Below are 60,948 nucleotides of genomic sequence, written 5' to 3'. Positions count from 1 at the left end.
TTGGGAGTCCCAGGGAAGTTTCTAGAATCCTGCCCAAGTCCACCTTCTAACTTTTGACTGACGGCCTAAGAGCTGCATGAATACCTTCAAGAGAAGATGGTGTGGTGCTCATAGTTTTTTTTGTTTTTGTGTGTGTGTGGTGGTGGGGTAAGGGATTGAATCCAGAGGTGCTCTACCCACCCCATTTTATTTTTTATTTTGAGATAGGGTCTTGCTTAGTTGCCCAGACCGACCTAGAACTTTATATCCTCCTGCTTCAGCCTCTGGAGTCATTGAGATCGAAGGAGTGCATCTCTGTGCCCGTCTGCTGGTGTCTTTACGACAAGACATAGATTTGCAATTTAGAGGCCTGCACCTGCTGAAGTTCAGCTCCCCTTTCCCTGTGACCTGGGAGGTTCAGTTCTACCTTCCTTGATGATTTCATCTCAAAGAGATGGCTCCTAGTCCTCAAGAAGGACCTCCGTTAATGCAGCCAAAGGCTTATTTAGCTTAAATTTTTTTTTCTTATGTATTACTTAAATGGACAGAGAAGATTTCATAATCATGTGGATTTTAAGTTTTCTAAAGTAGATGCTTTAGCCAAAAGGGGTAGAGCTAAGAGAGTCCTTTTTTCACCAGGGAAAATCAAAACTTGCCTTTCTTATTTTTTAGCTTGTATTTGCCCTTACAATTATCCTGAATTATCTGGGTGAGCCCTGAGTGTAATCCTGTTTGTCTATGAGAGCAGACAGAGGGAGGTTTGAGGACCGCAGAGATCAGAGTGGCAACAGGGGGGCGCTAGATGCTGGCTTTGCACATGGAGGAAGGGCCATAAGCTAAGGGCCACAAGGACCAAGGACGTGGCTATAGGGCAGGAGGTTGTATGGGGTGGCAGCTAAGGGGGCGTGAATTTGCAGCTATTGGGTGCCAGGCTGTGGTGCATACATGGGGCTATGGAGGCATGCGGATGCAGTTGTAGAAGCAAGAAGGCAAGGAAAAGGACTGTCCCCACAGCCTCTGGAGGGAGCAGGGTCCAACAGAATCCTTCCTTTTTGCCCAATGAAATTGACTGTGGACTCTGAGCTCCAGATCTATAAGAGGATAAATGTTAAGCTTCCCAGTTGGTGGTGACTTGTCACAGCAGCTCCAGGAGACGGGGAGACACTGTGAGGAGAGGAGACTGAGCCACAATCTGAATCCAGGGCCAGTGAAGACCAGAAGACCTGGAGGGAGATCACCCCACAGTGGCTGGGGCCGTGTCCAGCAAGGATCAAGGGTGACCTGGATGGAGTTAGAGAGGCCAGTTAGTCATGGAGACTTTACAAGTCCTGGAAGCCATTTGGATACTATTTAAAATGTCATGGGAGCCCTTGAAATCCTCCAACCAGGAGAGCCATCCAATCCAATTCATATTTAAAAGGATCAAAATGACTGGGTACGTGGCACATGCCTGTGATCTCAGCGACTCTGGCAGCTGAGGTAGGAGGATTACAAGTTCAAGGTCAGTGTAGTGAAACCCTCAGGAATTTAATGAGACTGTCTCCAATTAAAAAAAAAAAAAAAAAAAAAAAAAGGCCTGGAGATGTGGTTCAGTGGTAAAGCACCTGTGGGTTCAATCCCAATTGAAGGATCAAATTAATTAAGTGAAGACTGTTGGCCTCTTTGGGTCAGAGAGGAGGCAGGGAGACTGGAGGCAGCTGCTGTAGAAGGCCAGTTGCTAGAGGCTGCTGTTGACCACGTGGCAGCTGCAGACAGCAGGAGACTGAGCAGGAGTGCTTCACAGCTCCAGGTGCCTACATACCAGTCTCCTCCGCAGGAAACCTGAGCTCTCTACCTGGTACCTTTCTGATCATTTTTTTTTTTTTTTAAGCAAAAGATAGGCTCTGGGAACTAGATATGCAATGGAAGGGTGACATGTGCCACTGAGTTGTGAAGATTGACATTTGATCTCAACCCAGGGCTTCTCTTTCAGCATTTGTCCTTGCCATGCATTATGCGTGTTCTCATGCATTCAAAGCTATTTTAAGAACTGCAGAACTAGGAGCACTTTGATCTTTTCCTTAAGAATTTTCACACAACCTTGGAAAGTTAGGAGCTTAGTCTGTTCTCTATTGCTATAACAAAATGCCTGGGACTAGGAAAATTGATAGCGGAAAGAGGTTGATTGGCGGGGGGTACTGGGGATTGAACTCAGGGGCACTCAACCACTGAGCCACATCTTCAGCCCATTTTTGTACAATATTTAGAGGCAGGGTCTCACTGAGTTGCTTAGTTCTCACTTTTGCTGAGGCTGGCTTTGAACTTGAGATCCTCCTGCTTCAACCTTCCAAACCATGGGGATTACAGGCATACGCTTGATCTGGTAGCCATATCTGGTGAGGGCCTCATACTATTTCCTCTTATTGCCCTAATCACCTGTTATATGCTCCACCTCCCTATACCACTACCATAGTGAGCAAATTTCAACCTGAGTTTTAGAGGGAACACACTCTAGAAGGTCATAGTAGGGGCCTACTTCATTGTGCCAAGGTGACTATGGGAATTTTTTCTCAACCCCAACAGGTTCTAAGTTAGAACAGACCCCTGTAACAATCCAGAGAAGGACAGACTCAAGTACTTATTTATTTATTTACTTAGGTGCTGGGGACTGAAGCCAGAGGTGCTTTACAACTGAGTGACATCCCCAGCTCTTTTTATTTTTTGAGACAGAGTCTCACTAAGTTGCTGGGGCCTTGCTAAATTGCTGAAACTTGCCATCCTCCTAACAGCCTCCAAAGTTGCTAGGATTACAGGCTTGTGCTTGACAGATTCAAGTTTTTTTTTTTAAAATATTTATTTTTTAGTTTTACGGCGGACACAACATCTTTATTTGTATGTGGTACTGAGGATCGAACCCTGGCCGCACACATGCCAGGCGAGCGCGCTACCGCTTGAGCCACATCCCCAGCCCCAGATTCAAGTTTATTAGTGCATTTATTTCACATGTGCATGGAAGACACCTAGAAATGAGTCATTCTCAAAGAGGTGGCTTTGAATTCCAGCGGATCTAGCATCCTTAACCAAGAACAATGACTTTTCAGAGAAGTTACAAGACAAAAGAAAAGGACTTGGGTCTTCAGGGCTGATAACCTGTGTGAAGGCAAGTTCACCCGCAGACAAAAGTGGGTTAGTCGGCAAAAGTTCCTTTGGTACTGTCCCCAGGCCAGGAGGGTCGAAAGCTGTCTTAAATGGCTAACCTATTCTCCCTGGTGGGGAGGTGGGCAGCTTTTGTCTTTGTAAATGATTGTCCTGTTTGAGTCAAATGAACAGAGAGACTTCTGCATCTATTTCTTAAAAAATACATATACATATATATTATATATAAATAAAACATATAACTATATATATATATAGTATGGTACTGAGGATTGAAGTGAAGCCAGGGGTGCTTAACCACTGAACCACACCCCCAGTCCTTTTTTATTTTGAGATAGGGTCTTGCTGAGTTTCTGAGGCTGTGCTCCAACTTGTGATCCTCCTGCCTCAGCCTCCCGAGAGCCACTGAGATTACAGGTGTGTGCCACCATGCCCAGCTTACATTTACTTTTTTTTTTTTTTTTGGTACCAGGGATTGAACTCAGGGGCACTCGACCACTGAGCCATATCCTTAGCCCTATTTTGTATTTTATTTAGAGACAAGGTCTCACTGAGTTGCTTAGTGCTTCGCTTTTTGCTGAGGCTGGCTTTGAACTCGCCATCCTCCTGTCTCAGCCTCCTGAGCCACTGGGACGTGCGCCACAGTACCCAGCTTTACTTTTTTTTTTTTTTTAAATATATTTTCAGTTGTAGATGGACACAATGTATTTATTTTATTTATTTATTTTTAGGTGGTGTTGAGGATTGAACCCAGTGTCTCACATGTGCTAGGGGAGCACTCTATGACTGAGCCACAGCCCCAGACCAGCATTTACTTCTTAATTGCCCTTAGCTAAAGGATCCTTCTCGTTTCAGTGTGACATATTCTGGTCTCCCCTACTGCTTTCTTGAGCTGTCCTTTAGCTGGGAATACTCAAAGATGCCGGATTTTTAAGCGTGGCATGTTTGTCCTCCATGAGGTCAGTGACAGATGTGCTTTCTGCCTCCTCTTGACCTGTCTGTGGGATGTGAGGGCCTTGCTGTCTGCCTTAGGGATGCTCAGAGGCAGGAATTAACAGGAATCACTACAGTAAGCTGTTAGAGGACGATTCCCTGTCTGCTCTCCTGATCCCTGGTCTCCTCTACCTTTGCAACAACTAACCATTCAAAAACCACCAACAAGCGTTTGGTTTTATTTTGTATTAAGTAGTAACCCAAGAGGATATTTCCAATGTTAAACCAGAGTTAAAGGCATCTCAGTGTCCTTTCTCATTGTGGTAAAATAGCATGAACCATTTCTGTCTGGGTCACAACCTGGCTTCATGGCAGATGGTGGGCACTGATTAAATATTTGCTGGATGCATGAGTGAGTCCCATGGGGAGGTCTGAGGCTGAACATCTGCAAGAGGTGCTGTCTTCCCCACTTCTAAACAATCCAAGGTGTCTTCAAAGAGTGTTTTGGAGACATCTTCTGCGGCCCCTCACATGCCCCACCTATTTAGCCATCTAACCCAATAGAGGGACCAGGCTCTGCTGGACAAGAGGGATCCTCCCAGGGCCCTTTTACTTTTTGCTGTCCAGAGGGCTGTGCACCTCTGAGCAGCCCCATCTTTCTCCAGCAGGCATATCAAAATCTGGGACAATCCTTCGGGCTTTGGGCTTGGCCATTTGGCAGGTTGCCGGACCATCCCTCTGTCGAGAGGACATTTTGAAGGGCAAAAGTCCAAATACCAAGGCCTTAAAGTTCTGGCTGGCATAAAGGCTGAGGAATCCCTCCACAGCTCCCTTGCTGTTCCTCTTCTCCTTGTGGAGCTGGAAAAAGGAGCTACAGCAGGGTGTGAACTCCTGACTGGGCAAAAGACATTTCTCCTCAGGGGAGCTGGAAGGAGGAGTAACACGGGCCCTGTCTAAGTTGAGAACCTTTCTGCAGATGAGAAGTCCATGAAGGAATTCTGTCTTGGGACTCTTGCAGGAATGTAGGAATCAAGTAGACCTGTAATGACCAAGTAGCACTGGTGCACACACTCTCTCATTAACCACAGGCATTTCACATTTACTTGGTGCTGGCCCAGCACTTGGTACCTTTTCCATACGTACAAGTATGGTGGTTAAGAGTGAGGCTGAGCCGGGTACAGTGGCGCACACCTGTAATCACAGCAGTTCAGGAGGCTGAGGCAGGAGGATCACAGGTTCAAAGCCAGCCTCAGCAAAAGCAAGGCACTAAGCAACTCAGTGAGACCCTTTCTCTAAATAAAAGACAAAATAGGATTGGGGATGTAGCTCAGTGGTTGAGTGCCCCTGAGTTCAATCTCCATCCCCCCAAAATAAAGAGTGCGGCTGAGTGGCATTGTTTAGGTTCCAACTAGCTACTATCTGCTGTTTGGCCTTGGGCAAATTCTATAACATCTCTGGGTCTTTGTTGTTTCTTTCTTTTTTTTCCTTTTCTTTTTTTTGGTACCAGGGATTGAACCCAGGGGCACTTAACCACTGAGCCACATCCCCAGCTCTTTTTTATATTTTATTTAGAGACAGGGTCTTGCTGAGTTGCTTAGGGCTTTGCTAAGTTGCTGAGGCTGGCTTTGAACTCAAGATCCTTTTGCCTCAGCCTCCCCAGCCGGGATTACAGGCATGTGCCCTGCGCTCTGCAGTTGTTTCATTTGTAGAATGAGGATCAGAAGAGAATGTTTTGTAGAGTTATTGAGAGGATCAGATGAGACAGGTGTGTGAAGTATTTATCACCATGCCTGACACAAAATAAAGACTCCCTAATTATTAAGTATTATTACAAGCCATTTAGGTAAAAACCAGAAGGTCTACTTATTGTATTGTTGGAAGGAAAACCATTCTTCTGTAACCACCAAACCAGACATTTGTTCTACAATATACTGTGACCATATTTTCTGAACCCCCAAACCACATAATCTGGCAGAGATTTTTTTCATATTTGTGAATTTTATTTCATGGGAAGTATAAAAGTCATGCATTTTTTAAAATATTTATTTTTAAGTTGTAGTTGGACACAATACCTTTATTTAATTAATTTATTTTTATGTGGTACTGAAGATCGAACCCAGGGTCTGCACATGCGAGGCAAGAGCTCTACCGCTGAGCCACAACCCCAGCCCAAAAGTCATGCATTTTATCTACAAATAAACAATTGACTATCAGAGGTAAGATCATACTCAAATACATGGAGAGACGCGAATCTTCATTCTCTCCAAATGCTAGCAGGGTCTTTAAAATACTGACAAGAAATTCTAAAGTTCATTTGGAAAAAAAGTGAGTGGGTCCAGCAGAGAAGTTTTGAAAAAATAATTAAAACAAAAAACCCAGGTGCAGCGGCCCAGGTCTGTGATCCAGCTGTTCTGAAGACTTCTGGACAGGAGGACTGCAAGTTCTAGGGCAGCGTGGGGGACTAAGCAAGACCGTGTCTCAAAACAAAACAACAATTTTTAAAAGGACTGGGGATGTAGTGCAGTGGTAAAGCACCCTGGGTTTAATTCCCAGTATGGACACAAAAAACAAAACAAGGGCTAGGGTTGTAGTTCAGTGGTGGAGTGCTTGCCTAGCATACATGAGGCACTGGGTTCACGACCCCAGCACCACATAAAAAAACTAAATAAACAAAATGAAGGTATTGTGTCCATCTACAACTAAAAATATTTTTTACAAAATACAGAATCTGTACGTGGAGAGAGAATGACTACAACTAGAATGTAATTTGGGGATGGGTGTGGCTTCTCAACAGAAATCTAAAGGGAGAAATCATAAAGACTGATAGGTTTTAGCACATAAAAACGAACCGTTCTTCAGAAATTAAAAAAATCAAGGCTGGGGATGAAACTGCTGGTTACCCGTTCTTCTTCCTCACATGTTGAAGCACGTGGAAGCAATCATACAAAGCAGGGTTTGGGCTGGGGATATAGCTCAGTTGGTAGAGTGCTTGCCTTGCATGCATAAGGTTCTGGGGTTCGATCCCCAGCACCAAAAACAAAATAAACAAAATATAAAGCAGACTTCTCCTGGGAGGGAGAAAGGGGCCATAGCTGGTATCCTGGTTTCCCGGGAAGTGAGTGCCTTTTGTCCTGTTTATTTACTTATTTAGGCTGTGGGATGAGTGTGTGATGGTACTGGGGATTGAACTCAGGGGCACTCAACTACTAAGCCACATCCCCAGCCCTATTTTGTATTTTATTTAGAGACAGGGTGTGGTGAGCCGTTCCTATAGACCGTGGCCGCCATTAGAAGATGGCGCCGGCTTCCACTGTGGCCTGTGATAAACAACTCCTTTTTTGGAGAGTTGGCACGTAATCCCTTATCACCCTATGAGAAAGCTCCACGTGGCAGCTTTGCATTGGGGCTTGAGATGCTTTATTAAGGCTGGGAGGGGCATCCAAGAAGGAGAAGAAGAAATATCAAGGGCCTGAATAAACTGCTGAAAGAAGATTCCTGAGTTGCATCTTCCTTGCGGGCAAGGGGTCGCGACAACAGGGTCTCATTGAGTTGCTTAGGGCCTCGATTTTTGCTGAGGCTGGCTTTGAATTTGCCATCCCCCTTCTCAGCCTCCCCAGCCACTGGGATGTGCACCACCCTGCCGGGCATTCTGCCTTTTAAAATATGTCCTAGGCTTCCTTTGTTCTCCTGCTCTCTTTCCCTTATTTCTATCCTTCCTGCATATGTGACTAGGCCCAGGAGATGTTCAGTGGGATGGCCAAAAGGTGAGAAGCAGATGGGCTGGAGAGGCCAAGGTGGAGAGATCTGGGCAGGAAGGGGGTGTAATTAACAACTTTTAACTCTCTGAAGACAGTAGTATTTCAATCCCTCTCCAACTTCCCAGACCCAAATTGGCCTCCTTGATCTGACCTGATTTATCTATCTATATATCTATATCTATAGATATAGATATAGATACAGATTTTTTTTTTAAGAGAGAGAGAGAACTTTTAATATTTATTTTTTAGTTTTCAGCGGACACAACATCTTTGTTTGTATGGATCCAACCCAGGCCGCATGCACGCCAGGCGAGCGCGCTACAGCTTGAGCCAAATCCCCAGCCCAAATTTACCTATCTATATTGACTGCTTCTTTTAATTCTGGCTTCAGTGACCTGGGCCAATGGTAGAATGCTTGCCTAGCAGGAGGAAGGGAGGCACTCTGGGTGGGAGGTGGAGGGATGTTCAAGTACAGTTTGAGAACACACATTTGCAAGACAGTAGTTAATACTTGCACTTTATGCACAATCCCCCAAACAGTGAAATCCACTTCTCAGCTTACTTTTTTTCCTTTTTTTTTTTTTTTTTGGTGGTGCTGGGGATTGAACCCAGGGCATGTGCATGTGAGGCAGATGCTCTAACAACTGAGCTGCATCCCCCGCCCTCAGCTTGCTTTTCTTTCTTTCTACTTTTTTATGCAGTGCTAAGGGTCAAACCCAGTACCTCGCCTATGCAAGCAAGTGCCCCATCACAGAGCTACATCCCCAGTCCCAAACTTTCCAAATTTTAAAATGAACAAACAGAAAAAAAGAGAGCAAAGGGACAAAAATTCACAAAAGATACAACACAAACTGGCAATAAATAACCATGTGAAAACAATCCAGAGGCTGGGGTGGTAGCACCCACCTGTAATCCCAGAACTTGGGGGGCTGAGGTGAGAGATCACTTCTACCAAGGAGTTCCAAGATCAACCTAGGCAAAACAGCCAGGCTCAGTCTCAAAAACAAAACCAAACCCAAAACAATCCAGCTAATTAGAAATCTAAGAAACACAAATCAATACAATGAGAAATAATCATTTTAAATTAAATTTGAAAAAAATCTCCAGTGTTGTCAAGGCTGTAGAAAAAAAATAGCCACTTTTCAGGAAAAACTCATAAATTTTCCTGTTAATTTAGAAAACTCTTTAAAAATATGCCTTGTTTTTGACTCATCATTTCCCTACTTCTAGAATTTTGAAATAAGACATGAATCTATAAAGGATATTAAAAAAAGAGAAAATTTGTTAGATATTTATTTGTACATTTATGTAGCCTTTAAGAATCGTGATGTAAAAAAAAAATCTCTTAAAAAATTGGAGAAGATTTGGGCTGGGGTTGTGGCTCAGTGGTAGAGCACTTGTCTAGCATGTGTGAGGCACTGGGTTCAATTCCAGCACCACATAAAAAATAAGTAAAATAAAGGCATTGTGTCCACCTATAACTAATAAAAATATTTTTTTAAATGTGGAGTAAATTCACGCTAATGGGTTAAGTGAAAAAAGGCAGACTTTATACCAGGCATCACCCCAATTATGCCAAACATGAAATAAACATGCATAGAAAACACACCGGAGGATACATATCAAACTATCAAATGCAATTGGAGGAGGTCGAAAGCATGAGGGATCTTGATGTTCCCTTATTTCCTATTTATGCAACAGATTTTAAAGTGTTTTAAAAATAATGGTACAATTCAAAATTTGCCTTTGTTGAAAGCATTAAAGGAGAGGAAATTGTATTAGCCTGGAAACCCCAGGAAGTGTTTTCTTTGGAAAGCCAAGGCCACCTGTTAGTGGGTGAGTCACTGGCACAGGTTTACACCTGCCTCCGCAGATGCCACACTGGCTGCTGCGCATTTCCAACCGAAATGACCCACGTGCGTAAATGACCACCTTAGTCGTTGCCCTGCGTCTGGCCCGAGGCCACAGGTAGCCAGGCAACTCCTGCTTTTTCTTAGTATGGGAAATAGAAGGCCTTTTAAAGTTCACAAGATCTGGCCTTCCCATTCATTCTCCACTTTGGAACAAATCCGAGGCCGCAGACCTCAGGTGCGCCGCTGCGGTCCCGGGTCCGCCGCGCGCCGTCGCGCACACAGAGGCCAGGGGTGCGCGGACGCCGGGAAGCCGCAGGCAGGCGCTGCCTAGGCGAGGCCCCAGGCTCGACGCTCAGGGGGCAGCAGGCGCCCTCTCTGAAATCTCCCTACGAGCTTCGAGCCCTTAATCCTTGAGTGCGGACCAACCAGACCCAGTGATCACTGGCCGGCCACGCGGTCGCTCAGGAGCGCGCGTCCCCTGCAGGGACAAAGGGTCAGGAAACTTGAGCCCCTGCTCTCCGCCGAAAACCCTGGCTGGTGGTCGCCACAGCAACCGGGTGCGGCCCTCCCAGGCAGGCCCCCGCGGCTGGGGTGCAGAGGGGTGACCCGGCCCCGCCCCGCCCCTAGGCCGCGGCCGCCGAGCCGGCGACTGACCCTCGGCAGCTCCTGTAGTCACGTGGCGCTGGGAACCCGGCGGGGGGGAGGTTGGGGACGGGCCTGGCAGTTGTGAACTCGAACCTGCCGCTGTCGCCGCGGCCGGGCTGGGAGCGGGCCGCGGAGGCCGGCCTGGGGCTCCATGGACGGGCGCGGCGTCCCTGCAGAGCCTGCGGGAGAGGTACGGCCCGGACAGGGGCGCGGGGGGCGCTGCGGGCCCGCGGGGGCGGCTCCACCTGCGGGGCGCGTGACCGTGAGTGTGCGCGGCTGTGGGTGTGCGGGGGGCCTGCGGGCGGGGGCGAGCGCACCTGCGCACAGGCTCCGCGGGCTGCGCTGTGCGTGGGACCCGAAATGGCTCTGTCGTAGGAGCGGGAGCCGCGTGCCAGCGAACGCGGACGGAGGGCACGCACCAATACAAAAGCGGGGTGTCGGCCTTCCACCACCCTGGGCCGTCCAAGTTGCCGAAGGGGATTCTGGCCGAGTCCTGGTCACTCTGGCGCGCCCTGGGCAGCCCCATGGGAAACAGGCCTGGAATTCCTGTAGGGAGAGTGGGGGAAGGGGAGCCAGCAGGGAGTCCAGAGTTACTGTTCTGGGCCGGCCTTTGGCCACCAGGAAAAGACCCCTGCCACCGAATAGAGAATTCGTTCTGTGACCTTACCGGGGGAGGAGGTGACCCCCCAAAGGCAGCAATGCGCTTCCTTAGTGAAGAGCGACACTCATTTGAACATTCAGGATCCATTAAGGTCACTGTCACGCAGGCTGTGGGGCTTAAGGCTGGAGCTGTGGCTTTGTTGGGGGAGGGTTGGACACTGGTGAGGACACAAGATGACGCCCCAGAACGCAGAGCCTCACATATGTTTTCTCTCCCCTCCCCACAGGTAAGGCTGGCCTCTCTGCAGTCAGAGGTCTGAGCTCTGCCATGGGGGTAGGGGTGTCTTTATTGCTGCAGTTTTCTCTGACATCTGGGGGCTATCGGAGTGTGGGCCGAAGCAGGCGCTGCAGCGGCAGAAGTATCCCCAAGAACATCCCCAGGAAAAGCTGGAAAAAGCCTCATCCCCAGCTCTGCAATCTTCAGGGTAGAGTCTGGCCCTTGTGTTCCCAAACCACCATACAGCCCCAGTGCTCAGTCCTCCCCATCGGGGCAGAGGAATAGGGCCTTTGGGCGAAGGACCCCTTTCTCATCTTCCTGTGTGCTCATTCAGTCCTCAGAGGATGAGTCATGTCTGTATTCCCCCAGAGAACAGACTGTAGGGAATTTAGGGACTGTGTCTGGATAGAGCCTGTGAGCAGGTACAGGAGGTCCCTTAAGAGGCCAACTGCCATCCCAGCCTTCATTCTGTGTAGGCGGCTCTCCAGCAGGAATCCGGACTCCCCAGAGCGTGGAAGAACTGAACATGGGCAGCCCTTGACCAGGTTGGGGCAGGACTAGGCAGGGGACAGAGATTATCATCTCTTTCTTTCTCCCTCTTTTGCCCCACTAATCCCCAGCACCCCAAGGGAATCAGAGCCAGGGATTGCTCCCTCCCCCCAGGGCAACGGTCTGTGGGTGTTCTTTGGATCAGGAGAGCTCTGCGGTGTACTAATAATGTGTGTGGGTGGAGGAGGACAGGCGGGCAGATTGTGGGCAGTCTGGACAGGCGGTGGCCTGGCATTAGTCTGTGCTGGGAGTGGTGCCCCAGGCTCCCCTCCTGTCACCAAGTAAGGCTGTTCTCACTCTCCAGGCTGCTGCCCAGAGAAGCTGAGGTTGGTGAGGCGTAAACTGCCTCCCCTGTGGCCTTGCAGGAATGAAAGGTTATAGCAATTTATTTTTGCAACATCTTGCAAACTCAGGTCTTTGAAAGGAAAAAACACTGCCCTGAAAGTTTAGAAGACCTGTCCCTCAGTCCTGGTTGTGCTCTTGGTTTATAGTGTCACCTCAGGCAAGGCCCATCCCTTTTGCTGCCTCACACTTGCATCATCTGTCAACCAAGGCACTCAGTGACTGCTCAGCCAGCCTCACCAAGTTGCTCAGAGCTCAAATATGGCAATAGGAAATAGCAGACACATGGAGAGGCCACAGGGAAGCTTTGAAAAGGCACAGGGCACTGTAGGGAGATGTGACCATATTTTCTGGTGAGCCCTGTTTGTGCAGCTGACCCTGGAAGTTTACTCACCTCCTGACACTGGGGTAGCTGTCACAAGGGGATTCCAAGAAGTGTCAGTATCTCTCCCTTCTGAAAGTTTCCAGGGCAATAAAGATACAAGATAAATATCCTTGAATGTTACCTAGAAATCCAAGATGGAAATAAATAACCTACAAGGAATTAAGAGAGTCTAGATTGGTGTCAAGGGCTCTGGGAGTCCATAGAGGGTGGGCTGCTCTTGGGGTCTGGGGTCTCCTAGGAGGAAAGGAACTGGGGTGGAAGTCTTGGTCTCTGGAGTGACTCTGCTTTTCCACCCTCAGCAGAGGAAGAGCCAATGCTGGAACGGCGCTGCAGGGGCCCCATGGCCATGGGTCCAGCCCAGCCCAGGCTCCTTTCAGGGTCCTCCCAGGAGTCACCTCAGACCTTGGAGAAGGAGTCCAGCGGGCTGAGGCACCAGGGCACTAAACTGGCCCAGTCAGGCAGTCAAGCCCTAGGCAGGGCCCGTCGCTGTGCCCACTGTCGAAGGCACTTCTTGAGCTGGGTGGCCCTGTGGCTTCATACCCGAAGGTGCCAGGCGCGGCTCCCTCTGCCCTGTCCTGAATGTGGGAGGCGCTTCCGCCATGCCCCCTTCTTAGCACTGCACCGTCAGGTCCATGCTGCTGCCACACCAGACGTGGGCTTCACCTGCCACCTCTGTGGGCAGAGCTTCCGAGGCTGGGTGGCCCTGGTTCTGCATCTGAGGGCCCACTCGGCTGCAAGGCGGCCCATTGCTTGTCCTGAATGTGAGAGACGCTTCTGGCGACAAAAGCAACTTCGAGCACATCTGCGGCGGTGCCATCCCCCTGCCCCTGAGGCCCGGCCCTTCATATGTGGCAACTGTGGCCGGAGCTTTGCCCAGTGGGACCAGCTGGTTGCTCACAAGCGGGTGCACGTGGCTGAGGCCCTGGAGGAGGCAGCAGCCAAAGCTCTGGGGCCAAGGCCCCGAGGTCGCCCTGCTGTGACCGCCCCGCGGCCTGGTGGGGACGCCGTGGACCGCCCCTTCCAGTGTGCCTGCTGCGGCAAGCGCTTCCGCCACAAGCCCAACCTGATCGCCCACCGCCGAGTGCACACTGGCGAGCGTCCCCACCAGTGCCCAGAATGCGGGAAGCGCTTCACCAACAAGCCCTACCTGACCTCGCACCGTCGCATCCACACTGGCGAGAAGCCCTACCCGTGCACTGAGTGCGGCCGCCGTTTCCGGCACAAACCCAACCTGCTGTCGCACAGCAAGATCCACAAGCGGTCTGAGGGCTCCGCGCAGGCCACCACCGGTGCTGCGAGCCCCCAGCTTTCAGCCGTGGTGCTGGATCCCTCGGCAGAGCCCGGCCCTGAGAAGATTGCTCCGGAGCCCGCGGCGGAGCCTCCACCTGAGGCCCCCTTGGAACCCCCACGGGACCAGGCCCAGGCGACCCCATCCCTGTACAGCTGCGACGACTGTGGGCGCAGCTTCCGGCTGGAGCGCTTCCTGCGCGCGCACCAGCGGCAGCACACCGGGGAGCGGCCCTTCACCTGCGCCGAGTGCGGGAAGAACTTCGGCAAGAAGACCCACCTGGTGGCGCACTCCCGAGTGCACTCCGGCGAGCGACCCTTCGCCTGCGAGGAGTGCGGGCGCCGCTTCTCCCAGGGCAGCCACCTGGCCGCCCACCGGCGCGACCACGCCCCGGAGCGGCCCTTCGTCTGCCCCGACTGCGGCAAGGCTTTCCGCCACAAGCCCTACCTGGCCGCCCACCGGCGCATCCACACGGGCGAGAAGCCCTACGTCTGCCCCGACTGCGGCAAAGCCTTCAGCCAGAAGTCCAACCTGGTGTCCCACCGGCGCATCCACACGGGCGAGCGGCCCTACGCCTGCCCCGACTGTGACCGCAGCTTCAGTCAGAAGTCCAATCTCATCACCCACCGCAAGAGCCACATTCGGGATGGCGCCTTTTGCTGTGCCATCTGTGGCCAGACCTTTGACGATGAGGAGAGACTCCTGACCCACCAAAAGAAGCATGATATCTGAGAAGGGCAGGGGCTGTGGGGGACGGAGACAGGCCCTGGGCTCCTTCGCAGCAGGAGTGTGGCAGTGGGCTTGGGTAGCTCGTGTTGGAGCTGGTGACGGAGAGGGATGCGAATTCAGAAGGGAAAGAAGAGGCGGGAGTGAGCTGCGCCCTGTTAGTGAGGGAGTAAACCCGGATGGCCAGGAAAGCCCCTTCAGAGTGGTGTTTCCAACATTCACCTCGACTGTTCTATGCCCTGGAAAAGTAGCAATAGCAGCTCCATTTACCCTTAGTGCCCTTGGCTACAGGAGCCACCGGTGGGAAGGAAGAGTCCATCCTCTGGTGTTAACGCCTTAATGTCCCAGTCTTTATTATGAGTTACTTCAGGTCACTTTTGAAAATAGGTGTGGTACAGTCCTTAGTAAAGGAAAGCTCGGGAGGAAAAGTGGACCAGCTGGACGTGCCTTGGAGAGCCTGCTGGCCTTGTCAGGCAGCTGGGGCCTCTTCAGCCCAAGAGATGAAACTAAGCTGGTTTTACCTGTGCCCCCTTCCTGATGTCCCTGCTGAAATCCCAGGCTTGCAGAGGCCCATCTACTGCCAATGATTCCATCCTCTTCCTCCCTGAAGATCACCTTCTCAGGCGTTTCCTCCTTGGACTGTCTGGCTTTATCTAATTGGCCCTCCCAGGGCTGACCCTCTTCCACTCTTTCCAAAGCTCATTGTGGAAGGAAGGACTGGCCCACTGATGCTGGAGGGTCAGCTGAAGGGAAGATCCTGGTTGAGTGTCCTTTTCAAGATTTCCAGCATGTGGATATTAGCCTTTCCTGGTGACAGGGAGCTCCCACCTCCTGAGGCCCTGGTTCTATTGTAGGATGATTCTAATTGTTAGAAATTCTTCCTTATAATGATCGAATTTTGCTTTCCTATAATTTCTATCTATTGGGCCTTGTTCTGTTCTCTGGATCTAAACAGAACAACCACTTACCCTCCTTTTCAGACTAGAGAATAAAGATTTGGTTTTAGAACTGGTGGCTGGGGAGTGTTCCTTTCCCTGGGGACTCTGGAGTTGGAGGGAGGAACATGGCTCTTCTTCCTCGGAAGGAAGGGCTGTGTGAGGCTTTGGCAACAGCTGAGGGCTTCTACACCCTCCATCTAGTCCTTTCCTGAGGAGGTGGCCAGCAAACCAGAAAGTTGGGCTCAGTCCCTGGGTGGTGGGCCAGCGTTCCAGTTAACTGAACCAAGATATTGGTTCCTACTAGGTTGTGATGCACATGTTTAATCCCAGTGACCAGAGGCTGAGGCAGGAGAGTTGCAAGTTGGAGCCCAGCCTGGACAACTTGGCAATATCCTGTCTCAAAACCTAAAAAAGGGCTGGAGGTATAGCTCAGTGGTAAAGTGCTTCTGGGTTCCATCTCTAGTACCCTCCTCGATGATACTGGTTTCTGGTCACTGACCCACTGAGGTGAGTCTAGGGCCACCATTGTCATTCTCACCACCTTGGCCTTCCAGTTACTTGAGCTAGCATTGACAGTCCTTTTGGGGGACAGTGGGACATACAGACTTAGGTTAGACTTGCAGTCCCTGCTGGAGGGTTGACAACATGACAAAGGAGTCTCTGGAAGGACAGGCAATTCTGAGCAGTAAGGACAGTTCCCAGCTTGCATATCCCACACACATTGGGTGCAGATCCACATGGCCAGGTGTTCAGCCTTCTTTGAGGCCAGGTCAGACTTCTCAGGTGCCAGTTACCAGGAAAGAAAGGGAAAGATTTGATTGTGTCCTGTGGGATCTCACTGGCTCATCTGCTGCAGGTCCTTCACTGTGTCTTCCTCCCATATGGGGAGGAATATGGGGATTTCCTACATATTTGAGTGTCAGCCATCAACAAGCGCATTTATTTTTGCTTATATTAGAAATCTCTGCACTTATCCCCAGCACCCAGCACAGAGTGGTGCTTAAGAATAGCCACCATTTGCCTATGCGGGTGGCACCCCACAGGGAAGTTCCCCTACACTGCCTCATGTGATCCTTGTGCAGTGGGTGTCTTGTTTGCCTTTTCAACATGAAAACATTTGCTCAGGGTCATGTAACTGGCGGTCACCACAGGCGATTCAAGCTCAGGTCTGTCTGGCTCCTGAACCTGTCCCTTTTCATCACTACCACATACTTTTTGGATAAATTGAGTTTGCTGCTGCTTTTCATTAAGGTAAGTATTAAATGCCTACTATGTACTTGATGTGATGGAAATGGGTTTCAAAGATCAGAACTACTGTGAGGTCTCCAGACCCCTGAGAGGCTTGGGTCTGGAGAGGATGAACATAGGTACAAAGTGGAGAGATGGACAGAGGCGAGTAGGGCTTAGTGTGTGGGATGGAAGCCAACACCTTCAAAGCTTCATATTGATTTGGGGAGTATTTGGGCCACTTAGAAACCTGTGTAGTTGCTGGGTGTGGTAGCTCATGCCTGTAATCCCAGCAACTTGGGAGGCTGAGGCAGGAGGATTTCAAGTTCAAAGCCAGTCTCAGCAACTTCGCAAGATCTCAAGCAACTTAGTGAGACCTTGTTTCCAAAAAAAAAAAAAAAAAGTTGGGGCATTGGGGATGTGGCTCAGTGGTTAAGTGCCCCTGGATTTAATCCCTGGTACTAAATCAAAATCTGTGTAGTTGAAGGCAAGTTATCTGTCAGAACCTGAGAACACAGGACATGGTCTCAAGAACGTCCATTGGCCATCTGCCTCTTTTAGGGAATATAGAGGTTCCAGTGGGCTGAGGGGAGAGGGAATCAGATCAGGGGTTCTAACCTTAAGAAAAATCTTTTCTTTCTTTTTTTTTTGTGATGTTGGGTATTGAACCCAGGGCCTTGTGCATGTGAGGCAGGCACTCTACCAACTGAGCTATATTCCCAACCCCAAGAAAAATTGTCATCTTAAAGGGACTTAACCTGGGTGTGAGGATGGGTATTGGGTGTCCTGTGTTATGCTGCCCACTGCTTTGGGTTGAGTTGGTAAGGAGAGGTCTGAAGGACAGAGAAGGCCACCTAGATGGTCTTGAGGAAGCTGGGAAAGTAGAGACAGTGGACTTGCCTCTGGTTCCTTCCTGAGTTTTTCTGAGGAGCCAGTGGTTCCCAAGCCCTTGCTCAGCATTCGTGCAGACAGCGGTCACAGGGGAGGGCTGGCCAGGCAGGAGGGGTCAGAGCTGTCTCAGGAGCTTCCCTTCTCTTCTGAAAAACTGGCAGTTTTTCTTTCTTTTCTTTTTTTTTCCTTCTACACAAAAGTGTTGAATTATCTTTTTAAATGTTAAGTAATGCAGACCTGTTTATAATTTTAATGTGCACCTCCTACCCCACAAGTGTTTCTCTACACTGTGGTAAGAGCTTGGGGTCTTCCCCCAACCTTTTTTCTCTTAAAAAGCCTTCTCCTCTTATTTTATTTTTTAGCTTAATGAGAATAGGTTCTCAGATGTGCTTCATTCTTTCTACCCCTGAAATGCCCTTGGCCAAGGAATGTCAATTTGGAGAAGTCTTTCACTCTGTAGAGGAGGAAACAAGCTCAGAGTGGAAGTGACCTCACAGGGTCAGTCACACTAGCTGCTGGAAGACCTGGAACTACAATGTTGGTCTCTGAAGCAGGACTGAGTCCTAGGAGCCTTTGTGGCTCCTCCTCCAGAAAGTAACCCTGTGAGGGAGACCCTGAAGGGTAGACTGCTAGTGACAGAGCTCTGTAGGGTGTGTTGGGTTTTATGAAGCACAAGTGCTTCTATCCTTTATAACCAAATATAACTGTCAAGGCCCAGTAAGATATGTGGGCAACTAGAAAATTATTAACTATTTTACAGATGAATAAAATCAAAGTCCAGAGACAGAAAAATAGCTTTTGTGAAAACTGTACTTGAAGCAAGTGGCAAAATGAAGAGAATCTTGACCCTCAATTTCTATTGCGCTTCTGAGACTGAACAGCAGCTAGGCCTGAAGCAGATGCCTCATCCCGGGTTGACTGGTTAAGGAACATCAGGTCCACCTCCTCCACAAGGCTGTCAGAGAGCAGCCCCACTTCTGTTTGTTTGAATCTTGCCTCCATAGGCAATTTCTCATCAGCTCTGCGGACAATCCTGCCAGTAGGAGTTGACCCAGTCTTGTCCCTTTTGAGGAATAAGTGAGAGGGTTTTCCTTCCAATTGGGGCTACATTTTCCCAGAGGGCTCTGGGAACTGTATACCCTAGTTGGCCATCTGGACCAGGTTAGCAGCTGGGAGATGATTCCATTTATCACAGCCCTAGTGAGCGCGGTGAAACTAGACCTGGTAACTTAACCCGATCAGACCCTGTTTCCCCAGCTAGAAACCAAGGGGTTGAATGCATCCGTTTCCACGGTCTCGCTTGGAGCGCCGTAAATATTATCACCAGGCACTGCTGGGGGTTCCCTCTGCACACGCACGCACCGGGCACGTGCACCTTCCTGCGATGTGTGCAGCACCACCCAGGGAACACAGGTTCTCAGGGAGGAAAGAAAAAGGACGACAGAGTAAACACGAGCTCGAGGGGAAGTCTCAGAGCCGGGGCTTCTTTGTGGTTCGGGATGGTTTCCCAGCACAGACACCAGTGGCTGGCAACACTCGGGGCGCTCCGAAAACGTTTGCGGAGCTGATACGGAACCCGTACGCGCGCCCTGAGTTCAGACATTAATACGCGCGAGTACGGGAAGTGGGGCGCGCCGAGGCCGAGAGCTGGTCTCAAGGGCAGGACGGACAAGGGCGCCGTGATGCCGCGCGGTCACCAGTGGCTGGACCGCGCCTGCCCTTCTCCTCACAGCCCTCGGCGCACGCGTTTGCTGCGCGGGGCCGCGCGCCCGCGGGGCGAGGTCAGCCCCCCAGGCTATTGGCTCTGGAGAACAAAGGGGCCGCCCCGCGGGCTGCTTCGATAGGGCCGGGCGTGTCATCTGAGCCGCACAGCCAATCGGGTGGCCGCACGGCCTGGGGGACGGCCAGGACCACCAGCCAATCAGGTGCGCGTGCCCTCCCCGCCTGCCCCGGGACTGGCCAGGGCCGGGAGCCCGGTGCCCAAGTCGCCCCCGGGGTGGCAGTTCCCGTTAACCTTAGCTACAAAGTCAAAGGTATTTATTTCCCCGGCCCCCTCCCTCCGAGTCCCTCTGCATTTAGGGCGGGGAGGGGCAGTGCGAAGGATGGCCGGGTGCCCGGCCCCGCTCCTCCCGCCCTGCTCCACCCGGCCAGGGCTGGAGCGGAGGGAGGGGGCGCGGGCCTCCGGGAGCCCCGCACGTCCCGGTGCACCGGGCCCCAAACTTTCTCCATCCCCACACAGCCGAGGGGGAAAGGACCCGGCCCGGGGTGGGGAGGGCCGCAGGACAGGGCAGCGAGGTCAGGAGGGAGGCCCGTAAGCATGCGAGGGAGAACCTAATGGTGAGCGGAGGGTCGCCTGTGCACCGCCCCTCCTGACCTGGTCCGTTGTTCTGAGTTCCCTGTCTGTGTCCACCTCCCCTGTAGATCAGCTTCTGGGGGCCAGTGCTCTTTGCAGAAAGACTCATAGTAGGTGCTCAATAAGTGTGCGATTAAATGAGCGGGGTGGTGGGGGGTGGAACTGGAGGTAAAGAATAGTGAGAGGAAGGCACCGTAGAAGTTGCAGCTGTGTGCATGGTCTTCCCAAACCTCTGTTCCAGGAAAATGAGCACTGCTGTCAGATCTCGGTGGGTTGGGATGGGCTGGGAGGGGGCTTCTTCCTCTGTAAAGGTGGGGCACGTAGAGATGCTGCCTCCTTCAGGGCAGGATGGAGTGAGGCTGGGGTTGGGTGTGGTCTAAGTCCAAGGGTTGGAGGCTTGGAGGCAAGTTGACAGTCCAGGCTCCGCCTTAATGTTCTTTTCGAATCTCCGTGTTCATCTACAAAATGAAGAGATTAGATGTTATTTGTTCTCTTTTAGCACCAAGATTCTAATTCTGAGCTTCTAATCTGTTTTAGACTGAAATTTCTTTTATTTGAATGTACCCTTATAACAAGGCTTAGTAATGGTTACAGTGCACACGGCCTGTAGTGGGTACCAGGAGATGGAAGCACCCCTGTGTTCCTGTGTTAAAATGCTTTAATCTTGTTGCAGAGACAGAAAAAGGTCTTTTTTTTGGGGGGGGGGGGAGAGATTGGGGCAAGTGATGAATTGAACTCAGGGCCTTGTATATGCTAGGCAAATGCCCTACCACTGAGTTTCTTTTTTATATATTATTTTGAGACAGGGTCTCGTTAATTGCTGAGGCTAGCCTCGAAATTACTATCCTTCCTTAGCCTCCTGGGTAGCTGGAATTACAAGCATATGCCACTACTAGATCCAGAGAAAGTGTTGATGATAACAGTAATCCCATGGATATGGTACTGGATTGAATGGTGAATAGGTTAAGCAGAGGAGTTCCTACCATTCTCGCGTAACAGAAAAGATTTCTTGGGCAAAATGATCCCTGATCTGGGCTGAGAAGAGAAGTCAGGCAAGTTCATTCCAAGAAGAGTCATTGGTGGGTATGTGAGGACTTGACAAGCTCTAGCTCAGGAACTGGATATTGGGAGATGGAGTATGTTGGGTGCAGTGGGAGAGGTGACCACAGGCCAGGTTTTGGCCTTGACAAGAAATTTTAAGCTAAATCTGAAAGTATGAGGAAGTCATTGAATGATTTTAAGTAAGGAAATAATGTTCAAATTTCAATTTTAGAAAAGTTGGTTTGGGTTCTGTGTGGCAGAAACAGAACTTGGCAGAGCAAGATAAACAATAAAGCATTGAAGTCATCCAGGTGAGAAGTAGACTGGAACTCAGGCAGGGGCAGTAGAACTTGGAGGCATTAAAATGGTGCTGGTAGGACCCAATGACCTGTTCAGTTATGGGCTGTTGGTGCTTTATGGTAGGGAGAACTGTGGATGTTTGAGTAGAAGAGGGCAAAGTGAGTCATGAGGAGGGCACAAGGGTGCCATTGAGAGGGTTCTGGGCAAGTCTGATGCTGGGGTGTGGGGATGGAAGCCCACATGGTCAGGGCTAGAAATGGTAGAGGGCTTAGCAACAGGGACACAATGAAATCCATATCCAGCCCTCTCCTCCATGCAAAGTTGGTGGTACAGGCCTCTAAAGATTCCAAAGCAGCTGGCAGGAGTCCTGGCTTAGGAAGGGTGAGCACCAGGGCGTCGTTTTCCAAGCAGCTTGGGCTTGGGAAGTGTGGGAATGGGTTGATCTTAAAGGGTAGTAATGGGAGACAAAAGACACTGTCCAGTCTGTAGGATTCAGGCAGTGTGGTCTTTTCAAATTGCCCCATTTGATGCTCATAACAAACCCATGGAAGGGATGTTTTCAGTCATCTGCATTCAGAAACCTGAGGCCCAGATGGCTGAAGTGACAGTGAATTAGTGACATGGGGCCAAGACTCAGGGCTCCTGATTCCCACTTCAAACTGTGATGTGGTCCTGATGTGCAGCTGTGGGGAGATCTTCGCTGCTTTGGGGAGTGGGCTTCAAGGGGGAGTCTTGGGCTGACGATCCAGCCCTGTGGAAATTCAGAATTAGAGCTGGCCACAGGAGAAAGGGCCTGCTGCTGCCCTTGGGCCAGGCCCTGGAGGGTGTCAGGCTGAACTGAGCAAAGCCTAGTTGTTTCCCCAGGACTTTTCTGTCCCATTCCAGCTTCTCCATAGCCCCTGCTGGCCTACACCACCCCTCACCCCAGCACAGGTCACCCAGCAAGTCACTGCTCAGAGCTCACTGTGGTGCCTCCAGTCCTGCCTCCCTGAGTTCTGTTTCTTGGACCTGTAGGGATGGCCCTGAATATTCAAGGACACGTGTCATAATGGATTCCATTTCTGCTTTCCCTAGTGTGCTGTGTAATGATTTGTGTTGACATCGTTCTCGACTGATACATTTGTGTGTCTGTGGATCTGTAGGGGTGTCTGTGAGTTTAAAAAACTATTTCACAGGCTGGGGTTGTGGCTCAGCGGTAGAGTGCTTGCCTAGCACGTGCAAGGCCCTGGGTTTGATCCTCAGCACCACATAAAAATACATAAACAAAATAAAGGTATTGTGTACAACTAAAAAATAAATATTAAAAAAAACTATTTCATTTTCTCTATATTTCCATATGCAATAGATTCCCATTAATCCTTGGGGATTCATTCCAAGACCCCCAGCGGATGCCTGTCACTGTGAATCCTATATTTACTGTTTTTCCCTAAAATTACTTGTGATAAAATTTAATTTATAAACTAGGCAACAATAATAGTTAACAATAACTAGCATCAAAGAACAGCTATAACAGTTTGTTGTGATAAGTGTCGCGAGAATGTTGTTTCTCTCAGTATATCTTGTTTTGTTCTGGCCTGGTTGGCTGTGTGTGCGTAGCTGAAGCAAGCTTTGGAAAGCCAGCTGTGGCCAGAGGGGACCACTGTGCAGTGTGGCAGGTGGTCTCACATGCATCAGTATCTCCATATTTTCGCATCTTTGAACTTTTGTTGAATTTGAGATGCAACTGAGCCTGGGTGTGTTTGTGTGTGGTGTTTATATCAGTTTCCCACATGCCTTTGATTATATATTTTAAATGAAAGCTTCGCTGCTCTTAACTGAAACTCAATTCTCAGGCAGAGAACATTGGCTGTCCTGAGGGATTTGTTGTAAGTGACAAGGGACAGGGGCCAGAAAAGTGATCTCTTCAGAGTCCTCCATTTGTTTAATTAATTCATAGAACTCAGTATTGAGCACCTTCTGAATATCAGGGATCAGGAGGGACAATGTCCCTACCTTCTTGGATCTTCCCTTTTGGGAAGACAGAAATGACCTTGGTTGTCTATTAGGGTAGCATTAGACTCACGTGGCTGTTGAGCACTTAAGTGTGGCCAGTGTGATTGAGAAACCCAGTTTTAAATTAAATTTATTTGAATTTAAATAACCACTGTGTGTATAGAAGCCAAGCCCCTAAAATGAGGGTGGCAGTTTCAGGCCATCTTGGTCACAGTTGCTTTCAGTTATGCTCCTTCTCTTAGAACCCCCCATGGTGAGGGGAAAGTACCCTGGTAAGGGCAGGCCCCACTCAGTTTGGTCCCAGCTTCAGCACTTGCTGGCTGTGTGACTTTGAGCAAGCCTTGGTTTCCCTGGCTGAAGGACGACATGGACAGTGCTTGCTTAGAGCTTGGTACCCAGTCCGTGTTCACTAGCAGTTCTCTCCCTGTCTCTATTGACCACCCTCCTGCCATAGCCAGGTCAAGGTCAGGGTGTTCAGGGAGTCTCCAATGCCCTCCTCAGGTAAATGAGGGTATAGGAAATGCGCACTTGTGCCTCTGAAGGCTGATCTAAGAGCCTGCCTGGCACCAGGGTGCAGACCTGGCTGTCCCCTTGCAGAAGCTGTCCTGCATGCTGGCGCATGCCAGGGCATGCTGGGAAGGTAGAAGCACCACCAGGTGGTGCCCGCGAGGAGGAGAGGGCAAGGAAGGTAATGCTAGAAATGGAGGCTTGGGGCAGGTGTCTCCTGCCTGGGTCTCCTTGGAGAGCAAAGGGTGATTGGTGTAGGTGGAAGGTTGATGGGGTGAGGACCTGGTGGGGCCTCAGGATGAGGGCTGCTCAGCTCAAAGCCTCAGCTCCTGGTGAAGGCACTGTGGTCCTGCCCACTGGTGACAAAGGATGTATGAGCTGCATTCAGTTCCTGTTCCCCACCTGGGGCCCTGAGTGTATTGCAGATGCCTGTGGTTTGGGAGGAGGTGGGGGGTGTGGCCTTGCTCCTTGCCCCAGCTGTTGCCTTCCCTCTTTCCCCAAGTGTCTTCTGCTAACACCAAAGCCCCTTTGTTACCTCCTCTGCCCCCAGGCCTCACCACCTGCTGCAGGCCACAATCCACTCTTTGTGTGGTCTGCAGCTGGCCACCAGGGCCTTCCCCTTGAGGAGGTTCTTATCAGAACTGCAGCCCAACCCCTTGCTGGGAGGCTGGGTTAGGGGCAGGTGGTAGGAATAGGAGGTGACCAGCCTTGTCCTGAGACTCACCCCCTGTGTGTGACCTGATTCCCTGGTACTTGGTACTTATGGAGAGTGGAAGGGAAAGGTGGCCTAGCCCAGGTCAGGGCCCACGTGTACTAGACTAGGCTGTGGAGCCTTGCGTCCTGCAGGGCAGCCTGTCCACCTGATGCCTGGGGTCTCTCTTGTCAGCCAAGTGATACGTCAGGGCTGGGGATGAGGAGGGACAAGCCAGTTCACATGGTGGAGGGACAGAATCTTGGGCATTCGTGATGGTGTGGAGGATCTAGAAGGGTGTCCATGTGGAGGGACTGCCTTGGGCTTGGCTTTCCCAGGGTGTGGTCTCCAAACATCTCCCACTTGAGCACATAGGTATAGTGAGTCCCCAAAGCCAGGGCTTATCCCCATTCCTGACCTGTGTGTCCCCCTTACTTCTCACTTCATGCCCTTGGGCCCATGAGGCCTCCTCCTTCTATTAACAGTTCCATTTCTACCTAGACCACAGGGCTGCTCTCCCTCACACCCTGGGGTGGCTCAGGACAGAAGCCCAGGACAGGGAGGCACAGCTCTGGGCAGATCACCAAGAATCAAGGCCCTTCTGCCACCTGAGGCAGCTTTTAGGTCCTGGAAGCTTCTGGAAGCTGAAGTAGATAAAGCAGGGCTCTCTGGTTTGAGTTAGGAACCTCTGGATGTATTGGTACATTAAGTCCTGTCCCTCTGTCCTTGCCTCAAATTCATGGCCCAAGCTCTGACCCCTTCAAAGTCTTCCCACATCAACGTGGCCTGGGCCCACCATCCTCTGAGCCTCTTTAGGTGGATATTAAGTCAATTGGCAAGAGGTTCTCCAAGGAGTGGGGTGCAGAAGCCATGGAAGGAGCCCCCACTCTCAGTGGGACCCCTCCTGGGGCTTTGCCCTCCCCTTCCTGCTGCCCACCTCTCCCAGGCGTCTCCAGTATTGAGGGAAGAAAATACAGCAGAGGTGAGGGCAGACCCCTGTTGGGGAAATAGAGTTTAAGAAATCTCTATCACCCAGAAAGGCCTTCCACAAAAATAGAAAAGAAAGAAAATAGTTTTTTTTTTTTTAATATTTATTTTTTAGTTTCAGGTGGACACAATATCTTTATTTTATTTGTATGTGGTGCTGAGAATCGAACCCAGTGTCTCAGGCATGTTAGGCGAGTGTGCTACCACTTGAGCCACATCCTCAGCCCAAGAAAATAGTTTTTTATTTGTTTGTTTTGATTGAATAAGCGTTGGAAGAATGTGATGCCTTTCCTGGCACTTGCAAGATGGCTGGGCTGAGAGCACTTGCAGCTTGGTTATAGCCAGGTAGGGGCCATCTATCTTGCACATCCGTTCTCAAGATAAATCATAGCTGCTCTTCAAGAGCATGTGACACTACCATGTCTCATCTAATTCAGCCTCATTTTACCTACTTATTAGGGTGACTATTTGCTATCTAATTACCCTTACCCAAAGGAAAAGTAAGCTTTTCATATTTTTTTAAATATATTTTTTTAGTTATACATGGACACAATATCTTTATTTTGTTTATTTATCTTTTATGTGGTGCTGAGGATCGAACCCAGTGCCTCATATGTGCGAGGCAAGTGCTCTGCCACTGAGCCACAACCTCAGCCTAGCTTTTCATATTTTTATGACAGGAGTTAACTTTGCAGCTTGGAGCCAGGCACCATCCAGAGCCAGGCTCCTGCCCTTGCGTGGAGAAGGGCCTGCCTCCTGCATGTTGACTTTTCAGAAGGATGGCTCCCAGGTCCTCAAGAAAGACATCAAGGCCAGGCACGGTGGCACACACCTGTAATCCCAGCAGCTCGGGAGGCTGAGGCAGGAGGATCACAAGTTCAAAGCCAGTCTCTGCAAAAGCAAGGCACTAAGTAACTCAGTGAGACCCTATCTCTAAATAAAATACAAGATAGGGCTGGGGATGTGGCTCAGTGGTTGCCTTGGTTCTCTTAAAAAAGAAAGAAAAAAAAAAAAACGGGCTGGGGATATAGCTCAGTGGTTAATCCCTGGTACCAAAAAAAAAAAAAAAAAAAAAACAAAACATTATGTTGTGAAGTTGGCAAAAGCCTTTTGGCTTCAAAAAAGACTTATGTATGTTTCAAAAGGGACGGAGCCAGAACTTAACAATGAGAAGTTTCTGAAGAAAATACTCAGTCCTTCTGCACCTCTGTAATCCCAGCAGTACAGGAGCCTGAGGGAGAATTGTAAATTCAAGGCCAGCCTGGGCAAACAGCAACCCTGTCTCAAAATAAAAGGCAGGGGATGTAGCTCAGTGGGTTCAATCCCTAGTACCATAAAAAAACAAAAAAACAAACAAAAAAAATCCCCCAAAACCAAGAAGGTGTCTTTCACTCTACACCAGGGAAATTAAATTTTCTTTAGATTCCTGTTTACCCATATACCCCTCTCTTACCTTGTCAGAGACCAGATTCCAATTCCGGTAGATATGCCCAGAACCCTCAGGAAGGGGACCCTGGGGGAAGGGGGTCTCGGTAAGGCTTTCCTTGGCTGGAGTGGGCTTTCTGCTGAGGGGTTGCCAAGCCGAGGTGGCCAGATGGGAGCTTTGACTGAAGCCTGGAAGAGCCCCTTCCCAGGCGGCTGAAGCTTGGGCTGCGCGTCTCTGTGGGGCAGCTTTTGGAGTCCTTGCCGTGCTGGGGGTACAGGAGGATGAAGCCAGGTGTGAGCACAGGAGACACCGTGGGCACTGGCGTGGTGATAAAATGAGCCGGTGTCTGAGCTCAGTCCCCAGCTGGCAGCATATTTGTTATGTGCCTCTCCTGGGGGCTCTGTCCGGGGTTTTGGGCGCCTGGGGACAGTGACGAGCACATCAGGTGGGAAAACTGCTGGGGCAACGTGAGGTGCCGTTAGGCTTGTTGCTGGGTACTGAGGTGCCAGGGGAGGCTGCTCTGGGAAGGTGACGTTGAGGAAGGAAGAAGCTCAGGGCAGCCAGGCAGAGGATGTGGGGGCTTCAGAGGGGACTCCCAGGCAACAGCTTGGGGCGTCCAAGAAGCCATGCGATCTGCCCCCAGCCATGTTTCCGGCAGGAAGGGAGCCAGTCAGGAAGACCACAGCCTAAAATAAAGAAAAGTGATGGCTGAACCAGGGACCCGTGAGCTGCACCCTGCCTAGGGCGACCGTGAGATGCCCTGGCAGGGTTCCTGACTAGCTTTGTTCTGGAACCCGGATGGGGACTCTGAAAGATGGGCCGCTGATGAGGAAGGGTGGGGGCCCTCTGCCTCCTGGGTGCCTTCTTGATGAGGGCCCGTCCTGCGCCATCTCTGACCTCAGCTGAGGTTCCTCGTTTCTCACTTGGTGGCCTTCACTCGCCACCTTTCCCATGTTAGGGGTGTGAGGCTCTGGTCTGGGAGTCAGGAGTCCCGGGTTTTTGTCCATTTGTGCCATTCAACCACCTCTGTGATTCTGGACATGTCGGGGACCCTCTCTGCCTGGTTTCCTCTTGGTTAATATAAATCATGCCATTTTGCCACTTTTGACTGGGCAGAGAGGCGGAGTTTCAGGAGAGGGAGAGGTTAAAAGTCCAAGTCTGAAAGACTGGCTGTTGGGCAGGACCTGGATGACACATTCTACCAGGGACAGTACCTCACAGGGGCACCCATACATTCCAAGAGATTATTTTGTTTGGGGGGGGGGGGAAATGTTGAAATTGTTAGTACGCTAAATTGATTTATTCTTGAAGGTCAAGCTGAAATTGTACCTCTTCCATGAAGTCATCCCTTGTCGCGGCAGTTCAAAGTATGGTGTCATGTGTCCATGATCTCTCTCTGTCTCACATCTTTTTCTCTCACTTCCTAAAATTCTCTTTAATAATTCAACAAGCATTTTTTTTGCCCTGATATCTGTTTATTTATTTTTCAGTTGTAGGTGGACACACAATATCTTGATTTCATTTTTACACGGTGCTGAGGATTAAACCCAGTGCCTCACACGTGCTAGGCGAGCGCTCTGCCCCTGAGCTACAGCCCCAGCCCTTGCCCTGATAGTTGAACACTACTGTGGTATCTATCTATATTGATGCATTTAAGTTTATTTTATTTTTCTAATTTAGGATTATATACTACCTCCTAAAATAGGTGATGGAAGGACACAGACCAAGTCTTTTTCTTCTTTATCTCCCCAGGGCTTTGCTTTTTGGTAAATGTGTGCAAATAATGGTGATTTTCTAAGATCTACTATTTCCTTAGGGGTTATGAAACTTTATAAAATAGCTTTATTTCAGGGGTGCTCATAATTGAAACTATCAATTAAAAACAATTTGCCATATGCTTTTTCTGTTTTCAAGTTTGTCAGGTTATCTAATTTAAAACATGGAGGGGGCAGGAAGGGAAGCCAGAATTTTTAAAAACTGTAAAATTGCAGTGTGTGTTTAAAACTGCATAATGTAGACTCCACAGGCCGGTGCTGTTAACCCCTGTACATTTCAACTGAGGTCCTAGAAGAGGGCTGAGAAATAGCGCGAGGTCTGAGATGGGAGAGGGTCCGGAAGACCGGCTTTCATCCTGTCCCATAGGCCAATTCTCTTTATTTTGCTCCCATCTCACTCTCAGATGGCAGGGCGGATACCTGGCCAGCACTGATGCCGTGAGAGGTCTTCAGGGATGGAGAGTGGCCTGCCTGGTGACAGTACAGGTAAGAGAGTAAGTGGCCTCCTCCTGTCCCAGGCCTGCCTGCCTGTCCTTCCTGGAGCCAAACACAAGTTGCTGTCCCGAGCATCTAGAATGTACAGTTTCAGGGTGGAGACCTGGACTTGAAGGTCATCCAAAGACTAGAACAAAGAGACTGTGGGATTGGAAAAAAAAAAAAAAAAAAGACAAAGCCCAGTCCATTAACTTGCCAGGCCAGGGGAGACAGAGGCCTGGCTGCAGGAATTGAGATGTTTTAAGCTCTAGCACTCTGGGTAGGACAGCTGCTTAGAGCAGACTCTGTTGTTTGTTGATCAGCAAACTTCTTCAGTTCAGCCCAGGAAAGCTTCCTGGGGTCACTCAGAGTTCAGGGTCTTTCTTGGCTCAGAGTTGGCTATGATGAAACACAGCCCTCAGTTTTGGTATCTGCCCGGCAAGTGCTGTCAGGAATGGAAATTTTTTTCTGTTTGGTCATGTGTTCTTGGCAGGAGCCCTTCTGTTTAGCCCTGTGCTGGGGCTGCAGCAGCCCCTGGCACCTGTGAGGAGGTCTCCCAGCTCTTTTATTTTTTCCTGTGCAGGGGATTTGAATCCAGGAGTGCTCTACCACTGAGCTACATCCCCAGACCTTAAAATTTAAAAAAAGTTTCATTTTGCACCAGGGACTCACTCATCATGTTGCCCTTGACCTTGCAATCCTCCTGCCTCAGCCTCCAGAGTAATGAATTACAGGTGTGATGCCACTGTTGCCTCTGCCTGTGAGCAGCTCTCCCAGCCACTCCCCACCACCCCTGCTTTTTGTTTTTTTAGTGCAGGACATTGAACCAAGGGCCTTACTCTTGCGGGGCAAGCCCTCTACCACTGAGCTACACCCCCAGCCCTCCCAGCTCTTTTTAAAAATTTCTTTTGAGACACCGTCTTGATAAACTGCCCAGGCTAGTCTTGAACTTGTAATCCTCCTGCCACAGTGCCCAGCTCTTTCACCAGTCCTGTCCTGAAGTGGTGGGGGCTGAAGAGTGGCTGTATCCCTTTCCCCCACCAGCAATGGGGTCCCAGGGCAGGCCTAGCCCAACTTAGGAACCCCACCCTGGGCAGAGTGTGACTGGTTTTCTTATCTCCCTCTCCCCTCCCAGGGCAGTTGTTCTATAGTCCCCAGAGCCCAAGACCCCTGTGGAGAGAACCACCTTCCCTCCCAGAAAAATCATTTCAGTGGACTTAAGACTGAGACAAAAATTATGCCATGACTGGGTAAAAGATAAGCATTAGCAGCACGCTCCAGGAGGGGCAGTGTCATGTGTGGAAACCACCCATCCTGGGCTGGGTCTTGATAAGGACCTTTAGATGGACAGGCTGGCCTTGTTCAAGTCTCACTTGGGACCCGAGAGCTTCTGTAAGACATAGACATTACAGTAATTATGCAATCACGGTGAAGCCTAGAGCATGTGTGCTAAACACTTGAGGACACTTTCCCTGTATAAACTCCTCAGCCGTGAGGTGGCTCTGACAAAAGGAGACTTGGAGACTACCAGGGCCCTCTTCCTCCCTAGGGCACTTCTGAGTCAACCCTGGGGCTGTAGGGAAGAGGGAAAATGCTGGCACAGATATCGAGACCCACTCCTAGGCTATAGCCAGTTCTTACCTGGCCAGACTTAAGGGAATGGTCTGTCTGAGTGCCACATTTTTCAGATAATTGAGAACTTACCTCTTTTAATTTTTTTTTTTTTCAGTGCTAGGGCCTGTGTGCATGCTATAGCACTGAGCTACATCCTCATCTCCTCTTTTAATTTTTATATATGTTGTATATCCATTTTTTTTGTTGTGGTGGTAATTTAATCCAGGAGTGCTTTACATTATATACATAATGTAAAATTTATCAAGTTAACCATTTTTAAGTGTACATCAGTATCATTAAGCACACTTACAATGCCATGTAACCATCCCCATCATCTATTTCCAGATCTTTTTTATCACCCAGGAACTCTGTACTCATTAAATGGTAATCCCCATTTAACATCTTTATATTTTATCTGAACCATTTAAGATTTAAAACATGTTTTTTATGATGACTGAGGAATATAACCTGCAAGCCAGAGGCTTTGTATCAATACCAGACCCCTGAAGTGATATATCCCTGGGACAGGCTGAGGGCCTAGCACACCCTGTTCCTCAGTCCCAGGACCTCAGGGGACCTGTGCTAGGTTTATATTCTTGTGCCCATTAGCAGGTGTGAGAACTCTATCCTGGAGTTCTGAGGCCTTCAGGCATAGGGACATCTTTCTGGCTATGGGTAGAGAGGGGAAAGCTACTTGTTGGATATTAAGGCCAAGTTTTACCAAGCAAGGCAGTAACTTGGGGCGGGGCGGGCTCTGGGGTATTAATGGATACTGTGTCATTCAGGGACAGTGGTCCCTTCTTGTTTGAATATATCTTGTATTCACTACCAGGCTGCCAATTTGGATACTTAGTCCCTTAAATACCTTCCCGGGCCACATTTCATTGCAGCTATGGAAACACTCCTATAATCAATTAAACTCATTGCACTTGGGTGTTCAGTTCCTGCCAAAAATAAATTTCTTTTTTTAAAATATTTATTTTTAGGTATAGATGGACACAACACAATACCTTTATTTTTTAATGTGGTGCTGAGGATCGAACCCTGGTCCTGCCCATGCTAGGCGAGCGCTCCACCGTTGAACCACCATCCCAGCCCCAATAATAAATTTCAGTCACCACTTTCATTTTCAAATTGTTACTTTCACTAAAATGATTTTTCATGACCAAGCACCAGGGGAAGCATTATGAAGTTATTTGCAAGGAGGGAAACTGGCTCCTTAAAGGTACCTTCCATGATATCCTCCCCCACAATGACCCTGAGGCCATGCGGGGGGGGGGGGGGGGGGGCGTTGGCCCTAGAATGAAAGACTACCAGATTATTAGTGAGGGTTTTTCTTTAAAATATTTAAGGATTTAAAAATTATATATGTGTGTATGTTATGTACATATACATACAAACACACACACATACACATTTCTGGTACTGGGGATTGAACCCAAGGATGCTTAACCACTGAGTCACATCCCCACTCCTTTTTATTTTTTATTATTATTTTTTTAATATTTATTTTTTAGTTTTCGGCAGACACGACATCTTTGTTTGTATGTGGTGCTGAAGATCGAACCCGGGCCGCACGCATGCCAGGCAAGTGCACTACCACTTGAGCCACATCCCCAGCCCTCCTTTTTATTTTTTAAAAATTGTATTATTTGAGGGCTGGGGTTGTGGCTCAGCAGTAAAGCGCTCGCCTAGCACTTGCGAGGCCCTGGGTTTGATCCTCAGCACCACATAAAAATAAATAAATAAAGTATTGTGTCCAACTACACCTAAAAAAATTTTTTTAATATTGTAAAATATATTTTAAAAATTATATTATTTGAATATCCTCATATAAATTCAAAATATACAAGCCAGTGTGGTGGCACATACCTGTAATCTCAGGGACTTGAGAGGCTGAAGCAGGAGGATTGAGAATTTGAGGCCAGACTTGGCAATTTAGCAAGATTGTGTCTCAAAATAAAAATTAAAAGGTCCAGGGGTATAGCTCAGTAGTAGAGCACTCCTGGCAGTACCACACACATACAGAAAAATTCAAATGACAGATGAGGTAAAGATCCCCTCTACCTTCTCTAGCCAGTCCTATCATTTCAGAGGACAAACACCATTTTCAGGTTTGTACACAGCATCCTGGGTCATGTAAGTACATATGTATGTACATAGAGACATGCAGTTTTATGTTCATAAATTGGGTCAAATAATTCATGTAATTTTTTCAACTTGTTTTTTGCTTTCTCTTGAAATGTTTTAGAATCTTTTCACATTGGCATATATAGTTATTTTCCAATTTTTTCAATTATCAGTTACAATCCATATCATGAATAGAATGATAATTTTTTAAAACTGTTCTTTAGATTGTTATCCATTGTTTACTAATTAGGTTGTTATCCATTGTTTGCTAATTACAAATTGCATTTCAGTGAGTATTCTCAGCACTCCTCTTTGTATTTGCACATATTTCTTTGTGTGCACATGCGCATGCACGTGTGCGTATGCTACGGGACTGAAGCCCCGGCCTTGTGCATGCTAGGCATGTGCTCTTCCACTGAGTGACATGCCTGGTCCACTGGTATGTATTTCTTAGGATAAATACCTAGAGTGAAATTCTATATAGAAGATTCTATACACTTCTGATTTTAACAAGTCCTGTCCAATTATCCTTCAAAAAGTCTGAACCCCAGGATATGCTCCCAGAATATACCCTCAGGATGCCCTTGTGCCTACTTGCTTTCTCATGTTTCTGTGTATATTGTGTATATTTTCCATCTTTTCATTTTACTACGCTTTTTTTTTTTTTTTTTTTTTTTTTGGCACCAGGGATTGAACCCAGAGGGGCTTTACTGCTGAGCCATATCCCCATTTTTTTATTTTTTATTTTGAGACAGGGTCTCACTTAATTGCTTAGGGTCTTGCTAAGTTGCCGAGGCTGGCTTTGAGCCAAGGCTGGCTTTGAACTTGCTATCCTCCTGCCTCAGCCTCCTGAGTTGCTGGGACTACAGGCGTGTGCAACCACACCCAGCTTCTATTGCCATTTTAAAAAATGATTAATTTTTTTACCTGGTAATCTTGCTGTATTTCCATTTTCAGTGGATTCTATTGTACATTCTAAGTTGAAAATCATAAGCAAAGCTCAGTTGCCTCCTCTTTTCCCATATTTATATATTTCTTTTTTCTCCTCGTCTTTGCTGGTTTCTCAAGTATGAAGTTGAATAGTGTCAGTGATAGTGAGCACCCTTATTTTACTGCTTCTAATCTTTTGTCTTTGGTTGTAGTGTTTGCTGTAATTTCTAGTATACATCTTTTGTCAGGTTAAGAAATTTTCTTATGTTCCTAGTTCGTTCATTCGTTCATTCATTCATTCCCTCCTCCCTTTCCTTCTTTCCTCCCTTCTTTACTATTTCCCTCCCTCTTTTCCTTCAGAAATGATGCTAAATTTTAGCAGATGACTTTTTCCACACCTATTGATATGGTATGAGGTTTTTTACTTTTAATACAGTCATGTCATGATTCTGTCAAGCCATCTTTTCTTTCCTGGGGAATATCCCAGCAGGGTTATAATATGTCATTCTTTTTAATGCCACTGAACTTGCTTTGCTAATGTTTGCATTTGTCCAAAGAACAGTAAACCTATAATTTCCTGCCTACCCCCACTTTTGTCTTGTTTTGATGCTAGAGTTATGCCGGACTTAATAGACTTTTCCCTCCCTGCTACTCCCCGTAATAGTTTAAATAGCAGGGACTAATCCTTCCCTTGAAGTTTTAGTGGAGCCTGTTTTTGCAGTCATGTGGCCTATTCCCTGTCATGGGGTCTACCACGCGGCCTGCGCAATGGTTTCATTAATGAGGTTCTAGGCATAAAGTTAGTTAGAAGAGATCGAAATAAAACACACAGACTCAGTTACCTTATTTCTATTGCCAGGTCCGAGACGGCTCCCCTCTCTGGCTCCAACCTCTAACCGCCCAGCAGGGCAGCAAGGATTACTCAGGGCTAGCAGGAGAGAGAGAGAGTGAACACGCCAGGGAGTAGCCTTTTATTGGGGAACAAGAAATTCAGGGGATAATTCCATCCAATGAAGGTTGAGGGGGGACTGCACTCCAAGGTCAGGGTCAGTGATTGGGCCCCCGGGGTCAGTGGTCAGTCACACCCCCACACGGACGGGCTCTCTCATCAGGAAAGGGCCGGGAAAATTCCGACACAGCCAGAAGCCTCAGACCCTTAACGGGAGTCGCCCAGTCACGTGTCAGGATGGCTTCCCACAATGGGGTAGAATCTGGCTATCTCTTCAGTCTCTTCTGATTATTTATATAATCAGTTTTTCTACCTATCCTTGGGTTAGCTTTAATTGATATTTTCTTGCAAAACCATCTTTTTACAAAGATTTTCAATTTTTTTTGATATAAAGTCAATAAATAGTATTTTAGGATTTTTCAGAATCCTTTTGGTACTTTTACATTTCCTTCACTTAAAATCTCTGTTTTTACCTTTGTCAATACCTTTCTTCTACTTCTTTGGTTTTATTTTGTTGTCTCTATAATGCTGAAATCTGTTGTTTTTAGACTTCATTCCTTGTGTGTTCACAACTGTTTGCTTTCATCTCCCTTTTATGGAATGCGAGCTTTCGTGAAGTATAACATACATACTCACATAGTGAATGCACTCCTGTAATCAGCACCCACATTGACAGAACACTGCAGGAACCTCAAAACCCATGCCTCCTTCACCCGGCCATCCCTAGTTTGGCCAGCTTTGGATCTCCGTGTAAGTGGGATCATAGGGTCTGTATTCTTTTGTGTCTAAAGTAGGCATTTTCATTTGGAGTTCTGATGTTTGAGGTAGGCACAGAAAGTACCTCTGGAGACTTGTGCACAGGTGTGAAGTGTGGGCCAGGAGCAGCACGTGGGACTCTAGTGAGTGAAGTGGCCTGGGTGTAGTACAAAGGCAAGGCAACCCTGTTTCTGCAACCCCTGTTTCCGGTGTTGAGGCCTTTTTGGCCTACATTCAGATCTGACCATTTTCTCCTTGTTCCCTTGGGCCAGAAGATTTCATTGGATGTTGTTGTTTTTTAGTTGTAGATGGACACAATACATTTTATTTATTTATTTATTTTTTATATGGTGCTGAGGATTGAACCCAGTGCCTCACACGTGCTAGGCAAGCACTCTTACCACTGAGCTACAACCCTGGCCCTTGGAGGGTTTCTTTAACCTCCTCTGTATCTCCTGGGCCTTGGGGTAGAGAAAGCAGGTGAGATATATTTTTTTTTTCCTTCACAATCCACACCTCAGCTTGCCCTCTGCGTGTCCTTTCTGCCTTCCCCTACTGCCTTTTATTTCCCCTTCCATTTAAAAATCTTTGCCTTCCTTCTTCCAGCTTTTCTCTTCCCTCTCGCACCTGTTGCTCTCTCTTGCTCCTTCTTTGCACTCTGGGGAGCAGCCAGTGACCTCTCTCCATCCTCTCCCTTTGCCCCTGGCAGGAGATGAGCTGGTGATGAAGATCAAGCAAGAGAAGCCAGAGTGGCTGCTGCAGACACAGGCCGTGCTTCCCGAGAAGGACAAGGAGAACATTTTCCAGCAGCAACGGGGCCTCCTGCCATGCCAGACCATGGGGCGACCTCGGGGTCTGGGGACACAGGAAGAGACTGGGGGTCCAAGGTGGGCTCCTCCCACTGAGCAGGATGGGCTGCTGGCAGGCCGGGCTCCCGGGGCCGCCCCTGGCCCTCTGAACCCCACATTTTCTGCTGGAGAGGGTCACTTTGTGTGCGTGGACTGCGGGAAGAGGTTCAGCTGGTGGTCGTCCCTGAAGATCCACCAGCGCACCCACACCGGAGAAAAGCCGTATCTCTGCGGTAAGTGCGGCAAGAGCTTCAGCCAGAAACCCAACCTGGCCCGCCACCAGCGGCACCACACGGGCGAGCGGCCCTTCTGCTGCCCGGAGTGTGCAAGGCGCTTTAGCCAGAAGCAGCATCTACTCAAGCACCAGAAGACCCACTCTCGGCCCGCCACCCATGCGTGTCCTGAATGTGAACGTTGCTTCCGCCACCAGGTGGGCCTCCGCATTCACCAGCGCGCACACGCCCGGGACCGCCAGGGCTCCCGCGCTGGTCTGCATGAAATGCTTCGGGAAGCCGCTGTACGACGGGCCTGCCACCTGCGGCCCGGGACACCACGGGGCCGCCCAGAGTGGGCCTGGCTGGGGCTCTGCCAGGGCTGGTGGGGCCAGCCTGGGGCCCGGACCTCCGTCCCTGGCCCTTCGGGGCCCGGAGAACAGCGCCAGTTCATCTGCAATGAGTGCGGCAAGAGCTTCACCTGGTGGTCCTCGCTGAACATCCACCAGCGCATCCACACGGGCGAGCGGCCCTACGCGTGCCCCGAGTGTGGCCGCCGCTTCAGCCAGAAGCCTAACCTGACGCGGCACTTGCGCAACCACACGGGGGAGCGGCCGCACCCGTGCCTGCACTGTGGCCGCAGCTTCCGCCAGAAGCAGCACCTGCTCAAGCACCTGCGCACGCACCTGCCGGGCGCCCAGGCTGCGGCGTGCCCCAGCTGTGGGCAGAGCTGCCCTAGCCGAGCGGCGCTGCGGGCCCACCAGCGTGCGCACGCCGCTGCCGAGCGCTGCAGCCCTGGGCCTGGCGTCCAGGACCCGGAGCCAGGTGCAGAGCCACAAGCTGAGGCCCCTCAGGACTTGGCTGTGCAGCCCCACAGTCCCCAGACGCCACAGGGGGGTGGGGCCGCGCCGTGGGGCCGGGGGCGCGGGGGCCTGGCCGGGCCGGGGGAGCAGCGCCAGTTCATCTGTAACGAGTGTGGCAAGAGCTTCTCGTGGTGGTCGGCGCTCACCATCCATCAGCGCATCCACACCGGCGAGCGGCCCTACGCGTGTCCCGACTGCGGCCGCCGCTTCAGCCAGAAGCCCAACTTGACGCGGCACCAGCGCAACCACACGGGCGAGCGGCCCTACCAGTGCTCCGCCTGCGGCCGCGGCTTCCGTCAGAAGCAGCACTTGCTCAAGCACCAGCGCGTCCACCGCGGAGCCTTGTCACCGCACCCTGGCCCCCAGGAGGAGGCGCTGTAGTGCACCGGTGCTGCGCACGGCAGAGGGGATTGTGTGTGGTGTGTGTGCGGACAGGGATAGCCTGAAAACTGGCTCTTAACAGGTCCCTCCTGAGACCCCATCAAAAGGCAGTACCTTGAGGCTCCAAGCCCCAGAGAACAGCATTCCAGAAGTATCCCAATTCCAACGGGTGCCTGAAAAAGTGCCCAGGGTGTGTTGAGGGAGGAATTAAGATCAGCACTCCTCACCCAGGAGCCTGGATGAGTTGATGATGGGCTGCTCCCGTCTGTACACAAGAGGTGTACCCCAGCCTTAGGAACCGAATGAAGGGGCTTTTTGGCACCCTCCAGAGGCGAGAAATGTTCCCAGGATTGGTCAGTTGTAGCACTGGCCTGTCACACCTGGGCTGCACCATGACCAGGGGGCTGTCCCTATGGTAGAGTAGAGACAGACTCCAGAATACCAGGAAAGGAGCAGAGGTGGTAGATAGGAGGGGACAAGCATAACCCCAGCACCAAAGCTAGTGCCACATTTAGTGGCATCCAATAACTATTTCTGGAGGGACTGGGGGGCTTGGTCCTTCTCCAACCCTGAGTGAGTGCTGGGTATGGCTGGCCTGGCCCTTGAACTGGCGTATGCGTGATGGTCAGGGACAGGAGTGCAAGTGGATGATCTCAGCTGAGATTTGGCCACTTGGGGAGGTGACTGTGCTGGAGGGAGCCACCATCTTGCTTCTGCTTCTGTCCCCAAGTGGGTGGGTGGCTGTTACTGACTTGGATCTTATCCCTCCTGGGGTTGCAGAAGAGAAAAATGAAGAACTGAATATTCCACGTGGTGTCAGTGTTCTTTCTGAACTCCCTTGCTGAAGCTGGCGCGCGCGCGCGTGTGTGTGTGTGTGTGTGTGTGTGTGTGTGTGTGTCTGTGCTCCCAGGGATCTATCTGTCTGGCCCAGGGCACGCTCAGCTCTCAGGACCAACAGGAAGCCAAACCAGAAGGCTTTGCCCGCACCCTTGTGACCCTCACCAATTGCCACATGCACAGCAACTTCCCCACTGCCACTTCTTCCTGGGGCTGGAGGGGAGTTTTCTCCTGTCCCCTCTCCTTCAAGTCTGATTATAGTCTTCTCACATATTCACCCTACCCCGCCTCACCTCTTGCCCCCTGGAAGTCACATCTTATGCTCTTTGAAAGCAGGGTTGACTGAGATCCTGGTGCTGATAGAAGCCAAGGCTCCAGATCTTTTCCTCAGAGGAGAGGGAATTGCAGAAGGTGGGTTGTTGCGGTTCCAGGGTTGGGTAGTTGAGGGTGGAAGGAAGATGGAAGGACCGCAGCATGGCTCTTAAGGAGAAAGAACTGTACCTGTTTACCTTCTGGGGGCCTGGATCCTTCTCTGAATGCCGAGCAATGCTGCCTTTTGGGGAGCTGCCAAGGTTCAGCCTGGCTGGTTTCAACCTCTCTTCAAATCTAGTTTAGGTCTTTTCATGTGGGAAAAGCTCTAAGACGGGGAGGTGATAGTGAGGACAAGCAGGGCGACTGTAGCTGTTCAGCCTCCCTGCTAACACAGTGCCAGTGAGGCATATGCTCAGCCAGGGTTTCTCATTTCTGGTCCAGCTGTTGATCACAAACCATGTAGAAATTCCACAGTCTCAGGGTTATCACCCACCTGAACGCTCAGCTCTCAGGACCAACAGGAAGCCAAACTAGAAGGCTTTGCCCACACCCTTGTGACCCTCACCAATTTTAGATGCTCCCCTGCCTCTCTCTAATGCCCTGCCTTGTCCTGCCCAGGGAGCGCCTGGTTCCTGAATTGTATCAAAGCCTGTTGTAACCATGGGAGGCTCAAGGGTCATTCACTTCTTCCTCTTTGCTACTTAGCAAATCCTGAAATCAGTCTGAACTCACCTACTCCCGGAAGGCATCCCTGGGATACCATGATTCATTCCTGGGTTAGAGAACCACTGCCTATAAAGCCAGACCTAAAGAAACACTGGATCCCTGTAGAATTAGGTGCCCAGGGGTTGCTGCAGACAGATACTGAAGAGATCAGACTGGCAGGTGTATCTTACAAAGAGAATGTGTCCTCCTCCACAAATGCCTTGTGTTTAAAGTGAGGTGTTGGCAGGAATTGGGGTTAAGTAATTGCATGTCTCACCTCTTGAAAATTTATGAGGATGCCTGTTCACTTTCCCTGGGTGACTGACCCTCAAAAACTAGTGCTTTGGGTCACAAGGGGGAAGACCAAATTCCCCAGCGTGTGTATTATTACCAAGTATTCCAGTTGACCAGGTCAGGGGACTGCACAGCACTGTTCACTAACAAGCCTACTGTGTATCATGTTAGACTTTTTAGAATACTGTGATGAATAAGATGTCTCTCCCTTGAACTTCATGGATCTTTATTTTTTGTACCAGGAATTGAACTCAGGGACTCTTAACCACTGAGCCACATTCCCACTTTTTTTTATTCTTGATTTTGAGTGAGGGTCTCACTAAGTTGCTTGGGCCTTGGTAGGTTGCTGAGGCTGGCTGTGTACTTGGAATTGTCTTGCCTTAGCCTCTCAAGCTGCTGGGATTACAGGTGTGTGCCTCCATGCTCAGCTGGAAAATAATTTGGGTGTATACCTAGCTTATAATAATCTATGTGGTTAACACTTGGACAAATTGTTACCAGCCCCAACCCTCTTAGCAAGGCTTTCTTACTGATTATTTCACTTAATCTCACATGGTCAGTGATGTGGTCAGGGCAGGAATATTGCCATTTGACGCATGGAAAATGGGCTGGGACAGTGTGACTTGTTCACTAGGTCATGCTGCAGATTGACAGCAGGTTCCAGGCCTCCTGCTAAGCCTGAGCTGCACCCACTCCCACGATCATTGGTCAAGGATAGCACAGTATTGTCAATTGCAGTTTTCATTCCCTTTCATTTTAAAGTGACAAATTTGAGTCACAATATTTAGGAAGAGACATAAATTAAGAAAGTCAGACTTTCATGCTTGTAAACCAAGCAGCTAGGGAGGCTGAGGCAGGAGGATCTCAAATTAAAAGCCAGTCTTGGCGAGAACCTGTCTCATAAAAGAAAAAGGGCTAGGAATGTAGATCCATGGCAAAGCACCCCTGAATTCAATCTCAAGTACCAAATAAATAAGGTCAGATTTATTATCTTAGTGCTTTATGATCTAAGATACTGTGGAGTATTGCAGAGATTAAGAAGTTGCTTAGTGGAACAAAAACAGCCAAAAGTAATTAAGTAAAAATCTTGAAGGATTTTCTGCATCCAGGTATGTAAGTGCAGATCTGCAGTGGCGACCTGAGGCCAAACTTTCCACAGGCCACATGAGTTTGGTGGGGCTGAAGTTCCCAGAAATATAATTGTTATTTTGTTAGGAGCAGGTTGGGAACTAATAAAATTAACCTGGGACAATAGCCTTGACATGCAATGTGAGGGTCAAGTCAGACTCCTTGGGAAGGTTTGGTGTCCACCACCTAGCTCCAGGACTGCTGGACCCAGCTGCGGTGGGAGCTGCTCAGGGGAGTGGCTGCTCAGCAGGTGCAGGGACACTGATCAAGGGAGAGAGCAGCCCTGTGCCCAGCAGGGACTTGGCAGGGCAAGGGGTGCTTCTGAAACCTTTTATTATTTTTAACGTGGTTTGAGTTTGGTAAAGAAATATCTTTGACCTTTTGGCAGGAGGAGGAATGTTGGGGCCCAAAATAGTATGTTCTCGAGTATCGCTTTTTATCCTGGACACAGGCGGTGGCTGTGAAGAGAGGGAAATGAATGGTACCCTTGGTTGTCCCTTAGGCTCAAGAGGCTTTGGAATCGCCTAGGTTACTCAGCTTTGGAGGGCGCAGTGTCCTAGGCCAGCACTGCCCAACAGCACATTTTGTGCTGATGGAATATTCTGTATTTGGGATATCCAATACCATAGCCACGAGCCATATGGTTCTTTTTTTTCTTATTTTTGGTACCGGGTACAGGGGCACTTAACCACCAAGCCACATCTCCAGCTTTTTTTGTATTTTATTTAGAAACAGGGTATCTCTGAATTGTTTAGGGCCTCACTAAGTTGCTGAGACTGGCTTTGAACTTGCAATCCTCCTGCCTTAGCCTCCCGAGTCACTGGGATTACATGCATGTGCCACTGCACCCAGTGCCATGTGGCTCTTAACATTTCAAATGTGACTGGTGTGGCTGAGAAATTGAATTTTAGCTTAGCTTAATTTTAATTAATTAAAATAGCCACACGTGGCTATTGGATGGTGTAGCCCTAGGATTGACGTTCGTATTAGCAAAAAGCTAGAAGGCAGTGTGTGTGTATGGCTCAGTGCTTTGCCTAGCATATGCAATGCCCTGGGTTCTGTCCCCAGCTAGCAGAAAAAGCAAAATAAAACAAAAACAAACAACAAAAACAACAACAAACTAGAAGACTTGCCTTCTCTCCCCTCCCACTCTGTGGCCCAAATCTAGAAAGATTTTTGGTTTCTTTGTTGGGAATAGTGGATAGAGTCGGTTCTGGGGTAGAATACTATCTTTGCCCTTTAGATTGTGGGACCTTGGCAGGTGACCTATGTTAAGCATATAGTATAGTGCTGGGCACACAGCAAGCACTCAATAAGTGGTAGCTATTATTTTATTATTAAAATAATTACAGTGGCCCATGTGTGCCTACTTGTAGAGCAAGAGATGAAAAGGTTTGTTCTCTGTTTAGCTCAGTTTCCATAAAGAATGAGCTGTCCCCATGTCAAGTAGCTAAGTCTGCCACAAACTTAAAGGCTTGGCTGAATTGGTGTCATAGGTCATGTCTCAGCTTTTTTTTTTTTTTTTTAATTAATTCTAAGGAAAGAAAACTTTAGAGCAGCTGAAACATCACACTCACCGTTTCAACTAAGTTTCCACAGCCCATCCCAGCCCTCAAAGTTGTGGCTGGGGCTAGGACACTGCACTGTTAAAGTAGCTTTCTCACATGCATTCACTCATTCACTGACTGAGGACCCATTCTATTCTGGACATTTGAGATACAGGGATGCTAAAAAATAGTTCTTGTCCTTTGAAGTTCACAACCTAATGGGGAAAATAGCAGTGTGTTAAATTCCAAATTTGAGGTCATTACCAAGTGCTTTAGAGTGAGGTATTAGGGATGCTTCTCCAATTCCTGGGGATGGAAGAGCTCGTGGTAGAGACACAATGGAAGCCCTGGGGACTTGGCCTCATGCAGGAAGAGCTGGAGGCTGGCCAGAGCAATGGTCTGGAGCTGCCTGGGAGAGGCCCAGGGTCATCTGTCCATCTGGTAAGTCCCAGGGTGGAATAGTGCAGGGCCCTGTGCAGGGCTTACTGAGCTGATTTCTTCTCTGCCCATATGGGGGTCATGGGCCAGCTACTCTCCAGAGTGCCTTGGCTGTGAGCAGCCCTGGCCTTTGTTAGGGTCTAGAGTCCAGCTGCCACAAGGGCTGGGGGTGACCTTATATCAGCTACTGCATTCCCAGAGTGTTTCTACATTATCCTTTACCACAGCATGTGAGAACAAGATGGTCAGCTGGGGGGAGAGGAGGGGACTGGAAATCACAGGGTGGCAGAGCAGAGAATGGAGGCCTTTGGCCCTGGACATCTCTCACAGAGACCCAGGGTTTGGGATGGCATCATCTGCCTCCCCCTCTCAATCTCTAGCTGTGTTCTTTTTGTTTCTATTTTGGTTCATCTTACCTAGAAAAATGCTGCTAAAAATATGGGTGCCATCCTCAGGTTCATTATCGATTTTGCTTTTGAAAACCTCAGTCTTCACTAAGTGTCCCCATTTCTCTTGTGGCCTGCAGAGGAGATGAAGACTGGTTGTCCTGGCCAGTGACAACTTCTGCAACAGGAGCTGGAGCACTGGGAGGTGGCGCTGTCCTGTGAGCAGAGAGGCAGACAGGGGCTGCTTTCAGAGGGCAGGAGGCCCGTTGGGACTCTCAACTTGGCCCTGGTAGATTCAACTCGTCGGCTTCCCAGTGTCCCCCTCCCTATTGCTTCTCTTTAAAATACCAGTCTCCTTGGAGGTCTCATTCATGTGCCATCCGCCTGAGTGAGGTGCTCGAGAGGCCTGAAGTAGGCCAGGCTTGCCCTGCTGGGACAGTCTGGTCCTCAGGGTAAGCTGTGAAAGCAGCGGTGCCTGGCCTCCAGGTCTGGTGTCCTGAGCAAGGTGCTGATTTTACTGCCTAGTGGCCCCCTGCAATGCTTCAGTTCTCAGGCTCTGAAAAGCACACTGTGGAGCCGGGATCTCCCAACGCTCTCACGAGGGACAGCTCCACACTAAAGTTACACCCACCATCTGCTGGAAGGGGTCCCCCTGAGTCCTGGGGAATCTCAACTACTCCCTTCGTGGGGCAGCTCCCAAGGGGCCCAGAGCTGAAGCCTACTTAATGTCCCTTGAGCCCTGGTAGCTTTACACTCTCCCTCCCAGGCCCGCTCACTGCCATCATGTCCTTTGTGTTTGTCTGCAGGTCTTGGGCCTAGGGTGGTACAGAGGACACAGTCACGAGGCCACTCCCATCTGGGCTCTGCCACTCTGTTTCAAATTTCATTTTATTTGCCCATCTATAAAATGGGATAATGATACCTGCCCAATTTAGACTGCTCATGGTTATTGGAAGTTCCCACGAGATAATACACGGGAAAGGACTGTGTAAAAAGCAAAGGCTCTTACTAGCAAGCAGTAGTGTTAGTAAATGGCAGTGGGAAAATGGAATTCCTCCCTGCTTCTCACAATCGCTGCTACTTTGGGTGTTGTAGGCAGCTCTTTTATGGGCTATCTGTGGCTTGACCACTGTGGGCCAGTTGTGTGGAGGAGGGGCTCCAGGTTTTCATTCCTTCCCCTGGTCATCTTAGTGATTCTGTCACTGGAAAGGAGGTTTCCCAGAAAAGAGGATCTCGACTCCCTTTCTTCTCCTTATTTATTTATTTATTTACTGGGAATTAAACCCTGGGGCTCTTTACCATTGAGCTATATTCCCAGCTTTTTAAATTTTTTTATTTTGAGACAGGGTTTCACTAAGTTGCTGAAGCTGGCCTGGAACTTGTGATCCTACTGCCTCAACTTCCCAAGTTGCTGGGATTATAGGCATGTGCCACCATGCCCAGCTCTGGCAGGTGCTTGATTTAGGACACAGAAAGGAATTTAGGACACATCAGAGAAGGCACTAAGGCTTATTTAAGAAAGACAGACATTTATTTAGGAAAGTAAGCAAAAGAGTCGAATATACAAAGGGAGAAGTTCAGATGCTGGATAGTGAGACATACTTTGGCCTTGAGCTCTTCATTTTATTTATTAATTTATTTTTTATAACTTTTTTTGGTAACAGTAGGCATTGAATCCAGGGGGACTTTATCATTGAGTCAGATCCCCAGTGCTTTTTATTTTTTCTTTTAAGATAGGGTTTTACTAGGTTGCCCAGTTTAACCCCCAACTCTTGGATCCTCCTTCAGCCTCCCAGGTAGCTGGGACTACAGGCATGTGCCACTGTCCTGCTTATGTTCTTTTTAAAGGAAATTGTGTAAGCGGTGTACAAGAGAAGTGTGTGGGGGTGATGTCAGCATGATGAGCTCAGTTTTTTTTAAAATCATGGAGCACAGGGCAATTCCCTGTGGTCTGAGTCTTTCAGGATCTCTAGGTTGATGTCAGCCAGTGAATAGATAACTTTTGAAAAATACCCACCCATACTGTAAATTAAAAAAAATATATATTTTCAATCTTTTCTCTCTCACTTAAAAAAAAAGTTTGTTATAGTTGCATATTATTAAAGTTTTTTTTTTTTTTAGTTGTAGTTGGACACAATATCTTTATTTATTTATTTTTATGTGATGCTGAGGATCGAACCCAGGGCCCTGTGCGTGCTAGGCAAGTGCTCTACCACTGAGCCACAATCCCAGCCCCATATTATTAAAGTTTTTAACAATATTTTCCCCTTGACTTTATTTAGCCTAAAGAAAATACATTGTATAAGCTAGGCCTATAATCCCAGGGACTCAGGTGTCTGAGGCAGGAAGGCTGCAAGGACCAGGCCAGCCTCAGCAACTGAGTCCCTAAACAACTTAGTGAGCCGCTGTCTCAAACACACACACACACACACACACACACACACAATAATAATAAGGACTGGGGATGTAGCTCAGTGGTGCAATCATCATCATAATCATCATAATAGTTGTATGAGCTAACAATGTATGTAGGCATTAATCATCTGGACTCACAATACTACTCTAAGATTTAAGGCTTTTACAAATTTAGGCCTGGAGGAAAACAGGCTTGTAAGGTGAGGTGTTAATAGGCCGCCTTGGACTTAGAGTTCCCCCTTCCCTGCTAGTTCCCTTTCTGCCTATCCTTTTTTTCCATCGGGCTTCAGTAGCACCCGGGCATGTAGTTTAGAGGGCTTGGATCTGCCCTCATAACACTCTGCGGTTTCTGGCCCACAGAGACTCTATGGGGCTCCTGCGATGACCCCTTTCTCTCTCCTGCGATGACCCCTCTCTCTCTCCTGGAGCTCAGGGACAGCCATGTTGCCTCCAGCGCCCCCACTCTGTCTCCTAGTTGCTGGGAGACAGGCATCCTATGGGCCTGGCCAGGCTATTCCAGCCCTGGGAAAAGGGAGATTGAAGATGATGCTCTAATTACCGAATTTGGACCTGGGGAATTCTGAAAGAGGAATGGCTAGGGCGGGGGCCCTGGAGGCTTGGGGTGACCCGCCCCGCGGGGCTTTCTGGCCCTGGAGCCGGCCGCAGCCGGGTCCCCTCTCCTGCCTAGGCGGGCGAGGCGCTTGCAACCTTCCTTTTTCCACCAGCCAGGGTGTTGGCGAGTTAGACCTCCCAGCCTCACGGGGCTGCTGTGCGGCTGCGACGACGTTGGCGGCTGCGGCGCTGCGGCGGAGACGAAGGGCTCGGGAGGCGGCGCCATGTGAGTCCCTGACCAGGGCCTTGGCCGCGGCGGGAGGTTACCGTATTTATCCAGGCCATTGCTGGACCCTTGGGGGCGGGTCACTGCGGGCGCGCTACCGTATTTGCCCGGAGCCGCGCAGTCCTTTCCAGGAGTGGTAGTGCCGCGGCTTAATTACGTATTTATCCAGGGTCGCGTGGTTCCGCCGGGGGCGCTGCGGGCTCAGGGGTGGGCTGCGTTCACCCTTGGGGATCGGGGGCTTGCCGCGGCCTGGGTGGGGTGCGGCAGCTGGGTGGCAGCCTACGTCTATTCGTGGGTGGGGGTGCGACGCACAGTTTGCCATCTTTCTCCAGGGTCGCTCGGGTCCCCCGAGTTGGCAAGGCTGTGCGCGAGGGTCGGGTGAGGCGGGGTGAGCTCTTTCGGTTAATGCAACTCTTCAGCAAGAACGACGTGGAGGGGGGGGCTTGCTGATTTTTCTGGGGGCGGGGGAGGAGGGGCGCGGAGGCGCTGCGGGAGAGTTACCGTATTTGCGTTGGGCGGCGCAGACTCTAGAGGAAAGAGCTGTCGCTGGAGACTGGAGGAGCGGGGGTGCAGCCTGGGCTGTGAGTGTGCAAGGGGTGGAGGAACTTGGGGGAGGGACAGGGGCCGTGGCCTTGGACCCTCTAGGCGGGCGGAGCCTCTGTCGGGGTTGGAGCCGGGAGGAGTGGAGAGGCTGCCCAGTGACAGGCTGAATTGATGGAGGGGACTTTGATGGCTTGGGGTCTACCGCCAGTGGTACTTGTCCCCCAACTCCCAGGGTGAATGATTGCCTGTTCCCTTGGAAGACAGAAGGATGTCCCTGAGACCCCACTCTGCAGGCGGATTGACTGAGGCTGGAAGTGGGAGGGGCCTGCAGGGTGGTACAGGGGAACAGCCAGCAAGCTTCCCTAGTGAGGTGGGGGGGGGGGGGTGGAGTTGTGGGTTGTGCAGAGCAGTCCCAGTGCCCTGAAGGAGTTTTTTGGGGTATATGGGAGTGGTGGCAGTAGACAGTGCCCCTACAGGAGCAGTGGTTCTTTGGGAATAGTTGGCTCTGCCGTGGTTGGGATGGTGGTGGGGGTCTCCTCTCTACGTGTGTGTTGAGGAGTGCTTGGTTACCAAGGAGCTAGTGCATTGAAGAGAGCTTTCAACAGTGAATCTGGAGACTTAGGGCCTAGTACTGGCTCACCTTGCTGTGTGACCTTGGGTAAGAATATTGACCTCACCAAAACTCAGTTGTTCCATTTGTAAAAATGGAACTTGACAATCCTGCTCTGTTCCTTTCTCAGGGCAATGTGAGAACAATGGGAAATGATTTAAGAGGAGCACAGTGGTCTGGAATAGGATCCTTAGGAGAAGCAATGTGGAGGAAACCAGGTGCTCAAGATGTTTGTTGAACTCGAGTGTTGCTCAGTCTTGGGCCAGGCTTTGCTGTGGGGACACTGAGAGGAATCAAGCTGAGACCTGGCTCTGGGAACCCACTGGTTCAGTGATTTGCACATCTTTTAAACACATGCCTCATTTTGATAAACAAAGAGCTTCTCCCTTTAATGTTTAATCCAGTGAGGTCACTTTCAAGTCCAGAATTTTATTTTTGTTTCCTGCTTTGTTTTGCAAAGAATATATTTAAACCATGAGTGATCACATCCTTCCTTCCAAGTTTGGGGTGCACCTCCCACCCCCTCTCCTGCTTAGAGAGGTAAGGTGTATCCAGGTGAAGACTAAAACTTCTAGGAGCTCATGGATGTTCCCCATAGGCATTTATTGCAGGTCTTATGGGTAGCAGGCAAAGTGCTTGGATAAAAGAAGGCAGCTCTGTTGGTAAGGTGCTGGGGTAGGGGCAGTCTGGTGAATGAGGGTCACCAGGTTGGGCAACATAGCTCAAGGAGAGGCTATAGGGGTCTGGAAGTCTTCTGGGAGGAGGTGGCATTTGAGATGAGCCTAGGAGGGCAGGTAGAGAAGCATGAAGGGGTTATTTTGGCTTGAACAAAGACGTCGAAGGGCGAGTGCTGGAGGTTTGGGGAGGTGAGAGGCTCCTCCGGCTGGGGGTTGCCTGACCCCTTCTTTCCCTTCTGCCTTTCCAGGGGCTGGTGATTGCAGCTGGAAGTGTCCATGACCGAGCTGGAGTCCTCCGGGGGCGGGTCCCCTGTGGGGGACGGGGAGGAGGGTCTGGGGGACGAGCGAGGCCTGGTCATCCACCACCCTGCCGAGGAGCAGCCCCACCGCTGCCTGCTGTGCGGCCAGACCTTCTCGCAGCAACCCAGCCTCGTGAGGCACCAGAAGGCACACGCCGGGGCGGGCCGCGCGGCCTCCTTCGTGTGCCCGGAGTGCGGCAAGGCTTTCAGCGTGAAGCACAACCTCGAGGTGCACCAGCGCACGCACACGGGGGAGCGACCCTTCCCCTGCCCCGAGTGTGGCCGCTGCTTCAGTCTCAAGCAGAACCTGCTCACGCACCAGCGCATCCACAGCGGCGAGAAGCCGCACCAGTGCGCGCAGTGCGGCCGTTGCTTCCGGGAGCCCCGCTTCCTGCTCAACCACCAGCGCACCCACGCGCGCATGCCCGCGCCGCACCCGCGCCGCCCCGGCGTCTTCGGGGAGCGGCGGCCCTACTTCTGCCCGCGCTGCGGCAAGAGCTTCGCGCGGGAAGGCTCGCTCAAGTCCCACCAGCGTAGCCACGGCCACGGGCCCGAGGGCCAGGCGGCCCACCTAGGCCGCGTGCTATGACAAGCACGTGGCCTGCCACCCTCAGCTGCCTCCAGGCCCAGAGCGGCGTCCCGGGGCCCTGGAGATGGAGCTGGGCTGAGGCCCTCTCTCTGGACAGGATCCCGGGAGAGGGACAACACTGGCTTGGGGTGTCAAGCTCAAGACCCGATGCAGCTGCTTTGGGCTCCTGCGTTGGTTTTCCTCGGGCTCTTGCAGCCTTAAGCAGGTGAGGCCTGCAGGGCGGCCTGGAGCCCCAGAGGTCCAGAGGTGTCAGGGGCGGGCGGGTGAGTGCGTGGGGAGCAAGCTGGGATTGTAGGTCTGGTTATGACGAGCTGTTTACCAAATCGTCATCTCCAGAATGTCAGAGTTGACAGCGACTTGGAGAGGACCACTTTCCACAATCCCCAGGTCCAGTCTCAGTCCCAAGGCCTCCTTCACCCACTCTGTGGTGTCCTTGAGAAGTCATTGCACTTCGTGTCTCAGTTTGTTCATCTGTAAGTGGAGGATCAATTTGAGAGTCTCCTCCTCCCTGGGGCATTGTGAGGATTTGCTGTTAGGAGAGGGTAGCATCGTGTGTGTGCGCTGTGCTGTGCTGTGCTATGCTATGCTGCACTCTCAGAAGGAGGCATAGGTGAGGACCACAGCCCAGTCACTCGTGTGTGACTGATGCCTACACAGGATATGGGCTGTAGTGGGAACAATCTGTGAAGTTTCTGGGAGAGAGGTGACTGGAGTCACTTGGGGGAATGCCATGGCTTTGAACTGGCCCTGGGGATGAATAGACTTGCTCCAGAAGGGCAGGTATGTGGAAGGATTTGGGAAGTGAGGTTTTCTTAGTGGAGGTTCTGATTTGCCCTAGGAAGGACTTTGTGGTAAGGGAGGAGGGACCTCGGAGACTTTTAATGAGAACCTAGTGGGCTCAGACCTGTGCTTTAAAGGCACTGTGAGGACAGATGGAAGACCCAGAGCCTGGGGCCAACCAGGCAGAAGATGAAGCTCCAGCTAAGATGCTTGGCTGAGGTCACACAGTGAGAATGGGGTGAGCCGGAACTTGCCTCCAGGACCTCTGATTGCAAGTTCGCGCTCTGAGGCACAGACCTCTTCAGCTGGTTGGCAGATGTAGAAATGGCCTTCTCCAAGCTTGTCCCAAGTCCCAGTACTCAGCACAGTGGGTAAGGTCAGGCTTTGTTTTGGATTCTGGACCCCAAGACCCTTCAGCTGTACTGCTGAAAAATACAAAATGGAGCTAAGAGGATTCCAGCATGTGGCTGGGGGTCATGTGAAGGATCCCAGGCAGGGCCATCACTGGGTGGTGCAGATGCCTGAGGGCATACGGATGATGGACACTGCTGCTCCCAGAGTCCTTGCTTCCCATTCAAGTCTGTGCTGAGTGCTGGAGACCTGTTCCTTCTTCCCTATGCCCTCTCTGTCCTTCCTCAGTGCAGTGTGTGGCTCCCCAGAGATCGATTTCCCTCTGCCTGCTACCTTTGGTAGTTGTTGCAATGTGGACTAGCACTTGGTGGCAGAGAATAAGATTAAGCAGGGTCCTGGGACAATTGGAGCCAATCACCCAAATGTCCTGGCCCCAAGATGTTCCATCTGTAAATGGGATTAATAATTCTCGTCTTGCATTGTAGAAGGTTAAGGGACTTACTCAAAGCCCCAGGCAGATGCAGCCGGGGCAGCTGATGTCCCTTCTAGCTTTGGGGGTGGATGGGCAGGGCCATGTTGTAGCACCAGACCTGACCCTGATCTCTTTGTTTCTGTGAACAGATGTGAAGTGAGCAGGACCTCATGGCCCAGAAGGTGCCGGGCACATCTGGACACAGAGACTAGGAATGGAGTCCCATGGGAGCCTGCATGGCACTGCACCCTGGCATGAGGACACGTCCTCTAAGAAGATCTACCTTGGGAGGTGCCCTGCAGTGACCTGTAGAGGTGACCTGATGGAACCTGGAATTAGAGGCCAATTCCAAAACCTGGTGGGAAAACCCCCCAGGCCTCGAGGGAGTCACAGCAGGGGCAGGCCTCCTGCTGGCTTCCTGGCCACGTATCTCTACTCTCATGTGGCTGCAGGGATGGCATCTGTGGCCTTTCTGCTCCTGCCTGGTCCGCCAGTCAGCTAAAATTCAGAGACAGGAAGTGACTAGTCTAAGTTAACACAGCAGGTCGGCGGCAGGTCAGGCTTGAGGGCAGAACCTTGCCCCTGGGTGAACCATTCCTGCAGGCTTCATTTCCTTTCTGAGTCAGGAAGGTTGTTAACACTTTGGGGTCACGTGGCCCTTTGAAAATTTGTGAAAATTGTGGACCTTCTCTCCAGGAAAACATGCATACTCACTTAGACTCAAAAATTCCAAGCAATTTCAGGAGCTGCTGGACTCCAGACAAAGAACCTCAGCCCCGGAGGCTTCATCTGCCACCCTTCCCTTATCTGACACAGAGCCCCGAGCTAAGGCTGCCATGCAAGTAGTGTTTCTCTCTCCCCTGACCTCGTTCCCGTTCCCTTGTTTGGGAATAAAGAATTCTGAGGTGGAGATTCATATAGTCAATCCCTTCTCTCAGACACCAGTGCACCAGATTTCTGGAACCTAATTTCCCTTCCCCTGACGTCACTGGAGATTCCCTGGACTGGTTTGCTCCTCTGCATTTGTTTCGTGTTCTGCCAACAGGATGCTGGCTTGTGAAATGGAGCCTCTGCTCGGCCTGGGCTCTGATTTCACTGGGAGGTGTCAGGGAAGCTGGACACTGAGGAGGTGGAAGAAGCACCAGTAAGCCCACCCAGGGAAAAGGAAACCGGTCACCCTCAGACAAGGCTCCTGCCCCACCAGGGCAGCCCTAGGCAGTGTCATGTGGGAGAGCTGGGGAGGAAGACGCTAGAGCCCTGCTGCTGGTGCCTGTGGCTGGTGGGAGAGGCAGGTGCAGAAGCTGGGGTGCCCCAAGCAGATGGGTACAAGTGGAGGGACCAGGCTCCAGGCCGGCTGCAGAGCTTAGTCTTCACACCTGAGCAGGTCATCCTGGAGCCCACAAGGCTCACCTGCCTCCCCAGAATGAACTGCCCATCAGAAAAGGTGGGACCCACTGGGTTGGGATGGAAGCCAATGGATTCCTGCCCTGGGTTCTTGCTGCTCCTATCCCTCAGACGGTTTGGCACATAGGTTCTTCCTGGACACCTACTGTATAGGATTGCAGAATGCTTGGGGAAATAGAGAAAGGGGAGCCACTCCCTGCCCTGGAGGCTTCCATGTGGCTCTGGTCCTTGGCCAATCTAGGGAGAACCACAACAGCACACCCTCTCTCTGCTAATTGTTCAGCTTGTCTCCTTGCCGTACCTGTGCTGTGCCTTCCCTGGTATTGCTCGGAAACGTCCCCCTTCTATCCTCCTCTCTACTGAGCCCTCCTTATCCACAGGCTTGGGCTTCCTTCTCTGTATAGGACCTGTGTGAACATACTGTCACCCCTGAGTACACTGTGCTGTCTAGTCTTGTGCTTCGGTTTCCTCTGTGTGTATGTGCGTGCGCACATGTGTGTCTTGAGTCTCCAACTAGACTAAGCTCCCTGAGGGCAAGGACTGTGTCATTTCTTTTTGAACCCCAGCTGGTCTAGCACAGGGCTGGACTCATAACTCTCAGGAAACACTTGTCAACTGGCTGATGAAGCAAGTGCTGGAGCATGGGGGTGGGTATGGGGGGATCGAGGGGAGAGGGCATATGAGTTAACTAGTGGGTGCGTTTTATTGGGCTGTGGACTGGCTCCCCTGGGTCAGTAGTGGACTCTGGAGGCCTCAGGTCTTCCACTACTTGGAGGCAGTGGATGCAGGAGGAACCCCCACCCCCACCCCTGCCCATGACTATGCAGGACTAAACGGAAAGGGTCGTCCAGGCTGGCTATTTTTAGAGGTCACTGACACTTACTGGAGCTGACCAAGTGGAATAAATGTTCTCTTGACATCAGCTGGTGTGAAGAGTAGTCCTTGGGGCTTAGCTGGGAGCAGGGTAGAGGCTGCAGTCTTAGCCACCATCATTTCTGGAAGATTAGGTTCAAGGTAATATGGTGCCCAAAGACTAGAGAAAACATAAAAGTCGGCCAGCTGTGGTGGTGCATGCCCGTAATCCCAGTGGCACAAAAGGCTGAGGCAGGAGGATCTCAAGTTCAAGACCAGCCTCAGCAAGTTAGTGAGGCCCTAAGTAACTTATAGAGACCCTGTCTCAAAACTTAAAAAAGGACCAGGGGCGGGGCTGGGGTTGTGGCTCAGTGGCAGAGCGCTTGCCTCACACATGTGAGGCACTGGGTTCAATCCTCAGCACCACATAAAAATAAGTAAATAAAGATATTTTTTAAAAAAAGGACCAGGGAGGTAGCTTAGTGGCTAAGCATCCTTGGGTTCAATCCCTAGTACCAAAAATAATAAATAAACACAGCAATGAATTAATGCAGTTCTCTCTGCATGTGGAAAAAGAGTGCTGTTTGGATTTGGGTAACAGGTATTAGCAATTCTCTGACACCAACAGCTTGCTGAGCCCATGGCGGGGCCAGACCTGCTGAGAAGCCTTGGGGCAACTCCCACTGGTACCCAAGAGGTGGGCCACAGAGTGCTCAGGTCAGGAGACCAGGCTCCAGGTCTGGCCCACTTCCAATGAGAGGCCAGCCCAGTCGCACCTCTCCTGACTGTCCCTGCTCACCAGCTTCACAGGGTCTCGAGAAACAGGCATGCTTATTAATGATGCTAGTGTCAGCAGCAGGTCATCGTGTCCTTTCTGATATGGGACCTGCAGAGACTGTGTCACTTCACAGCCAGGCCTCCTGCCACCAGTGACCCTGGGACTTGGTTAGGTCCGTTCCCTCCTGTTAGTGGGGAGCTGGCTCACTCAGCACCTTTGCTCTGTTCCTTGCTCTCTGGGATCTGCAGCGGCATCACTGACTCCTCAGTCTGGGGCCTGAGTGAGTAGGAAGTCACTCAAGAACAGCAGCCTTGAGCCCGGCTTTGCTGGGGGCAGGGCTCACGTTTGACTCACAGGTGCTTCTGAAGTGGTCACGGCCTGGCTTGTGCCCAGCCTGAGCTGGGCTTCAGCCTGTTACCTACCCAGCTCAGTGGCCAAGGAAGTGTCATGTTATGAATGACCAAATCACGTGTCCCCCACTGAGGGACTAAGTTCCACCTGGAGCCTACAGTTTAGGAAAACCAGAGTCAGGGATAAAACCAGAGCTGAGAAGATGGGGGGCTCGGACTCCAGGAGGACCAACACCCTGCAACCAGAGGGGAGAGAGCAAGTGGGTGCCTCTTGGGCTGGCCGACTAGGTGTCACCTGGGAGCCAGGCACTGGTCCCTTCCAAATCCCAACCAGAAGCTGCATTTTAACAAGATCCTGGGCAGTTTGCCTGCCGTCACAGCTTGTGAGCTCTGCACCCCACCTTCCCACCCCCCTGAGGAGGGCCCTGTGGCCCAGCTGTCCTCCTAGCCCTCCTGCCTGGAGGGAGAAGAAGGAGATGGGCAGGTTTTCGAGGTGTAGAGACAAGAGGCTTCTGCCTTCACAGGGGTCCAGATGCCAACCACAGCCATTGGCCCTTGGTTCTAGGACCTGGAGTACTGATCACACGGCGGTTCATCCCCAGTGGGCACTTGGCCTGCTTTAGGGAGTTTGCTGGAGTACAGGAGGGAAGGCCGAGGAAAAGGCCAGTCCTGGCCAGAGAGCCCGTGTAGAGCACCCCACCCTGTCCTGCCTCCCTAGGTTCCCATCTCCACCCTCCTTCGGCCTCCCCCAGCCATCTCCAAACCTCACTGTCCTCACCCCAGTGATGCCTAGGTGTGAGGTGGCTTCCGTGGCTGCCGTTGGTGTCCCCATTCCTCTCCAGTAGCTGTGAGTGGTGCCCTCGTGGCTCACAGCTGCTTTTCCCAGCTCAGCCTGGCAAGAGCCATGATGTGGTGGGGGCCAGCTCTGTGGCATGTGTGCCCAGAGCCCTGTGGGATCAGACAAGCTGTCTTGCTGGGACACGCTGCGGCTGTGCTCTGCCCTGAGCTGCTGCAGCCACTCTTTTGCTCCAGACCCCCCCAACCCTCTTGTTCCCACAGTGAGGGTCCTCATCTCAGGGGAGTACAAAATCCAGGCATCCTGCCCATGGGAGGTTGGGACCAGCCTCTTCCTTTGGTGGCTTTGTGTGATGCTGGTCACCTGTGAGCCTTCAGTGAAAATCTGCCAGGGGGTTCATGGATGGCAGATGACCATATCCTTTGTGACCAGCCAGGTCAGAGGACCTAAATGCTGGCATGGCAGCCCTTCACCAGGTGCCCCAAGCACCCCTCCCAACTGGAAACAAGGGACAAAGGTCTAGTTCACAGGTCGAGGGCTGAGGTCCTTACCACTTTGCACCTGTTTCCCATCCCTGACCCTCACGGGGCCGCCTACTGACAGCTGAGGGTCCTTTGGGGTTCCCCTGACTGCCACCCAAGCATGTTTGGGTGGTGAGGAACAGAGACCCACTTGGGCTAGAGGTGGGCTGTTCAAGGGCCTCAGGGATGTAGGGAAACAATCACATCCGGCTGTGCAGCCAGGCCTCCCGGAGTGGGCAGCAGAGGCCCCCAGACAGTGCTCCTCCTCCTCTGGTCTCACCACCATCTCTGCTCTGTGTGCGGCAGATGCTTTAGGAATGGAAACCAGCCTTTTTTTTTTTTTTTTTTCCTTTTTTAAGCAGGAGATTGCAGTTGCTAGCAGTTTCTAGCAGCAGACACAGAAAGTCACCTTGAAGCAGACCTCCTTTTTTTCTGGAAGGTCATCAGTCCCTTGCAGTTAAATCAGTGCAGAAACAATGCCCACCGAATACCACCATGTGGTCTCGGACTCGGGGAGTGTTTCAAACACAGCTGCTCCAGACCAGGGCGAAGGTGTTCTGCTTCCTGATGACCCACCGTGCAGAGGCAGCTGCAGGCACAGCAACTGGGATGGGCCTCCGGGTGTGAGAAGGACCTGGAATTCTCTCCCTGGTGCTTGGACACCTGCAAGGGGACAAACAGAGTCCCCTGAGATTGGCTGTAAAGCTTGTGGATTCAAGACACCTTTGTTTACAGCATCAGTGGGAATTGTTTCCACATGTGGGACAAGAGAGAGTGACTTGGTGGTGCAGAGGGGTCCTGAGAGGTGGGAGTGGCACTGGTTGATGGACAGAGGTGACAGTAGCTTCTGTTGGGTGTCAGCACACCCAGAAATTACTACAAGGGGAGAGTGGGGGAAGACTGGAGGAAGACTATATTATAGAGATTGGGGAGAGTCTCAGTATCTATTAATTTTGATTTTGTGGTACCAAGGATTAAACCCAAGGGACCACTGAGCCACATCCCTAGTCCTTTTTAATACTTTTGTTTAGAGACAGGTCTCACTGAATTGCTTAGGGCCTCACTAGTTGCTGAGGCTTCCTCCTGCCTCAGCCTCCCAAGCCACCGGAATTACAAGTGTGTGCCACCGCGCCTGCTCAGTCTTTATTTGATTATAAAAAGAAACTTATTTCAGGCTGCAAGGCAGGACCCAGTGACCCGGCCTCCTGCTTCTCCTGTACCTGCTACTTTATCACCCATGCCTGTCCTTCTCTCTTCTGCCATTGCTCTTGGCTGTGATGGGGTTCAGGACACACCACCCCAGAACATGGCACCTTGGCATTTGAGAAAACTGTAGAATCCGGAAAGTTGCTCTCACTGCCCCTAGCCTTCCTCCTCTGACGTGGCCATTAGAGTTTCCCTGGCCTTCCTCTAGAGTAGGTCGTAACCCTCTCATTATGGAGGAAACCCCCATGCCCAGAGGAAATGAGGGTCACGCAGAGGCTCTGGGAAGAGCCTGGACCCAAAGGCCTTGCTAAGTCCCCTGCCCTGTGGTTGACGGGGTCGTGCCCTTTGTCCTGCTGTCTCACTTCTGCACAGCTCCCCGTCAGATCGTTTTGTCTGCATTTCTGAAGGCTCCTGTGTCGCAGAAAACTGGTATGAGATACATCCGTGTGCTTTCTCTTGTCCATCTGTCTCTCTGTGGTGGGGCCCCAGCCTCGGGCCTACGATGGGCAAGGAAAAGACACTTTTTCTCCCTGACGTCATCTGCCTGGCTCTGCTCCCTCGGGCCCCCTCGCTGTCCTGCAGCGGGTTGAGGTGTCTGGTCACCTTCCTCTTGCGGGTGTCTCTTGGGTGGTGTCCTTTCTCCCCCACCTCCTCTGTTGTCATGAGCCTCTCGGTGGCTTTCCTGGGCTCAGGCCCGTGCCCTGGCCCCAGACCCACTGGCAGGGTGACAGAAGCCCGGGGTGTAAACCCTGGCCCTTGTCCAGGAGGGAGCGAGGAGCCTTTTCCTCAGAGGGCGTGTCTGACGTGCTGCTCCTTTGTGCAGCACCACTGTGTTTCTGTGTCCTCAGAGCCTCAAATTCACTGCGCAAGTCTCTCCTTTGGTGAATTACCCCACAAGGCTCGGCACTCTACTGTTTTTGTTTTGTTTTGCGATTCCAGGAATGGAACCCAGGGCCTCATGATGTGGGCAAGTGCTCTTCCACGGAGCCCACCCCAGTCCCTGTCCCTGCCCCAGCCCCCATTCCAGCCCCTGCCCCTGTCCCCACCCCATCTCTCGCCCCAGCCCCCTCCCCAGCCCCTGCTCTTCTCTTTTTCCACTGGAGTTGTCTCAAGATCCCATTTCTCATGTGTTTTTTGACAAATTGTCCGTGTGCATCGTTTCCTGGTTCCCTTTTGAGTGTGCAGGCTCCTGGAGGGTGGGTGGGATCTTGCAGCCGGGGGCCTGCAGCTCTGACAGCGGAAGCTCCTGGTGGACAGGATGCTGTCTGCTTGCAGAGAGGTGGGTTTTGGCGGGAGCAGTGCCCTGAGCACAGTGCTGGGCTTGGGACAACAGAACCTCACTGTTGGAGCTTCCTTCAGCTTTTATCACCTCCTCCTGGTTGGCATGTTGGTTTAGTCACTGCTCCCTAATGCTTGGACAGTATACAAAATGGGACTGTTGCTGGGTGTGGTGGCACATGCCTGTAATCCCAGCTGCTAGGGAGGCTGAGGCAGGAGGATCATTAACTTGAGGCCAGCCTGGGTCATGTAGCTAAGACTCTGTCTCAAACATAAAAAATAAGAAGGGTTGGGAATGTAGCTCAGTGGTGGGGTGCCCCTGAGTACCTGAAAAAGAAAGAATTTTTTTTAACGAATAAATGTAAAGCCAAAGTGTCCCTCTAATTGCTGGCTTAGTGGCATCAGACAGGCTCTAAATGTAGTATTTTCATAGTCGTCCATTCATAAATATTTTTCAATTTCCTTTATAGTCTTTTTTTTTTACTTGAGTTATTCAGTGTTTTAAAGCCCTGAATGTCCTAAAACGTTTGTTTGCTATCTTTTGTACTGAAGTTGACAGTATGTAACTGTATATTTTTTTGGTAGCAGGGACTGAACCCAGGGACATTCTACCACTGAGCTACGTCTCCAATCCTTATAATTTTTTAAAAATTGTGAGACAGGGTCTCACTAAGTTTCTGAGGCTGACCTCAGACTTGCAATCCTCCTGCCTCAGCCTCCAGAATTCTGGGATTACAAGTGTGGGCTGCCAGGCCTGGGTGAACCGCATATTTCTAAAAACTAGAAGAGCTGGGTGTGGTGGCCCATGCCTGTTATCCCAGGGACTTGGGAGGATTGCAAGTTCTAGTTCAGCCTGGGCAAATGAGACCCTGTCTCAACAAGAAAAAAAAAAAAAAGGCAGTGAGCTGGAGATGTATTGGTACAGTGGCCCTGGGTTCAATCCCCAGAATCAAAAACCAAAAACAAAACCAATCTGAATATCCCTGAAAGCATTTAGAGTACTTGAGTCAGTAGTAAGAAATATAACCTTCACTCCCACAGTTATTTAAGATAGGAGGCCCAGGTCCTTTCACTGAGGTGTGTCAACCTTAATGAAGAAATGAGCCTTCGTATCCTAACAGTTCTGGGGGTCTCCCCCTCCCTGTCCCAAGTCTCCTCCTCCCTAATCTCACAAGCAGGACTACCTTTCTTCCCCATCTAGGCAGCGTTGTCTGTTTTCAAACCCAGCACAGGAATGAAGAAATTTAGACTGATTTGGGGTGGCAAAAACAGAAGATCTAGGAAATGACTGTCTCCCAAATTAATAAGTGAATTACAGCTCCAACGGGGAACACCTGGAATGCAGCCTTTAAATTACCTCTTAAAAAATCCCCTGTTGCCCCTGAGGGGCAGAGTCAAGCCTCTGGGACAGGAGTCCCCTGTGCTTCTCCTTTGCTAGCAAAGCAATAAAACTTCTTCTTTTTCTCAAGACTGGGCTCTTATTACTGGATTGGCATCAGGGACGAGGACCAAGCCTTGGGCAACAGTTCATGTCAGAAAGTTGGTTAAAGAAAAACCCACTTCAGTAATCAAAGGAGAGACACCCCAGAGGATTAGCTCCGCCCACAGACAAAGCTTCTGCCAAAATTAAAGTTGTTTTAATGAAAAAGCAAAAGGAGTCCCGAACACTGAGCTTTCCACGGTGACCTCAGTTGGTCTTTGCCCCAGCGCAGACCCCTGGATAAACAACAGGCCCACGTCCCCGTGAGCACGTGGTGAGTTAAAAGATTGTGAGTCGATTGTGTTCTGCAAACCTAACCTACTGCACAGCGCGGCCACCAGTGAGGTTCTGAAGAAGAGTGTCCAACACTGAGAGCGTCTGCTGCTATCAGTGGCTTGGGAAAAAGATCAAAGCCCCAGATCTGAAGTTTCTACTGAATCCTTATCACTTTTCTCCAGGGCAAAGTGCAAAGATTGTTAATTTGAATGATCCAAAGCCCAGGGTGTCTGTATATCTTTCCTGTTCATTTTTGATCTTTTAAGAACTCACTCTCCTCTCCCCGCTTCTTATTTATTTTAAAAAATGAATTCTCTAGATCATTACCTTCCTGTGGCTGGGCTTTTCTTTTTCTGCTGCTTAGTACCTGGGAGGGAACCTCACAGCCAGCAGGTGCTGTTAGGTTCTCGCTAAGTTGCTAAGTGGCTGAGGCTGGCCTCAAACTTTCCATCCTCCTGCCGGGACGACAGGACACTGGGTCCTCCTTCCTTCTTCAGACAACGGTGACACAACAGATATGCTACGGGGTTGGAGAATTGGAATTGTTTTTCCCTGGACGACTGTCAAACTTGCCATCTGCTGCCGCAGTGGAGGGCTCTAGACCATCTTCAAGGAAGAGGTGGACTAGAAGGAGTGAGTCCCAGAGGCTCTTCCCCTGGGGTCACACCTCTGCTTCTTCCACTCCTCTTCTTTTCTTCTGTGAAATGAATAAAAACCCAGAATTTAAATAAGTAATAACAAACATCAAAACAGGGAGAAAAAAAAGAAAAAGAAAAGAAGAACTCACACTCTCCTGAGAAGCACCTCTGCTTTGTTCCTCCCTGTGGAATTTTCTGGAATGCTTGGCTCCTAGGCCTTCCCAGGGTCTTTCCTGTCCTGTGGTATCAGCACAGCTGTGGCCTTTCCCAGAGGCCTTGGCTACGCCCTTTCTAAATCACACCATCCGTTCACCTGGCCCAGTTTTATTCCCTCAGCATTTTCCAGAACGTTTCCTGTTTAGATAGGGCGTTGGTCGGCTTCTTGTCACTGAA

At 50.4% G+C, this 60,948-nt stretch overlaps 3 protein-coding genes across 25 annotated transcripts; all 3 read left to right on the top strand.

Annotated features, from left to right (window-relative positions):
- The first annotated feature begins 10,364 nt into the window (after window positions 1-10,364).
- Window positions 10,365-15,478, top strand: Repin1 (replication initiator 1). 8 transcript variants are annotated; one of them, XM_071610937.1, is made up of 3 exons: window positions 10,365-10,493; window positions 11,262-11,388; window positions 12,759-15,478. In XM_071610937.1, the coding sequence occupies exons 1-3, from the start codon at window positions 10,455-10,457 to the stop codon at window positions 14,474-14,476; spliced, it is 1,884 nt and encodes a 627-aa protein (XP_071467038.1). In that variant the 5' UTR covers window positions 10,365-10,454; the 3' UTR covers window positions 14,477-15,478. The 8 variants fall into 8 exon arrangements, with proteins under 8 accessions (XP_071467038.1, XP_071467036.1, XP_071467048.1 ...); XM_071610935.1 differs by having other exon boundaries at window positions 12,756-15,478; XM_071610947.1 differs by having other exon boundaries at window positions 10,389-10,493; window positions 11,191-11,388.
- Znf775 (zinc finger protein 775) lies at window positions 11,305-38,562 on the top strand. 7 transcript variants are annotated; one of them, XM_071610971.1, is made up of 3 exons: window positions 11,305-11,388; window positions 29,003-29,084; window positions 36,161-38,562. In XM_071610971.1, the coding sequence occupies exons 2-3, from the start codon at window positions 29,054-29,056 to the stop codon at window positions 37,753-37,755; spliced, it is 1,626 nt and encodes a 541-aa protein (XP_071467072.1). In that variant the 5' UTR covers window positions 11,305-11,388; window positions 29,003-29,053; the 3' UTR covers window positions 37,756-38,562. The 7 variants fall into 7 exon arrangements, with proteins under 7 accessions (XP_071467072.1, XP_027799156.2, XP_027799159.2 ...); XM_027943355.2 differs by lacking the exon at window positions 11,305-11,388 and adding an exon at window positions 16,541-16,659; XM_027943354.2 differs by lacking the exon at window positions 11,305-11,388 and adding an exon at window positions 19,474-19,559.
- A 154-nt stretch (window positions 38,563-38,716) lies between these two features.
- On the top strand, window positions 38,717-53,302 carry LOC114099190 (gastrula zinc finger protein XlCGF7.1). Of its 10 annotated transcripts, XM_071611006.1 has the most exons (4): window positions 42,556-43,019; window positions 46,543-46,655; window positions 48,734-49,578; window positions 51,126-53,302. In XM_071611006.1, the coding sequence occupies exon 3, from the start codon at window positions 48,762-48,764 to the stop codon at window positions 49,371-49,373; it is 612 nt and encodes a 203-aa protein (XP_071467107.1). In that variant the 5' UTR covers window positions 42,556-43,019; window positions 46,543-46,655; window positions 48,734-48,761; the 3' UTR covers window positions 49,374-49,578; window positions 51,126-53,302. The 10 variants fall into 10 exon arrangements, with proteins under 10 accessions (XP_027799245.1, XP_071467107.1, XP_027799240.1 ...); XM_027943444.2 differs by lacking the exons at window positions 42,556-43,019; window positions 46,543-46,655 and adding an exon at window positions 38,717-39,003; XM_027943439.2 differs by lacking the exon at window positions 46,543-46,655.
- The last annotated feature ends 7,646 nt before the right edge of the window (window positions 53,303-60,948 follow it).

Source organism: Marmota flaviventris, chromosome 1 (assembly GCF_047511675.1).
Source record: "Marmota flaviventris isolate mMarFla1 chromosome 1, mMarFla1.hap1, whole genome shotgun sequence".
NCBI classification, from domain to species: domain Eukaryota; kingdom Metazoa; phylum Chordata; class Mammalia; order Rodentia; family Sciuridae; genus Marmota; species Marmota flaviventris.
The sequence above is the reverse complement of the archived record's forward strand: the minus strand, read 5'-3'. Positions and strand labels throughout refer to the sequence as shown.

Bases quoted from the DNA above. Each gene is read 5' to 3' on its own strand.
- Repin1 (XM_071610935.1), top strand. From the start codon at position 10,455: ATGGACGGGCGCGGCGTCCCTGCAGAGCCTGCGGGAGAG. The intron at 10,494-11,261 runs GTACGGCCCGGA...TTATTGCTGCAG, and splicing joins CTGCAGAGCCTGCGGGAGAG to TTTTCTCTGACATCTGGGGG. The intron at 11,389-12,755 runs GTAGAGTCTGGC...TTCCACCCTCAG, and splicing joins CCAGCTCTGCAATCTTCAGG to CAGAGGAAGAGCCAATGCTG.
- LOC114099190 (XM_027943444.2), top strand. From the start codon at position 48,762: ATGACCGAGCTGGAGTCCTCCGGGGGCGGGTCCCCTGTGGGGGACGGG.
- Znf775 (XM_071610971.1), top strand. From the start codon at position 29,054: ATGGAGAGTGGCCTGCCTGGTGACAGTACAG. The intron at 29,085-36,160 runs GTAAGAGAGTAA...TGCCCCTGGCAG, and splicing joins CCTGCCTGGTGACAGTACAG to GAGATGAGCTGGTGATGAAG.